This window comes from Cervus canadensis, chromosome 29, assembly GCF_019320065.1.
Source record: "Cervus canadensis isolate Bull #8, Minnesota chromosome 29, ASM1932006v1, whole genome shotgun sequence".
Classification (NCBI taxonomy): Eukaryota; Metazoa; Chordata; class Mammalia; order Artiodactyla; family Cervidae; genus Cervus; species Cervus canadensis.
In genome coordinates, this window is record NC_057414.1 from 25397387 (window position 1) to 25469475 (window position 72089).

A 72089-nucleotide genomic window follows, 5' to 3' on the forward strand; every position below is an offset into this window, starting at 1 on the left:
TTCTACTTTCATGCCCGGTTTTCAGTTTGGTAAAGCCTCCCTCAAATGTGCAGGTAATCGCCTAAATTGCAGAGTGTTTGAGCCTTTTTAAGGAATAAATCTCTAGATTTTACTGGGTGATAATGGCGGCAGTTAACTTACTACATGGAGAGGTAGGAATATCTGAATATCCAATTACTTCTTTTTTTCCTTTTATTTATTTTTAATGGAAAGATAATTGCTTTATAGAATTTTGTTGTTTCCTGTCAAACTCAACATAAATCAGCCAAAGGTATACATATATCTCCTCCCTTTTGAATCTCCCTCCCCATCCCACACTTCTAGATTGATACAGAGACCCTGTTTGAGTTTCCTGAGTCATACATCAAATTCCCGTTGGCTATCTATTTCGCATAAGGTAATGCAAGCTTCCATGTTACTCTTTTCCATACATCTCCCCCTCTCCTCCCTTCTGCCCTTGTCCATAAGTCTATTCTCTATGTCTGTTTCTCCACTGCTTCCCTATAAATACATTCTTCTATGCCATTTTTTTAGATTCTGTATACATGTGTTAGAATATGACATTTATCTTTCTCTTTCTGACGTACTTCACTCTATATAACAGGCTCTAAGTTCATCCAACTCATTAGAACTGACTCAAATGCATTTCATTTAATGGCTGAGTAATATTCCAATGTGTATATATACCACAATTTCTTTATCCATTCATCTGTCAATGGACATCTAGGTTGCTTCCATGTTCTAGCTATTGGAAATAGTGCTGCAATGAACAACGGGATACTTGTGTCTTTTTCAATTTTGGTTTCTTCAGGGAATATGCCTAAGAGTGGGATTGCTGGATCATATGGTGGTTTTATTCCTAGTGTTTTTAAGGAATCTCCATACCATCTTCCATAGTGGCTGTATCAAATTACATTCCCACCAACAGTGCAAGAGCATTCCCTTTTGTCCACACCCTCTTCAGCATTTATTGTTTGTATACTTTTTGATAATGGTCATTCTGACTGGTGTGAGGTGATATTTCACTGTACTTTTGATTTGTATTTCACAAATAATGAGCGATGTTAAGCTTCTTTTCATGAATTAGGTAGCCATCTGTATGCCTTCTTTGGAGAAATGTCTGATTAGGTCTTTTCCCCACTTTTTTTTTTTTCTTCTGCGATTGAGTTGTATGAGCTGTTTGCATATTTTAGAAATTAATCCTTTGTCATTTGCTATTATTTTCTCCCATTCTGAGGGTTGCCTTTTCACCTTGCCTGTAGTTTCCTTTGTTATGCAAAATGTTTTAAGTTTAATGACGTCCCACTTGTTTACTTTTGTTTTTATTTCCATTACTTTAGGAGGTGGGTCATGGAGGATCTTGCTTTGATTTATGTCATCAAGTGTTCTGCCTATGTTTTTTTCTAAGATTTTTATAGTTTCTGGTCTTACCTTTAGGTCTTTAATCCATTTTAACTTTTATCTTCATGTGTGGTGTTAGGAAGTGTTCTAAATTTCATTCTTTTACATTTAGCTGTCCAGGTTTCCCAGCACCATTTATTGAAGAGGCTGTCATTGCCCTATTGTATATTCTTGCCTCCTTTGTCAAAAATAAGTTACCTGTATGTGCATGGGTTTATTTCTGGGCTTTCTGCCTTATTCCATTGGTCTATATTTCTGATTTTGTGCCAGTAGCATACTGTCTTGATGACTGTAGCTTCTTAGTATAATCTGAAGTCAGGAAGGTTGATTCCTCCAGCTGCATTCTTCTTTCTCAAGACTGCTTTTGCTATTCAGGGTCTTTTGTGTTTCCATATGAATTGTGAAATTTTTGTTCTAGTTCTGTGAAAAATGTCTTCAGTACTTTGATAGGTATCACATTCCATCCATAGATTGCATTTGGTAGTAGCTATTTTCACAATATTGATTCTTCCTACTGAGGAACATGGAATATCTCTTTATGGCTTTATAACATCTTGGATTTCTTTCATCAGTGTCTTATAATTTAGAGTGTATAGTTCTTTTATCACATTAGGCAAGTTTATTCCTAGATATTTAATTCTTTCTGTTGCAGTGGTGCATGTGATTGATTCCTTAATTTGTCTTCTTGATTTTTCATTGTTAGTATTTATATATATATAAATGCAAATGATTTCTTTGTATCTTGTATCCTGCAACTTTGCTAAATTCACTGATTAGCTCTAGCAATTTTCTGATACCACCTTTAGGGTTTTCAATGTTCAGTATCATGATATGTGCAAACAGTGAGACCTTTACTTTTTCTTTTCTGATCTGGATTCGTTTTACTAATCTTTATTTCCTGATTGCTACAGCTACAACTTCCAAAACTATGTTGAATAATAGTGGGAAAGTGGACACCCTTGACTTGTTCCTGATCTTAGGTGGAATGCTTTCAGTTTTTCACCAGAGAATAATATTTGCTGAAAGGCTTATTTCAGTAATTTCAGCTTATTTACTATTTTGAGATAGGTTCCTTCTCTGACCATTTTGTGAATAGTTTTAATCATAAATGGGTGCTAATTTTGTCAAAGGCTTTTGCTGCATCTATTGAGACTATCATATGGTTTTTAATCTTTCAATTTGTTAATATGGGGTATCATACTGATTGATTTGTGTATATTGAAGAATCCTTGTATCCCTTGAATAAACCCAACTTCATCATGGTGTATGAACTTTTTGATGTGTTGCTGAATTTTGTTTGCTAAAATTTTGTTGAGGATTTTGCATCTATGCTCATCAGTGATATTGGCCTGTAGTTTTCTTTTTTATATTGGGTGGGGGTTATCTGGCTTTGGTATCAGGGTGATGGTAGCTGTGAAGAATGAGTTTGGAAGTGTTCCTTCCTCTGCAATTTTTCGAAGGAGTTTTAGTAGGATAGGCAGTAGCTCTTCTCTAAATGTTTGGTAGAATCCTCCCGTGAAGCCATCTGGTCCTGGGCTTTTGTTTTTTGGGAGATTTTTTATCACAACTTCAATTTCAGTGCTTGTAATTGGGTTGCTCATAATTTCTATTTATTCCTGGTTCAGTCTTGGAAGATTGAACTTTTCTAAGAATCTGTCCATTTCTCCCAGGTTATCCATTTTATTGCCATATAGTTGTTCATAATAGTCTCTTATAATCATTTTTATTTCTGCATTGTCTGTTGTAACCTCCCCTTTTCCATTTCTAATTTTATTGAATTGATTCTTCTCTCCTTTTGTCTTGATGAGTCTGGCTAAAGACTTGTCAATTTTGTTTATCTTCTCAAAGAACCAGCTTATAGGTTTATTAATCTTTACTATTGTTTCTTTCATTTTTTTTTCATTTATTTTTGCTCTGATCTTTATGATTACTTTCCTTCTACTAATTTTGTTTTTGTTGTTGTTGCTGTGGTTGTTCTTTTTCTAGTTGTTTTAGCTGTAGAATTAGGTTGTCTATTCAACGTTTTTCTTGTTTCTTGAGGTAGGACTGTATTGCTACAAACTTCCCTCTTAGAACTGTTTTTGCTGCATACTTTTTGAGCTGTCGTGTTTTTATTGTCATTTGTTTCTAGAAACTTTTTGATTTCCCTTTTGATTACTTCAGTAATCTATTGACTAGAAACATATTGTTTAATCTCCATGTGTTTGTGCTTTTTACAGTTTTTTTTTTTCCTTGTTACTGATATCTAGTCTCATAGCACTGTGGTTGGAGAAGATGCTTGACATGATCTCAATTTTCTTAAATTTATTGAGGCTTGATTTGTGACCCAAGATGTGATCTATATTGAAGAATGTTGCATGTGCACTTGAGAAAGTGTATTCTTCAGCATTTGGATAGAATGTCCTAACATATTAATGAGATCCTTCTCATTAAATGTATCATTTAAGACGTGTTTCCTAATGAATTTTCTGTTTTGATGATCTGTCCATTGGTGTGAGTCGGCTGTTAAAGTCTCCTACCATTTTTGTGTTACTTTCAATTACTCCTTTTATCTCTGTTAGTGTTTGTCTTATGTATTGAGGTGCTTCTATGTTGGGTTCATCAGTTCAGTTCAGTTCAGTTCAGTCGCTCAGTCGTGTCCGACTCTTTGTGACCCCATGAATCGCAGCACGCCAGGCCTCCCTGTCCATCACCAACTCTCGGAGTTTACTCAGACTCATGCCCATCAAGTGGGTGATGCCATCCAACCATCTCATCCTCTGTCATCCACTTCTCCTCCTGCCCCCAATCCCTCCCAGCATCAGGGTCTTTTCCAATGAGTCAACTCTACGCATGAGGTGACCAAAGTATTGGAGTTTCAGCTTCTGCATCAGTCCTTCCAATGAACACTCAGGACTGATCTCCTTAAGGATGGACTGGTTGGATTTCCTTGCTGTCCAAGGGACTCTCAAGAGTCTTCTCCAACACCACAGTTCAAAAGCATCAATTTTTGCAGCACTCAGCTTTCTTCACAGTCCAACTCTCACATCTGTACATGACCACTGGAAAAACCATAGCCTTGACTAGACGGACCTTTGTTTGCAAAGTAATGGCTCTGCTTTTTAATATGCTCTCTAGGTTGGTCATAACTTTCCTTCCAAGGAGTGTCTTTTAATTTCATGGCTGCAATCACCATCTGCAGTGATTTTGGAGCCCCCAAAAAATAAAGTCTGACACTGCTTCCACTGTTTACCCATCTGTTTGCCATGAAGTGATTGAACCAGATGCCGTGATCTTAGTTTTCCGAATGTTAAGCTTTAAGCCCACTTTTTCACTCTCCTCTTTCACTTTCATCAAGAGGCTTTTTAGGTTCTCTTCACTTTCTGCCATAAGAGTGGTGTCATCTGCATTTCTGAGGTTATTGATATTTCTCCTGGCAATCTTGATTCCAGCTTGTGCTTCATCCAGCCCAGCTTTTCTCATGATGTACTCTGCATATAAGTTAAATAAGCAGGGTATTTGGAACCAGTCTGTTGTTCCATGTCCAGTTCTAACTGTTGCTTTCTGACCTGCATATAGGTTTCTCAAGAGGTGGGTCAGGAGGTCTGGTATTCCCATCTCTTTCAGAATTTTCCACAGTTTATTGTGATCCACACAGTCAAAGGTTTTGGCATAGTCAATAAAGTAGAAATAGATGTTTTTCTGGAACTCTCTTGCTTTTTCAATGATCCAGTGGATGTTGGCAATTTGATCTCTGGTTCCTCTGCCTTTTCAAAAACCAGCTTGAACATCTGGAAGTTCTCAGTTCACGTATTGCTGAAGCCTGGCTTGGAGAATTTTGAGCATTACTTTACTAGCGTGTGAGATGAGTGCAATTGTGCAGTAGTTTGAGCATTCTTTGGGATGTCCTTTCTTTGGGATGGTGTGAAAACTGACCTTTTTGCAGTCCTGTGGGTGCATAGATATTTACAATTGTTATGTCTTCCTCTTGGGTTGGTCACTTTATTATCATGTAATGTCCTTCCTTATATCTTGTAATCTTTATTTTACAGTCTATTTTGTCTGATCTGAAGATTGCTACTCCAGCTTTCTTTTGCTTCCCATTTACATGGAATATATTTTTCCATCCTTTCACTTTCAGTCTATAAGTGTCTTTTGGTGTGTGGTGGGTTTATTGTGGACAGCATATGTATTGGTCTTGTTTTTGTATCCATTCAACCTGTCTGTGTCTTTTGTTTGGAGCATTTAATCCATTTATATTTAAAGTAATTGTTGATATATATGTTCCTATTGCCATTTTCTTAAGTATTTGGGGTTGATTTTGTAGATCTTTTTCTTCTCTTGTATTTCTTGACTATTTAAGTCCCTTTAACATTTATTTTAAAGCTGGTTTGCTGTTACTGAATTCTCTTAACTTTTGTTTGTCTGAAAAGCTTTTGATTTCTCCATCAATTTTGAATGAGATCTTTGCCGGGTAGAATAATCTTGGTTGTAGCTTTTTCCCTTTCAGTACTTTAAATATATCCTGACATTCCCTTCTGCCCTGCAGAGTTTCTGCGGAAATATTAGCTGTTAAACATATGGGGTTTCCTTTGTATGTTACTTGTTCCTTTTCCCTTGCAGCTTTTAATATTCTTTCTTTGTGTTTATTCCTTGGTAGTTTGATTAGCGTGTATCTTGGTGTGTTTCTCCTGGGTTTACCCTGTATGGGATTCTTTGTGCCTCTTGAACTGATTGAGTATGTCCTTTTCCATTCTGGGAAAATTTTCAACTATAATCTCTTCAGAAGTTTTCTCATACCCTTTCTTTTTCTCTTCTTCTACTTGGACCCTTATAATTCCAGTATTGCTGTGTTTGATACTGTCCTAGAGGTCTCTGAGATTATCCAAATTTCTTTTCATTCTCCTTACTTTATTCTGCTCTTCAGAAGTTATTGCCACCATATTATCTTCCAGCTTACTAATTCGTTCTTCTGCTTCAAATATTCTGCTATTGATTCCTTCGAGCATATTTTTAACCAGTATTTGTGTTGTTTGTCTCTGTACATTTATTCTTTATTTCTTCTATATCTTTGTTGATCGATTTTTGTATTTTCTCCATTCTGTTTTCAAGGTTTTTGATCATCTTTGGTAGCATGATTCTGAATTTTTTTTCAGGTTCTTTTCCTATTTACTCTTCATTTATTTGGACTTCTGTGTCTAGTTTGTTCCTTCATTTGTGTAACATTTCTCTGCCTTTTTATTAAATTTTTTTAAACTTATTGCATTTTAGGTCTCTTTTTCCAGGATTCAAGTTTGAGTTCTTTCTCCTTTTGGTTTCTACTCTCCTAAATTCATCCAGTGGTTTATGTAAGCTTTGTATAGGGTGAGATTTGTACTGAGTTTTCTTTTTGTTTGTTTGTTTTTCCTCTGATGGCCAAGGCTGAGTGAAGTGGTAATCCTGTCTGCTGATGGTTGGGTTTGTATTTTTGTTTTGTTTTCTGTTTAGATGAGGAGTCCTGACAGGGTGCTACTGGTGGCTTGTGATGCTGGTCTTGTATTCAAGAGATTTCTTTAGTATGAGTTCTCACAATCTGACACGTCCTAGGGTTAGTTCTTTGGTAGTCTAGTCTTGAAGTCAGTGCTCCCACTCCAAAGGCTCAGGGCTTTATCTCTGGTCAGGAATGAAGATTCCACAAGTGCTTTGTTATGGCATTATGTGAGATTAAAACAAATAGCCCCAAGTGAGAAACCAAAGATCAATCCCAGACAAATGGCAGTTTCAAAATTAGGCAAATAATAATTAAATTAATGGAGTATATACATATACATGTACACCCATAAGCAATATCAAAACAGTCCAACTAAAGTACAGTACAGTAGATTGACATGGTGAACAAAGGAAATAAAAAGTTATATCTACCAGTTAAGAGAAAATCTAACTAAAGCACAAACTGGGAAATGAAACTAAAGCAAGGTGCCAAGTTGGGAATAAAGCAATGAAAGAAAAACTAACAAATATGCTGAGAGGAAAGGAAAGAAAAAAATGAAAGAAAGAATATATATGCAAAGTTAAATAGAAGTAGATAAAGAAGATTATATATATTAAAGATTAACTGCAAGGGGAACAGATCAGTAGGAAAAGCAAAAGAATAAATGTAGAAAAACTAATAATACACATTAAAAAATTAAAAATTAAGAAAAAAATAAGGAAAACTCCACAGAATTACACAAGTCCAATGTAGAGGCAAAGGATTATAATAACAATAACATTTGTGGCTGAGGAAAAAAAAAAGCCCAAAAACTTAATTAGATTTCATAGTGCCAATAAAATTGACAATTACAATGGGGAGGGGGTGGGAAGGAAAAAAAAAAACAGAAAAGAATCTAAAGAACAAATGAAAAAACGTAAGAATAATAAATGTTTTCCTTGAGTCACTTCTGTCAGAGTCCTTTCTCTTGCTGGGAGTCACAGTCCACCGCATCTTTCTAGGTTGCCCTTCAACACTGTGCTGGTCTCTGGACCTGCTGTGGCAGCAACTCAGATTCTAATTTGGTCCTACTCCTGTGTATTGTTGTCTCCAATGTCCACAGCTATCAGAACGAACGTGTTTTCTTTTGTGGGAGCCCTCAATGTCCTTTTATATAGTCCATAGACACAGAGTCTGCCTTGTTGAGCATGTGGATTTAATCTGCAGCTTGTACAATTGGCGGGAAGGTTTTGGGTCTTCTTCCTTAGCCACACTGCCCCCCTGGGTTTCATTTGTGGCTTTATTTCCACCTCTGCACATGGGCTGTCCACTGGGGGTTGCTCCTGAGGCTGCCCTGGAGGACTTGGGTCTGCCCCAGTGAGGTTCAGGTGTGGAGCTGGTGCAGCTGCTTGAGCTGCAGGGGTTCTGGCAGCACCGGGAACTCAGGGGAGTTGGCAGCTAGGGCAGCAGGAAATATAGTGGTCCAGAAGGGTATGACAACCAGTATGGGCCAATACACTCCAGTATTCTTACCTGGAGAACCTCCCCCACCCCCCAGCAGAGAAGCCTGGCAGACCACAGTCCTCAGGGCCATGGAGAGTTAGACATGATCAATGTGACCTGCATGCTTAGACGAAAGACTTTTTTTGCCTGTGGCAGCTCTACCCCAGTGAGATTTGAGCATGAAGGTGGCACCGCTGCTTGGCTTGCAGGGACCGTGGGGGCGCCAAGTGTGCAGGGACACGGACTGCCTCCGCCACAGGAGTTATGGCTCTATCAGAGTCTTTTTTAAAGCCTCTGGTAGCTGGCGATCAGAAGGCCTCTTTCTCTGTAGCTCTGCCCACTCAGGCACTTAGAGGGCTCCCTTGCCTAGGTCCTTCTCTGTTGTTCAGCCTGTCAGGCACTTAAAGGAGCACCCTGGGTAGGGTCCTACTCTTGTAGTTCAGTGCCTGAGGGGGTTGATGAGCCAGCCTCTCTCTTTTTCAGCTGCAGATGCTGATCTGTGGGGATAGAGAGGCTATGGTGATGGCTTCACCCCCTACGCATGACTCAGCAGTAACACCTTGCTTCCACGGCTGCTTGGCTTTCCTCCAGTCATTTCCCAGCAAAATATCCTCTGTCACATCCCCTCAATCCATTTCTCAACAGTCAACAGCAGCCCTTGTCCTGGGATTGCTCCCCAGTCCCTAAACTCCAGCTCCCAGCTTCTTCCCCTTCTAGGGGACCTGCGTTCCCATCTGGGGGTATGTGTGGCTACAGCAAGAACTGTCTGATTCTCATCCCATTTATGCTCCCACAGATCAGCTGTTTCACTTTCAGCCTTAAATGTTTCTCCTCTGGCTCAGACAACTTCCCCGATGTGGGGAACAGACCCCTGCTTCAGTTCCCCCACCTGCAGAGGGCAGGTGCACTCCTACTAACATTCCTGTTCTTCCTCCTAGTTCCTCCATCCTACCAAGTTTTGCATGATTCTATATATTCTTTCCACTGGCCAGGTACTCCTGTCTGCTCTCAGCTGATGTTCTGCATGCACTCTGTCTGAAGTCATATTCCTGATGTATCCGTGGAGAGAGATGTACTCCACATCCACCTACTCCTCTGCCATCTTGTTCTCCCTCTTACCAAGAACCAGGAACTATGCTAAGAAACCAGTGGGCAGCATTTAATTTAGTTTTCAAACAAAGCAGATATTTAAGTTTTTGCGTTTTAGAGATCTGGAGAGAGAGGGGATTATCCCCAGGTCACACAGCAAGCAAGAGATTGAATTAAAATTTCAATTCACTACTATCTATCTTGGTATCATAACCATTAAGAATTATGAAATAGAAAAAAAAAAGAATTATGAAATCATGAAGTTTGGGAACTGGAATAAATGTTAAAGGTAATTGAATCCAACCAGATGATTGTATCTTTAAACAATATTTGCTAAGCAATTGACCATTCAAGTCGACCACAACATTTTGACTCTAAGATCACAGTGTGTCTGGTGACTGGAATGTTAAACCTTTGTTGTGAAACCAAATATTTCTCCCTACAGTTTCAAGCAATTAGTTTTACTTTAATCTCTTAAGACATACAAAGATATGCCTCTAAAATAAGTCCATATGTTTAACAGTGCAATGACTGTCATGTGCCACGTGCAGTTTTGCTCTGCTAAAAAACATCTTCAGTTATTTCAGCCATTCTAAAATGACATTTCTAGTTCATGTTTCTGAAGTTGTCCAGTATTTCCCTATCACATAAAGTATTGTACCTCAAAGTGAGCATACTAACCCAACTATTGCTTGTGCATTAAGTAGGAACATGGGTTTCCACTTTCTGTGATCTACTAATCTTTGTAAATTTAAATTAAAAACATATTGGTCTTTTAAAAAAATACACTAACTAGTTAATGTAACTGTTGACTAATATTAATTAAAATTTCTACTTCTATTTTGCATGTGCTCTACTAATTCATATCCCCACCGTCTTTGAATTCTATGGAGAACATATGATTATTTTTAAAAAGCACAGCATAAATGACCCTTAGTGTTTGTCTTCAAAAACCATTATTATATTTTGGAGATATGAACAATTATTTGACTGCCAGTACTTCAACCATGAAGCTCAAATTGCCTAAACCATTCTTAGTGCACTGCTCCCGGGGTCAGAGTGGTGGGATATATGACTTAAATATATGCCATTCCTTTATGTTCCCTTAGAGCATTCAAATTAGAAATAGGAGCAGGGTTTTTCTGGGACTTGGAAAATCTGTTGAGATATAAATATGATGCCTGCTAAGCAGTTGTGTTTCTAAACTCCTGGGTCATTGTCCGGGTTGGAAGAAGGTGAGCTCTAAAGCAGATCTCAGCTGAAATGAAGCTGATAGTTGACCAGTCCTTCTGAAATTCTAGGGCTTCCCTGATAGCTCAGTTGGAAAAGAATCTGTCCGCGATGCAGGAGATCTGGGTTTGATCCCTGAGTTGGGAAGATCTCCTGGAGAATGGACAGGCCACCCACTCCAGTATTCTGGCCTGAAGAGCTCCATGGAGTCACAACGAGTTGGACGTGACTGAGCGACTTTTACTTTCACTTTTCTGAAATTCTGAGTGGATTTTCTGTAAGAAATATCTCAGACGAATACAACTAATTTTCACAGCCTTATGTAACCTTTGTTTACAACTTACAGAAAGCATACCTTACTATCATTTATTCTGAGTGAAATGAAAATACTGGCCATTTGACATGCATTATATTAATATAGGCACATAGGGTATGAAAGGAAAACAAAAAGTCCTCAGAAATAAGAGTAGTAACATTTGCTGTGAATGACTTTAAAAATCCAGAATCGGTATCTTCTTTTAAAATGTTATTTGATATCTTAATTATAACTTTCTTGAAGTCTATAATTTCTATTCTGGTACAACAAGAATCATTGTTTTTCAAGAGATCCCCACATTATGAACTTCTTCTGATGAGGGATAAATTAATGATATCCCCAGAATTACTCTTCCTCACACATAAACATGTACATACACACACAAGGGAACACAAAAGAACACTCATCTACTCTTCTTATACTTAGAAACTCAGACAGGATAATGGACCCTGGAAGTCACTCTTCAGTGACTGAGTTCATCCTCTCTGAGGTCACAGAACAGCCACAACTGCAGCTGTCACCTTTCCTCCTCTTCCGAGGCATCTATGTGGTCATGGTGGTGGGGAACCTGGACATGATTACATTGATAGGGCTCAGTTCTCACCTGCACACTCCCATGTACTATTTCCTCAGCAATTTGTCTTTATTGACTTCAGTCAGTCCACTGTCACTACCCCCAAAATGCTGGTAAACTTTATGACAAAGCAGAACATCATTTATTTCTCTGAATGCATGACCCAGCTCTACTTCTTCAGCACTTTTGCTATTGCAGAGTGTCACACATTGGCTGCAATGGTATATGACTGCTAAGTTGCCATCCACAATCCCTTGCTTTAAAATGTTATCATGTCTTACCACATCTGCCTCTGCCTCACAGTGGGAGTTTATATTTTGGCCATCATTGGATCCACAATCCATACAGGATTTATGTTGAGACTCCTTTTCTGCAAGAACAAGGTGATTAACCATTATTTCTGTGATCTCTTCCCACTCTTGGAACTATCCTGTTCCAGCATCTTCATCAATGAATTATTGGTTCGAGTCTTGAGTGCATTTAACATCCTGACTCCTGCCTTAATCATCCTTACATCCTACATCTTCATCCTCTCCAGGACTCCAAATCCACTCCACTGAGGGCAAGTCCAAAGCCTTCAGTACATGCAGCTCTCACATCTTAGCTCTTGTTGTTTTCTTTGGATCTGCAGCATTCATGTACCTGAAACCATCATCTGTGAGCTCCATGGATCAAGGGAACGTGTCCTCTGTGTTTTATACCTGTATCGTTTCCATCATAAATCCTCTAATTTACAGTCTGTGGAATAAGGATGTCAGATTTGTCCTGAAGAAAATTCTGGAAAGAGGAAAATGCATATGAATAGAATCAATAGCATGATGTAATAGAAGTCATTTGGTTTGCTGAACTATGCAGTGTGTTAGATATATTGTTCAAATTTTGGGAAATTTATTGATACTTCTCTATATAACTCATCTCCAAAATTCTCTTCCTGGCTACTTCTTTGAACATACATTACAATGATTATATAAGGAAAAATACAATAATAGAATTTTTAAAAAACCTTGAATGCTAAAGAAGTTTACTTTTATTTTTAATAATAATATATCTAGGAAGAACAGCAATGCTTATGATGATTATGGTGAAAATCACAGCAATGCATATTACCAAGATTTAGGAAATGTAAAGCACTACGCCCAGTACTTTAAATGGATAGCTTTATTTACTATATTCCTTCAGGACAAATTCTAGTATTATTTTCCTTTGAAAAGAAGAAATGGAATGTTATTTCATTTGTGTATTTGCCATGGCCCCAAACATAATAAATGATAGAGAAAACATAATAAGTGATACTTTTGCACAAGAAGATTGTGAATAGGTCCAATGCCTCCCTGAGAATTTTCTTCTATATGTCAAGCATCATCACTTTCCTATAAGATTGTGTTTCTTTTCTCTAGATACCTTCTATTCTATTTTCACTTTTATTTCCTTTGATAAAATGAAAATAATCAAAATCTTTCAAACTGTGTTGGTCAAAGCAAAATTGCAAAGATGGAGATTTATTGCAGAGTTTCACAGTAGACAATCATTAAAGAGATTCAAATTATAATTGAAATGTAAATATTTATAACAGCAACCTAAACAACATTGTCTTATCTTTATACCAATAGCGCTATAACTATTTTTGAAGCAGCTGTTCATAAAAGAAAGAAATCCTGCAGAGTTATATCACTTCCATATTGTTAATGCTCCTCTGTTCCATACTTTATTGAGCTGTCATTTCATGTTCAGTTCAGTCCCTCAGGTTGTGTCCGACTCTTTGCAACCCCATGGACTGCAGCATACCAGGCTTCCCTGTCCCTCACCAACTCCTGGAGCTTGCTCAAACTCATGTCCATTGAGTCAGTGATGCCATCTAACCACCTCAGCCTCTATTGGCCCCTTCTCCTCCTGCCTCCAATCTTACCCAGCATCAGAGTCTATTCCAATGAGTCAGTTCTTTGCATCAGGTGTCCAAAGTATTGGTGCTTCAGCTTCAGCATCATTCCTTCCAATGAATATCCAACATTGATTTCCTTTAGAATTAACTGGTTTGATCCCCTTGCAGTCCAGGGGACTCTCAAGAGTCTTCTCCAACATCACAGTTCAAAAGCATCAATTCTTTGGTGCTCAGCTTTTTTGTACTTCAACTCTCACATCCATACATGACTAATAGAAAAAATATAGTTTTGACAATGGTGGCAAAGTAATATCTCTACTTTTTAACATGCTTTCTAGGTTGGTCATAGCTTTTCTTCCAAGGAGCAAGCATCTTTTAATTTCATGGTGGCAGTCACCATCTGCAGTGATTTTGGAGCCCAAGAAAAGAAAAAGTCTGTCTGTTTCCATTGTTTCCCCATCAATTTGCCATGAGGTGATGGGGCCGGATGCCATGGTCTTAGTGTTTTGAATGTTGAGGTTTAAGCCAGCTTTACTTTCATCAAGAGACTTTAGTTCCTCTTCACTTTCTGCCATAAAGGTGGTGTCATCTGTGTTTCTTGGGTTATTGATATTTCTCCTGGCAATCTTGATTCCAGCTTGTGCTTCATCCACCCTAACATTTTGCATGATGCACTCTGCACATAAGTTAAATAGGCAAGGTGACGATATACAGCCTTGACATATGTTAATGCTCTTTTGTCCCATAATTTATATAGTTGCCATTTCATGTTATGTTTTCTTTAAAACATCTCTTCTTTTCCCTCATACTATTGCTTTTATGATTGTGAGTCTTAAACATCTTATAATTATAAATTCTCATGTTATTCTAAATGCTCAGTTGTATTCCGTCTTTTGCTAATTCAAACCATCCTATTCATTATTGTCATATCAATATCCTTTAAATTGTGTGCTGTCTATTCACCTCATATAACAAGTTGCAGTGTTTACTTATAGTATCCAAATATTAGACAAATATATAACACAACTTTGTTGCTTTTTACTCACTAAATTCTATCCAACTCTTTGCAACACCATGGATTGTAGCCTGCCATGTTTTCTGTCTACAGGGTTTCCCAGGTAGGAATTCTGGAGTGGGTTTCTATTTCCTTCTTCAAGGATCTTCCCAAAGGATCATCCTGATGCAGTGGAAGATGCACAACTCCTGCATTTGCAAGTGGATTCTTTACTGCTGAGCCACCAGAGAACCCCATAATATAACTTTACCCCCTTGTATTTCATTAAACATTAATTCAATATCAGATAATCTTTTTCAAAGAACACTTATATTTATCATTTGACTTAATTTTCATCAGTCCTATTTGCTCAGTCGTGTCCAACTCTTTGCAGCCCCATGGACTGTAGCCCACCAGGCTCCTCTGCTGATGGAATTTTCCAGGCGAGAATAGTGTGGTGTGGTGCCATTTCCTACTTCAGAGGATCTTCCCAAACCCGCATCTCCATCACTCATTATCAGAGAAATGCAAATCAAAACCACAATGAGGTACCATTACACACCAGTCAGGATGGCTGCTATCCAAAAGTCTACAAGCAATAAATGCTGGAGAGGGTGTGGAGAAAAGGGAACCCTCTTACACTGTTGGTGGGAATGCAAACTAGTACAGCCACTATGGAGAACAGTGTGGAGATTTCTTAAAAAACTGGAAATAGAACTGCCATATGACCCAGCAATACCACTCTTGGGCATACACACTGAGGAAACCAGATTTGAAAGAGACATATGCACCCCCAATGTTCATCACAGCACTATTTATAATAGCCAGGACATGGAAGCAACCTAGATGCCCATCAGCAGACGAATGGATAAGGAAGCTGTGGTACATATACACCATGGAATATTACTCAGCCATTAAAAAGAATTCATTTGAATCAGTTCTAATGAGATGGATGAAACTGGAACCCATTATACAGAGTGAAGTAAGCCAGAAAGATAAAGATCATTACAGCATACTAACACATATATATGGAATTTAGAAAGATGGTAATGATAACCGTATATGCAAAACAGAAAAAGAGACACAGATGTACAGAACAGACTTTTGGACTCTGTGGGAGAAGGCGAGGGTGGGATGTTTCGAGAGAACAGCATGTATATTATCTATGGTGAAACAGACCACCGGCCCAGGTGGGATGCATGAGACAGGTGCTCGGGCCAGGTGCACTGGGAGGACCCAGGGGAATCGGGTATGGGGGGAGGTGGGAAGGGGGATCGGGATGGGGAATAACTCCACGGCTGATTCATGTCAATGTATGACAAAACCCACTGCAATGTTGCAAAGTAATTAGCCTCCAACTAATAAAAATAATTGAAAAAAAATTTTATGGGAGGCCATATATATTTCATACTGTCTTTTTTCATTACTTTCTCCAATTAGCTACATATGACTTTTAAAAGTTAAAAGTAATTAAATTTATGTTTGAAGAGTTCTTCAAAATCTGCAGTAAAACTGATGACATCCTAAATTATTTCTCTACAAAAATTTAGAAGCATGAACTTGAGTACCTTCTGTATAAAACCTGAGTGCAGGGAAGGTAACTTGTGAACACCTGATTTCTTAAGTCACTGAATAAAGTCAGAAACCCAAAATCCTTGAAGCAAAACTCTTGGTTATCAAGAATACGACATACATGCCTTTAAAAATAATATGCATATTTGTTATCTGATGGGTCAACACAGCAAATCTGGAGATACAGTGGTACCTAGAACTCTGTGGGGCTGCCTGGGCTGGCAGGCGGCCCTGACCTGGGTTTGGGTTTCCCCTGAAATGGTGGGATTCCCCGCCCCCATCAGGTAACCTGGAGCCAGCCAATCAATATGTGCCCAGCAAGAAACAAAAGGAGAGCTGAAAAGCCCGCGGACGCCTAAGTTTGAACAAAAGCCCGCGAAAGTTTGTACCAATAAAATTGCTTTGCAAACATGTAACCAATCCGCTTAAGCCAGCTACTAACCGCTTATGCATACCTTATAAATTTGGGTAATCGCCTCTGCTCAGGGCTTTCTGACCCTGCACCACTGCGATGGTTGTGGCAGAAGGCCCTGCCTCGAGTCAGTAATAAACTTCCCTTTTTTTTGCGAGTTGCATTGTCTTGGAAGCCTTCTCTCTTCCCGCTCGGGGATTCGGACATCGGGCATAACAAACTCGAACACTCCATTCTAAAATACCATGGTTTCCCATACCTATACTGGAAAAAAACTTCACTTATATTGACATTGAGGAAATTCTTAGTATGTAGAATATTATCCATGTAAACTATAGTTCAATAAATTTAGTTTAAAGATTAAAAAAATAGGAGTTATATATACTGTTGCAGTCAGAGCTGTAGATCTTCCTAGATTGCCACATTGAACCAGGACATGATTTTTTTTATTACTCTATATGTTAAGCAAATTGTTTCACATTAAGTGACACATCTCTATATTATTCCTCAATATTTCTTTTATTTATAGAGTTAGATAAAGTCATTAACTTATTCTACTTGTTAGGAACTTTTCATGGGGTAATGGCAGCAACCAGTTGAAACCTTCCTGCAGCCTAGCATGTTAAAATATTTCAAGTACTACTATTTTATAAATGTTTCATGGTATCTAAATATAGTTAAATATAGGTCAGTGAGAAAAAAATCATTCAACTATTGCACACAAAGATTTTTTTCTGATTTTTTGTTTATCTCTTGAGTGAAATCACTTTAGAATGTTCCTTTAATACACGTCTTAAATATTTCCTAAAATTTTGAATTTTTATATAGCTTGACAGGAAATTCACCAGAGTTCTAATAAGATCTATCACAGCCTTGCTTTCAACCTATAATCTAACAAAAAATGATAAATTACAATGATATGACACTATTAAACACCTGAGAGTCAAAGGAAGAAAAGGGAACTGCTAATTGCAACTTATCCCAAGAGTTGATACTTGTGGGATATAATCCTAATGGGAGATCATTAGCATTATCTGTTCCTCATCTGACTCTTAGCATCTATACTTAGAGTATAAATCACCATTCATATCAACCACCCTTTGCAGAGGGCCATTGACTTCAACAGAATTTGAATTTGAATTCAAAATTTTTACAACAGTATCTTCTAGGTTATGACACTACAAGAAGAAGTCCTACAAGGTTAGTACTCAGAACTATCCACCTGCATCACCAGACCGTTATTCCATTCAGAGAAATAAAGGAGAAGAATACAGAGCACTGGTGTACTGGGGAGCAAGAGGGATGTATCTGAATCCCAGTCCTGGACTATAAAAAGTTAGGTCTTCTGTTCTAGCTCCCTCACTGTGCACTAATTGATGTGAGTAGCTATTTTTCTGTCTCTATCTGTCCTCACTCTAATATTCACACTCCCTGAGGAGCTAAGGTTCCCTTATCATCTCTCTGTCCCCGCTGGAGAAAGTTTTGGCCAGTATTTCTTTGTTTACTCACCTCCACTCAGGCAGTGTGAAAGCTTTGTTCACTTGTGTTGGAGTCTATGTTAACTTATTACTACAATCCTTTCAATAATTTTATTAAAAAATCATATTTATTGATACTTGTATATAAGGCATTGTGCCAAGCACTGTATTGAGTTTACAGTCTAGTACAGAAGAAAAGCCAATAAGTAACTCATAATAATTGATGCAGAATGAAGCATGTACTAAATGTAAAGATGAGAAAGGTATCCTCAGCACATAGAAAACGGTCTTATTAACTGGGGTTTCCATTATTAAAGTCCTTAACTTAAGGGCCCTAGCTATTTCAGATACACTGGGAATGTGTGAGAGAAGATAAGGAAATATAATGAGTCAAAAAAAAAAAGATATTCTACCAAATGCTGTTTTGTGCAATAGTTAAATCATGTGATAGCTAGTGGGACATAAAAATAAAATATTTTGTTGTTGGATGAAATAAAATCATTGAATGGCAGAAATTTATTCAAACTTTACTTGGAGACCTTTGAGAATATTGATATTTAAGAGTTAACATTGAGTAAAAATTTCCAATTTCAGTATCATTGTATATATTTAGGTAGAACGGAGGAACAAGAAAATGTCTTGAGGAAAGAAAAAAAAAAAATCCCAGCCATCATAGCAGGAATGAAAATGCCACTGAAACAAAAGATAAAATGGGAAGCAACTCAATAGATTAAAATTCAAATAACAATGACAGGAATAGGGTCTTTCCAAGGGTATGGGACTGTGCTAAACATTTCATAGGAATCAGTATTGTGAATTTACACAGAAGGTAGATTTTAGTGTTTCTGTTTTTTCAGAAAGTTGGAGAGTAGACACGTTATCTCAAGATCACACAGCAAGAATGGGGTCGATCTGAGGCTTCAGTCCTCTACTGTCTACCACAATCAAGATCCATTAGAACGAAGATAATAGAAGTACATCTAATCCAACTACCCATTTGGTGTGTCCTTAAAGAACATCTGTATGCACGTGGTTATTCAGTCTGTGCTCCAACTTTTATGACAGTCAGCTAGGGTGCGTCTGGTGATAGGGATGTTTGTCTTTGCTGTGAAACCAAATATTTCTTCCCACAGTTTGAAGCAGTTAAGTTTACCCAATCTCTTGAATGTATACAATAAGTTCAGTACCTCTCACTGCCATGTGATGAACATTGAGATAACTTTCCTTTGCCACATGAATTTTTGCCTTGCTAGAAAATAATATCCTTGGTTGTTTTAGCCATCTTAAAATAATTGATTTCTTGATGACATTTTTTATGAAACTATTCAGCTTTACCTGTATCACACACAGTATTTTATTTCAAACTGAACACAATAGCCAAATACTACTTGATGTTAATATGAATTTCTGTGTTCTAGAACCTATTCATTTCCTTTGCAAATCTTAACTAAAGATACATTGGTCTTTAGAAAGCACATCACAATGTTGACTAGTATTGAATTGACGTTAAAATTACTTATTTTATTTTGCATGTACTTTACTCATCCACATCTCTCCCATCTTTGAATTCTATTGTGAGCACATGCAACATGCATGACTATATTTTTAAAAGGTCGGCATATCAAACACCTAGTGTTTGTGTTCAAATGCATTTTACAATTTGGAGAACAGAATCATTTTCTCACCTCCACCATTTAAATCATGAAATCCAAATTGCACAGATCAATCTTGGTACACTGATGCCATAGTCACAGTGGTGGAGTATGTGACTTGTACTTAGGGCATTGTACTCTCACCCCTAAGATTACCCAAATTAGAATAAGAAGAATGGTTCCTGGGGTGGAAAAACCTATGGAGGTATAAGCATGATGTCTGCCAAGCAGTTACATTTCTGTCCTCTGGAGTAAAAGTCCAGGGAGAAGAAACTAGAACATTAAATCTTCAGATCTCAGGTGAATAACACTGGTCATCACATTTCAGATATTTTCAGTTGAGATGTTACTAAAGAAGACAGCCCCAACTAATATAACTACTTTCCACAGACTTGTGAATCCTCTCTGTATTAATTATAGAAAGCCTATACAACTATTAATTATTATAAAAGAAAGGAGAATGCTATGCCATTCAACAGACATGAAATTGATATATAAACATAGAAACTCAGAGGAAGGAACAATACTAAGAAATAATACTAGAAATGTTCATGTTGACAAACTCTATAAATCCATAAATTGTTGTTTCTTTTAAACTTTATGAAATTTCTTATTTGTAAATTTCTTGATGTTTATAATTTCTTTTCTAGTTCAACCAGATTCACTGTTTGTCCTAGAGTGGCAGCAAGAGATACTGGAGAAATCCCTGCATTATGTATGTCCTCTGCTGAAAGATAAAGAATGAACTCCATAGAATTACTCTCTGCCACTCTCTCACACACACAAACATACACACATGCATTAACCTCTCTCTCTCACACACACACACAAATATATACTCATTTTCTGATTTTTTTTTTTGTTTCATTTTTTAAACTTAGAACCTGTGGAAAAGATAATGGACCCTAGAAATCACACCTCAGTGACTGAGTTCATCCTCGCTGGGCTCACAGAACAGCCACAACTCCAGCTGCCACTTTTCCTCCTCTTCCTAGGAATCTATGTGGTCACGGTGGTAGGGAATCTGGGCATGATCACAGTGATTGGGCTCAGTTCTCACCTGAAAACCCCCATGTACTATTTCCTCAGCAACTTGTCCCTTATTGATCTCTGTCAATCCACTATCATTACCCCCAAAATGCTGGTGAACTTTGTGACAGAGAAAAATATCATCTCCTATCCTGAATGTATGACTCAGCTCTATTTCTTTCTTCTTTTTATTATTGCAGAGAGCTATATATTGGCAGAAATGGCATATGACCGCTATGTTGCCATCTGTAACCCCTTGCTTTATAATGCTATCATGTCTTATTATAGGTGCTTCCAGCTCACAGCAGCAGTTTATATCTTGTGCATCATTCAATCGACATTCCATACCTGCCTTATGTTGAGACTCTATTTCTGCAAGGCCAATATTATTAACCATTATTTCTGTGATGTTTTTCCACTCATGGAGCTATCCTGTTCTAGTATCTATTTCAACGAGTTATTGGCTCTAGTCTGCAGTTCTTTCAATGCCCTGATTCCTGCCTTGACTGTTCTTATCTCCTACATCTACATCCTCTACAAAATCTTCCACATCCACTCCACGGAAGGCAGGTCCAAAGCCTTCAGCACTTGCAGTTCCCATATCTTGGCTGTTGCTGCTTTCTATGGATCTGCAGCATTCATGTACCTGCAGCCATCATCTGTGAGCCCCATGGACCAAGGGAAAGTGTCCTCTGTGCTTTATACCTGCATTGTTCCCATGCTGAATCCTTTGATCTACAGTTTGCGGAATAAGGACGTCAAATTGGCCCTGAACAAAATTCTGGACCTTGGAAAATACAGATGAATAAACTCAATGTTGGTATCATATCAGAAATAAACGTTTGTTTTGCTGAGATATACAATGTTTTAGTTTTATTGTTCAAAATCTTGGAAATTCAGGATCATTTCCCCATACAATACATTTCCCAAATTCTTTCCAGCCTAGTTCCTTTGAATTTGTTTTATATTGATTATGTATGGAGAAATATCAAGAATAATGTCAGAGACTCTTGAGAATTACAGAAACTCCAGTGCAATATAAAAAATACAAATAACAAGAATATGATGATCATAATGTAATAATATATTATTATTGAGATAGTATAAAATAGCAAGTGCTTTACATTAGACAACTTTCTTTAATATTTATGATATCTCTCAAAGCAAGCCCTAGTATTGTTTCCATTTGAAAGATGAATAAATTGAAACTTGTTTACTTTGAGTAAGTGCCCATAGTCGCAAACTTAATAAAGACAGAGGCTAGAATGGAACCAGGCTTCAGGAACTGTGATTTTACTCAAAATAATCTATTGCCCCCAGGTAATTGTGGGTAAATGTAAGGTCTTCCCAATAATTTCCTTCTACATATTAAGCTTCTCCTTTTCCTGTGAGATTGTATTTCTTTCTGCTAGATCTCTTCAATGTGATGTTCACTTTTATTTCATTTGATTTAATGAAAATAATCAAAATATTTCAAACTTGTATTGATCAAGCAAAAATACCAAGTTCAGAGTTAATACAGAATCTTATGATAAGACTTATCAAAGAGATTCAAATTATCATGTTCAATACCAACCGTTTTTATTAAAATTGCCCAATATTTTTTATCTTTAAACCATTAGTGCTATACTATTTATGTAACAGGGCTTCCCTGGTGGTTCAGTGGTAAAGAATACAGTTGCCAATGCAGGGGGTGTGGGTTCAGTCCTTGGGTGAGGAAGATACCCTGGAGAGGGAAATGGCAACCCACTCCAGTATTCTTGCCTGGGAAATCCCATGGAGAGAGGAGCCTTGCAGGCTAGAGTCCACAGGATCACAGAGTGTCCATCCAAACAACCTTACCACTAAAGTACAACAGTAAATTTGTGTTAACAAGTGCTCATAATAAACCAATATTATGTAAGTTGCATCACTTTCATGAGGTTCATGCACTTTTGCCATGGAAGTTATAAACAATTGCTATTTCTTGTCAGTTTTATGTTGGAAACGTCTTTTCTCTCCCCTCATATTGGTCTTTTTTAGCTTCTGGGCATTAACATCTGGTAAGTATAAATTCACATGAAACTGTAAATATCCAGTTGTCTTCTGCCTCTTCTCAGTTCAAACCCTGTTACTCATTATTGACACATCGACATTCTTTGGGTAGTGTGCTGCCTTTTTCACCTGCAGTGTCCAAATATACCACAAATAAATAAAAAATAATTTTACTTACCACCCACGTAATTTTATTATCCATTCTTTCATCAATGTCAAGTATTCATTTTCAATTATTTCATATTATTTTACTTAAATTTCATATTATTTGTCTTATATTTTCATATCATTTGACTTAATTTTCATCAGTACTATAAAAAGAAGGTAAAAAGGGTACAATTACAAATAGGCATGATTTGTAGTCTGCTATATATAGTCCAGAATATATATAAATCAGCTAAATCAGAACATATGCCCTGTCTGGACTGAAAGAATGGCTTCTATGGGTCTCTTCAAATTTTTAATTTCTGAATAATTATAGGAATGATTTGTTTACTCCTTGTTTACATTCTTTCTATATCTGACCTTTACCAAACTCCAGCTCTCTTTCTCACTTCTTTTACTTGGCACACTGAAGCAACTTCAATCATAGTCTGTTCACTTATAAGGTGACATTCCAGACACACAGTATTCTTCTCCAAACATATCAGAATCCTGAAGACACAGCAAACCCTTAGTTAAAGATTTTCAATGCATGGGTATGGTGGATTTTCCTTGAATCTGAAAGAACTCCAGTGGAAGGTATTCAAGACAAGAGATCCTCTAGCACCTTGTTTCTCAGAGTTGTCTATAGATGAGAAATAGTGGAAAAATCTGAGAGATTTTATTTAAAATGTATAATCTCAAGCCATACAAGAGACTGACTATCAGAATCTGCTTTTGATCAAGATCCTTAGGTTATTTCCATGCACATTAAAAGTTGAGAAGCTTTTGAAAAATATTGATATCTGACCTCACACACTAAAATTTTGACTTAATTGATATAGTGTTCACCTTCGGTATTGAAATTAAGGAAAATTAAAACACTCCCTTGATAATTGTTTAAATGAATTTAAATGAGTATCCAAAACTGAGAAGGACTTGCTTCCCTTGTGGTTCAGCAGGTAAAGAACCCGCCTGTCATGTAGGAGACCTCGGTTTGATGTCTGGGTTCGAAAGATCCTGGGGGGAAGGGAAAGGTTACCCACTCCAGTATTCTGGCCTGGAGAAGTCCATGGACTCTAGAGTCCATGGGGTCACAAAGAGTCAGACACAACTGAGTGACTTTCACTTTCAATGTAACACAAGTATAAACTTTAAAAATAACTAAATCTTCTTATATTTAACTATAAGATCTCTCAACTTGAGTGTGCAATTTACCTTGACTCAATAATTTTATGTATACTTCCAAATTTCCTATTTGAGAATAAAAATTGAAAATCTGATATGTAAGAATAGAAGAAGCATGAAACATATGTGCCTATTAAAACAGTTTATATATGCAACTTAGAAGCTAGAATCATTAACAGTAAGCACCTAAAATATAAAAAAATTAAGCCAATATTCTGAATTTCTACCCATAACTTTAAATCTAATAACATATAGATTTCACTTTGAATTAATATGTATATTACATATTTACACATAAAATGGATAAAATACATTTTTGTACAAGGATAAGTGATTTGTTCATCATTTTAAAATTTGTTGCCTCATTAACATTAAGATAAGTTTTCAGAATGTTGTTTGATCCTCTAAAACCTTTTATTCACAGAGTGAACTGGGAACCGGTAGCTCTGGCTAGGAGCCTGTAAAGATGCAGAATCTCTAGGAATTTTACAGTTTCTGGTCTTACATTTAGATCTTTAATCCATTTGGAGTTTATTTTTGTGTATGGTGTTAGAAAGTGTTTGAGTTTCATTATTTTATAAGTGGTTGACCAGTTTTCGCAGCACCATTTGTTAAAGAGATTGTCTTTTCTCCGTTGTATATTCTTGCCTCCTTTGTCAAAGATAAGGTGTCCATAGGTGTGTGAATTTATTTCTGGGCTTCCTATTTTGTTCCATTGATCTATATTTCTGTCTTGGTGCCAGTACAACACTGTCTTGAGGATTGTAGCTTTGCAGTATAGCCTGAAGTCAGGCAGGTTGATTCCTCCAGTTCCATTCTTCATTCTCAAGATTTCCTTGGCTATTCAAGGTTTTTGTATTTCTATACAAATTGTGAAATTATTTGTTCTAGTTCTGTGAAAAGTACTGTTGATAGCTTGATAGGGATTGCATTGAATCTATAGATTGCTTTGATTAATATACTCATTTTCACTATATTGATTCTTTCAATCCATGAACATGGTTTATTTCTCGATCTATTTGTGTCCTCTTTGATTTCTCTCATCAGTATTTTATAGTTTTCTATATATAGGTCTTTTGTTTCATTAGGTAGATATATTCCTATGTATTTTCTTTTCGTTGCAATGGTGAATGGAATTGTTTCCTTAATTTCTCTTTCTGTTTTCTCATTGTTAGTGTGTAGGAATGCAAGGGATTTCTGTGTGTTAATTTTATATCCTGCAACTTTACTGTATTCATTGATTAGCTCTAGTAATTTTCTGGTGGAGTCTTTAGGGTCTTCTATGTAGAGGATCATGTCATCTGCAAACAGTGAGAGTTTTACTTCTTCTTTTCCAATCTGGATTCCTTTTATTTCTTTTTCTTCTCTGATTGCTGTGGCCAACACTTCCAAAACTATGTTGAATAGTAGTGATGAGAGTGGGTACCCTTGTCTTGTTCCTGACTTTAGGGGGAAATGCTTTCAATTTTTCAACATTGAGGATAATATCTGCTGGGGTTTATCATATATGGCTTTTATTATGTTGAGGTATGTTCCTTCTATGCCTGCTTTCTGGAGGGTTTTTATCATAAATGGATGTTGAATTTTGTCAAAGGTTTTCTCTGCATTTATTGAGATAATCATATGGTTTTTAATCTTTCAATTTGTTAATGTAGTGTATCACATTGATTGATTTGTGAATACTGAAGAATCCTTGCATTGCTTGGATAAAGCCCATTTGGTCATGATGTATGATGTTTTTAATATGTTGTTGGATTCTGTTTGCTAGAATTTTGTGGAGGATTTTTGCATCTATGTTCATCAACGATATTGGCCAGTAATTTTTTTTTTTTTTTTGTAGCATCTTTGTCTGGTTATGGTATTAGGGTAATGGTGGCCTCATAGAATGAGTTTGGCAGTTTACTTTCCTCTGCAACTTTCTGGAACAGTTTGAGTAGGATAGGTGTTAGCTCTTCTAGGCAAAACACTCTCTGGCATAAATCACAGCAGGATCTTCTATGACCCACTTCCCAGAGTATTGGAAATAAAAGCAAAAATAAAAAAATGGGACCTAATTAAACTTAAAAGCTTTTGCACAATGAAAGAAACTATAAGCAAGGTGAAAAGACAGCCTTCAGAATGGGAGAAAATAATAGCAGACAAAGCAACTGACAAAGAATTAATCTCAAAAATATACAAGCAGCTCATGCAGCTCAATTCCAGAAAAAATAAATGACCAAGTCAAAAAATGGGCCAAAGAACTAAACAGACATTTCTCCAAAGAAGACCTACAGATGGCTACCAAACACATGAAAAGATGCTCAACATCACTCATTATCAGAGAAATGCAAATCAAAACCACAATGTGGTATGATCTCACGCCAGTCAGAATGGCTGCTATCAAAAAATCTACAAGCAATAAATGCTGGAGAGGGTGCAGAGAAAAGGGAATCCTCTTACACTGTTGGTGGGAATGCAAACTAGTACAGCTACTATGGAGAATAGCGTGGAGATTCCTTAAAAAAACTGGAAATAGAACTGCCATATGAGCCAGCAATCCCACTGCTGGGCATACACACCGAGAAAACCATAATTGAAAGAGACACATGTACCCCAATGTTCATCACAGCACTGTTCACAGTAAGCTAGGATATGGAAGCAACCTAGATGTCCATTGGCAGATGAATGGATAATAAAGCTGTGGTACATATATATAATGGAATATTACTCAGATATTAAAAAGAATGCAATTGAATCAGTTCTAATGAGGTGGATGAAACGAGCCTATTATACAGGGTGAAGTAAGTCAAAAAGAAAAATACCAATACAGTATAATAATGCATATTTATGGAATTTAGAAAGATGGTAAAGATGACCCCATATGCGAGACAGAAAAGAGACACAGATGTAAAGAACAGACTTTTGGACTCTGTGGGGGAAGGCGAGGGTGGGATGATTTGAGAGAATAGCATTGAAACATGTATATTACCATATGTAAAATAGATCGCCAATCCAGGCTTGATGCATGAGAGAGGGTGCTCAGGGCTGGTGTTACTGGGATGACCCTGAGGGTTGGTTGGCATGGGGAGGGAGGTGGGAAGGGTGGTTCAGGATGAGGAACATATGTACACCCATGGCTGATTCATGTGAATATATGGCAAAAACAACTACAACTTTTTGAAGTAATTAGCCTTCTATTAAAATTAATTTACAAAAAAAAAAATATATATATTCAGAATCTCAAATGCTCCTCAGAACTGCTGGTGAGGATCTGATTTTGAAAAAATCTCCAGGTAATTCTGTGAAGAAATCTTGATCACTAATTGATGAGTTCAGGATTGACCAAGAACCCCTCTTGAAGGAAAGTTAGACAACTGGGCACATGTCAACTACAACTGCTTCTTTTCTCAACAGTTTGTCTTTTGAGAAATGGAAATCCTTGGAGAGTATTTGAATCCATGTTAATTATTGCCTGGCATATATGAAATCCAGAACACACCTTCATAGCACAATGATCACAACCACTCAGGGGAGGACTGAGAAAGGTGCAGATATTTGCTACCTTGAAGCTGAAGAAACACACACTGAAGATTTAGAATTAGAGATGCTAACCTGTGATGCAGACTACCTTCAAAAGGGGTTCTGAGACCTGGGCTGTGCCGGCCCTCTCGACACTAAAGACAGCAGAATGCTGGGTACCTATTATTCCTGACACCAACACAGAGCTTTCTTCTGAGTCAAAGGAAGCCTGTTGAAAATAAAATTTGGTGTTGAGATTTCCAGCAAGGAAAAAGTGTATTCATCTCACATTTGTGACTTGAGGCTATTAAGACTGGAAATAATACCGTGAAAATTCAGGTAAATATTCATCATATATTCATGTATGGAATTACTTATAAAATCCCATTTATATCCTCCTATGTCCTAAACACTATGCAACTTACTTCTTATACAGAGGAGAATAAGTCTGATTCAGTGCCTCATATGACTTACAGTATATCTCAGGTCTAAATATGTGCTGTTTAGAAATGACAGTTTTCTGAATTTGAAGTAAGAAGGTTAAATGAAGGTGTTGGAGAATGTTTTCAGGATGACTTCTAACTTAAAGAAGATTTAAAAAGAAAATAGAACATATTTGCCACACAACAGAGACAAAGAGAGTTGGTGGGGTTATTTCATGTGAGAAAAACAAATAAAAAGATAGACAGCTGAGAAAACATGACATGGTCCCCAAATTGAAAGAATTCAAAAGTTGGGTACCAGAGGAATTTGACTACAAAAACTAAGGATGGAGATGGGCAAAAGAATGTGGCATTTTTTACTTTATTCTAAAATCATTAAAGGAAGTCTTTTCTCCAGTGTCCCTGAATGTGGATCGTCATCTGGTTTAGGGTTGAGTGCATTTTGTGATGAGAATTAGTAGTTCATTCCAGTTCTAGGCATTCAAATGTTAAAATATTTTTCTTACTTTGACTAAAGAGAGTGGTTTAATTCTTTCAAATACCATTCACAAAAAAAAAAAAAAATTCTCTCTTTTTGCTTCTCTTAGAACATATGAAGATGCCTGCAAATTATCCCATTGCCTTCAAATATTTTCCAAGCTTTTGATAGGTGTTTGTATGTCTTCTCACTTATCTCTCCTTCAAAAAGATATCTGTAACTCAATACAGGACTCCAGATATAAGTTTAGTACAGTGCTTCCAAATCTCATGGCACACATGTTCTTATTGTTCATAAGTCACTAAGTCATGTTGAATTCTTTGCAACCTCATGGACTACAGCAAACCAGGCTCCTTTGTCCTCCACTGTCTCCCCGAATTTGCTCAAAATCATGTCAACTGAGTCAGTGATGCCCTCCAACCATCTCATCTTGTACTGCCTGTTTCTCCTTTAGCCTTCAATTGAAAGAGTCAATTCCTAGGCAGGTTGATAAGAAGTCCTGGGGTCCCCAAGGAGATAGGGATCTGGAATTCTCAAGGAAGAGGAAAGGACAAGCATTCCTTTTCCCTTTCTTCATTCCTTATTCTTAGTCACATAAAACGTTTTTATCTTTAAGCCTTGACCTGATGATTACACAACAAGCAACTCAGTTTAAACTCTGTACTAAGGATTATATAACAACAACATATTCCTCTTGAGGATAGTTTCTCCTTCCTGAAAACCTTCTGGCTAATCATATTATCTTAAATATGAAAATTGTGGGAGCGGCTCTAGTAAGATCTTTACAACCTCTAGACATTCTTTTGATTCATTGTAATAACTGATTAAAAGTCTATAACTCCATAGCTAACACTAGCGAGGGGGCACTCTTTCCGTCCTCTTCTGATGTCTACCTCAGAAGCATTCTCTATCTCTTTTATACTTTAATGAAACTTTATTTCACAAAAGCTCTCAGTGATCAAGCCTTGTCTCTGGCCCTGGATTGAATTCTCCGGTGGCCAAGCATCCTGGCGTCTTTCGTGGTTAAACAACAACCTTTCACAATCTTTCCCAGCATCAGGGTCTTTTCCAATGAGTCACGTGGCCAAAGTATTGGTGCTTCAGCTTTGGCAACAATTCCATCCAATGATTATTCAGGGTTGATTTAGATGGCACACATCAGTCCAGTTCAGTCACTCAGTCGTGTTCGACTCTTTGTGACCCCATGAATCACAGCACACCAGGCTTCCCTGTCCATCACCAACTCCCAGAGTTTACCCAAACTCATGTCCCTCGAGTTGGTGATGCCATCCAGCCATCTCATCCTCTGTTGTCTCCTTCTCCTCCTGCCCCCAATCCCTCCCAGCATCAGGGTCTTTTCCAATGAGTCAACTCTTCGCATCAGGTGGCCAAAGTATTGGAGTTTCAGCTTCAGCATCAGTCCTTCCAATGAACACCCAGGACTGATCTCCTTCAGGATAGCCTGGTTGGATCTCCTTGCAGTCCAAGGGACTCTCAAGAGTCTTCTCCAACACCACACTTCAAAAGCATCAATTTTTTGGCACTCAGCTTTCTTCACAGTCCAACTCTCACATCCATACATGACCACTGGAAAAACCATAGCCTTGATTAGATGGATCTTTGTTGGCAATGTAATGTCTCTGCTTTTTAATATGCTATCTAGGTTGGTCACTGAAGAGTTGACTCATTGGAAAAGACCCTGATGCTGGAAGGGATTGAGGGCAGGAGGAGAAGGGGATGACAGAGGATGAGATGGCTGGATGGCATCACCGACTCGATGGACATGAGTTTGAGTAAACTCCGGGAGTTTGTGGTGGACAGGGAGGCTTGGTGTGCTGCGATTCATGGGTTGCTAAGAGTCGGACACAACTGAGCGACTGAACTGTACTGAACTGAACTGAGGTTGGTCATAACTTTCCTTCCAAGGAGTAAGTGTCTTTTAATTTCATGGTTGTGATCACGAGCTGCAGTGATTTCGGAGGCCCCAAAATAAAGCCTGATACTGTTTCCACTGATTCCCCATCTATTTCCCATGACGTGATGGGGCCAGATGCCAAAATCTTAGTTTTCTGAATGCTGAGCTTTAAGCCAACTTTTTCACTCTCCTCTTTCACTTTCATCAAGAGGCTTTTTAGTTCCTCTTCACTTTCTGCCATAATGGTGGTGTCATTTGCATATCTGAGGTTATTGATGTTTCTCCCAGCAATCTTGATTCCAGCTTCTGCTTCTTCCAGCCCAGCATTTCTCATGATGTACTCTGCATATAAGTTAAACAAGCAGGGTGGCAATATACAGCCTTAACATCTCCTTTTCCTAGTTGGAACCAGTCTGTTGGTCCATGTCCAGTTCTAACTGTTGCTTCCTGACCTGCATATAGATTTCCTAAGAGGTAGGTCAGGTGATCTGGTATTCCCATCTCTTTCAGAATTTTCTGCAGTTTATTGTGATCCGCACAGTCAAAGGCTTTGGCATAGTCAATAAAACAGAAATAAATGTTTTTTTGGAACTCTCTTGCTTTTTCGATGATCCAGTGGATGTTGGCAGCTTAGAAAATGCTAATACTGATATGGCATCATGGGGTAGATGGCTGAGGCAGTTTGTGCCTGATGGTGACCAGTTAAAAGATTCTGAATGTCACACTTTAAATCTCATCTATAGATGCCGTCTGTATATGTCTCTATATAAGTATATCTATATCTATATATATATATGCACACATATCCACATATGTATGTACATATCACACATGTATATATGTGGATATGCATTTGTTTATTCATTTATGTGTGTATACCTGGACTCATTTATCAGTTGATGGACATAAATCCAAATTATTTCCAAATTGGATTGTTATGCATAGAGCTGCCATGCACCTTTAATGATTATGCTGCTGCTGCTAAGTCACTTCAGTCATGTCTGACTGTGTGACCCCATGGACAGCAGCCCACCAGATTCCTCTCCACAGGTTTCTCTATGCAAGAATACTAGAATTGGTTGCCATTTCCTTCTCCATTAATGATTATACACATGGCTAAATTTTTAATAGAAAATATATTTATTATATTTGAAAATTTGGCTTTAAAAATATTGGATTGAGATATACTTGCTTACATGAGTGGACCCAGAGTAAAGTGATTATATAGGTCAAAAAGATGCCTAAACCATTAATCATTTATATGAAACACCCTATTCCCAATTAAAAGAAAAATAATGAATTCCCTCCAATGACCGTGTTTTTCTCTTTCCCCTCCAGAGACAATGCAGAGGGAAATGGCAGCAGAAAATCACTCCTCAGTGACTGAGTTCATCCTCACTGGGCTCACAGAATAGCCATGACTCCAGCTGCCTCTTTCCCTCCTCTTCCTGGGAATTTATGTGGACAGGGTGGTGGGGAACCTGGGCATGGTCATACTGACTGGACTCAGTTCTCCCCTGCACACCCCCATGTACTCTTTCCTAAGCAGTTTGTCCTTCACTGATCTCTGTCAGTCAGTCCACTGTCATTACCCCTAGAATGCTGGTGAACTTCATGACAGAGAAGAACATCATTTCCTACCCTGAATTCATGACACAGCTTTACTTCTTCCTCCTTTTTGCTATCTCTGAGTGTTACATGTTGGCTGCAATGGCATATGACCGCTATGTTGCCATCTGTAGCCACTTGCTGTATAATATTATCATGTCCCATCAGGTCTATTTCTCCCTCATTTAGGGAGTGTATGTGATGGGACTGATATGTGCATTCTCTCACACAGGCTGCAAGCTTGGGGTTCATTTCTGTAAATTAGATGGGATCTACCATTATTTCTGTGATCTTCTGTCCCTTCTAAAGCTCTCCTGCTCTAGCTCCTATGTCAATGAATTACTGGTTCTGTTTTAGTGCACTTGACATCTTTGAGCCCAGTCTGATCATTGTCAGCTCCTACATCTTCATTATTTCCAGCATCCTCCACATTCCTTCCATGGAGGGCAGGTCCAAAATCTTCAGCACATGCAGCTCCCACATCTTAGCTGTTGCTGTTTTCTATGGGGCTGCAGCATTCATGTATCTGCAGCCATCATCAGTCAGTTCCATGGATGAAGGGAAAGTATCCTCTGTGTTTTACATTATTGTTGTACCCATGCTGAACCCCCTGATTTACAGTCTACAGAACATAGATGTCAATGTTTCCCTAAAGAAAATGCTAGAGAGAAGAATATTCTTTTGATCAGAAATAATATGAGAATGATTTTTTAGTCTATATAACTGGCTATTTTATTGTGTACACTGATATTTAATTTTAGTCTACATGCCAATATATATTTATCAACATATATCCATACATTTAGTGGCATTATATTGACATTATTTCATAATCATTTGGCCTGTGATGCCATTTGTCTCTGAGTTTTTTCTCTCATAAACATCACTGAGACACAGATTAAAAGAAATACTAAGGATGATCTGGATCCATGGACCCACTAAAGTCATCAACATCATCTCTCCCTCTGTTCTTCTCTACAATTGATAAAGACCCTCAGTCGATGAAATATCTTCTAGCACTTATCACTAATGTTCTTTCTTCTATCCGATAAAAAAAAACAAAACCGATAGCAGTATAATGACTACAATCTCTACCTTTTGCACATCTAATCTGGAAAAGTATCTTTCCCAAATCATAACTTGTGAATATCTGACTTCTTAAGTCATTAAGTTGTGTTGAGAACCAACACTAGACTTGGAAAAAATTTCTAGATATGACCCCGAAAGCATAATTCATAATAACTGATAGTGTGAATTTCATCAAAATTAAAATATTTTGCTTTCCAAAGACAGTGTTAAATGAATAAAATGTAGTTTTAGGTAAGTGCATACACATATTTTTACATATATACATATATGTAGATAGATAGATAAACAGTAATTTCTAAGTTTCATATTTTGTTTTCTTAAGTTGCAATTTTTATAATAAATGAAAGCTGTCTGACCTGCTATAATGCATTATCATGGTTAGCGCATCATGAATTACTTTAAGTCTTTTTACAATATCTTTTTTTGTTAGTGTTAGGTGATACTTAAAGAATCCTAGAGTTTACCTTGTTTTAGATGTGTGACTGGACTCTAGAAAACAAGTGTGAGTCTATTGCATACTTCTGGCACTATACCAGAAGCCACATCAGCCGCAACACCTAGAGTGAACCCTAGATATTTCGTTCCAAACTAAGATATTTCTTACATATGTATAACCTTTCATATTTATGAATCATATGAAAAAGTATTCTTCCCTTCTGAGTCACATTCAATTCAACATCTTTGAGGTATCAAAGAACCATGCTTAACTTTTTCCTCTTTGATTTTCTTGACCAATTTCTACCACCCACCCACTTATAAAAGAAATAATATGTGAATACTTACTTTATATATTGGTCATGTCAGGCTTACCATTACCAAGTCAGTGAGTTGCTAATCCAGGCAACTCAGGGTTACAAGTTGAAGATGCTGTCATTGGATGTGTGTGTGTGTGTGTGTGTGGGTGTGTGTGTGTGTGAGAGCGCGCTCAGTTGCACAGTCATGTCCAACTCTTTGAGGCCCCACGGACTGTAGCCTACCAAGCTCCTGTGCCCATGGAATTTTTCAGGCAAGAATACTGGAGTGGAGTGCCATTTCTTACTCCAGGGACCTTCCATATCTAGTATCCAACCCACGTCTTCTGTGGCCCCCAAAAGAGGAGCATCAAATCTATCATTCTATTTGACTTAATAATAGCTTCAATTGCTTTCTCACAAGCAGTTATTTATGCTGATGAGAGAGAACTGAATTACAAGTGGATTTCGAAGGTCATTTTAATACATGAAGAAAGTAAATTAGTACAAATTATTTGTGAAAATTTATTTCCTGTTGCTGGACTTAGGGTATTTCAATGCTCATACTCAATTCACAAATCATCATGGATTCAATCAAGTCTGTTAGAATGTGAGAACCAGACACACTCATTTCTGTACTTTCTTTGTACCCGATAATTCACGGGTATCCAAAACCACTGGAAAGTGGCTTCAGAAATTTAATCAGAAACAGAGAAAGTTAATATTGTGATACATTTGGACTGAAATGCATTCATGAGCAGAAATCGTCTTCCTTCAGCTTTCTCATATTCTAAGAAGGGTTTGTTAGATTAGTCATACATATCCTTAAAAACTTTATTACATAATATAACTTCTGTGATCTTCAAAACACATAGAATATAATGAAGATCTATACAAAATGTACTCTGTATATATCTAGAAGACAGATCTATAGACTCTTGAAAATAACTTGATTGCTGCCTAATTGGTATGTGAAAATAACATGATTTATAATAGATGCTACACTCTTACATCAACACACTAAGACAAGTTGTTATGGACCAATGGTATCTCAGGAATTGTTGGAAATGTTGTATAACATTTGAGATGTTATAGTTTATGAAATGTGGGAAGAAGATGACTTATAATGGCAAATACCAGTGTTTGCCCCTGCAGCCTCTTTTGTTGATGAAATTAGACATTTATTATTATAAATGAGTTTTTACAATGACTAAATGAGAGACATTTAGGGAAGGTAGGTATTATAATAATTAAAGTTTTGTACTTAAATGTTTGTGAAACTTTCCTTTTCTGAATTGTGCAAGATACACTACACTCAACTGTCTCCGTGATGTTGGTTAGAATCATAAGGATATATCATCTATTATGAAGATTTAGCCAGATCAGCTTATCTTCTTTTTGCTTTTCAGGAATGCTTGATGTCTATAAACCAAGGGAAGAAGAACTATGGCATTAGCTGGTATTAATTCTGCAGCATGCTCGTTCAGAGTTTCAGCTTTTATCCTGGAGAGGATAACATACAAATCTATTGCATCATCCACAATACCTAGAGTGAACCCTAGATTTTCTTTTCCAAACTCGGATATTTTTTTCCATATATATAACCTTTCACATGTAAGAATCATATGAAAATGTATCCTTCCCTTCTGATACACATTCAATTGATCAGTCTTTAAAGTATCAGGGTTCAAAGAACCATGCTTGACTTTTTCCTCTTTGATTTTCTTGACCAATTTCTACCACCCACCCATGCACTTATGAAATAAATAAAATGTGAATACTTATTTTATATAAATGCTTTTGTGTTACTATAAATACACAGACTTGCACAAGTGAAACTTCAACTCCCAATTATAGAGGTAGGATTTATTTCTATGAGTGAGACCATTTCAGGCCAGTTGGGTGGGGAAAATATCTGCAAAACTTAAAAAATATTGCAACTCATAAATAGAAGTGAAATAAAGAGACAGGCTGGTATTTCTTAATGATGAAAATTTTCATTGATGTTGCACCATAATCTGCGATATTCCCTTGGGAATCATCCTCAGGAAATGAAATTTCTCTGTAGCTATGGGACCTATTGAAATATAATATGGTATTGAGAGACTCACCTCCCTCTCTGGAGCTATAATCTAGTACCATAAATGTTTCATTGAATAGTAGATAAAGACAGTTAATGGTTGTAGGGTACCTAGAAGACTTCTCCAAATTATAAGAATGAATCTGTGAGTGGGTTTTCAGTCATAAACGGGCAATTTGCTTCTGTATTGTCTTTTCTTTTTTGGGGAGGGGGAGGAGAACACTAAACTTGGAATCAGATTTGAGTATGACTTATTCTTCACTTTTCAATTTTAGTAAAGTTTCTAACTTTCTGAATGTCAGTGTTCTTTTAGAAATTTGGATTCATTACCACTACTTCACAAGGATTTTGCAAAAATTAAGGGATCATAAAATTACATTATAACAAATAAGAAATATAAACATATCTTTATTTTAAAGTTATTATTTTGAATGAATGTTAGAAAGGCAGAATTAGTAACTCAGCAGATGCTCCTATTGTTCTTTGTGGGAGAGCCAACTCTACCATCTAACAGATGTAAGAACTTGGTCAATTTTCTTAAACTCTTTGTGCCTCAGTTTCCTAATGTAAACAGGAATTAACCCTACCTGCCTCAGAGAATTGTAGTAAGGACTAAAGGTGGTAATGTACATGAAGTATTCAGTAGTGCCTGGACATATTTCTATTAACATAACTCAGGCTTTATCTCTTTTAATTAATTTTTATATTTTTTAAAAATTGGATGATAATTACTTTACAAGCATGTTGTGTTACTTTCTGCTATATCACAGCATGAATCAGATACATAGACATGTTCCCTCCCTCTTGAGCCTCCCTCTTGCCTTCCCATCCCACACCTCTAGGTCGTCACAGAGCACCGACCTGAACTCCCCCTGCTATACAGCAGGTTCCTACTTGCTTTAAAGAAAAATAAAAAACTACACACCAAACACAAAAGCATCCCAAAGAGTTTCTGTCGTTTTAAAGGACTCTTGCTCAGTGGCATTCTGGCCTTCCCCATGGCACGTGTCTATCTTTTATTAAGATACATTAAGAATGGTATTAAGTTGTTATTGTAACTTTTATAACTATATTCATAATTCTTATTGTTATAGAGGCAGATAGATTTATCATATTTAAATCAAAGTCATCTGCTCACTAGGAGACTCACTTGTTAAATTTATACCTCTTCAGATATATTTGAGAAAATGAACAAAGCAATAAAGGCAAAGAATTACAGAGGATATTAAGGGTGCAGGTGGGAAAAAATTGCATTTAAATTGGGAATGCAAGTTCTTCATATCTGAAAGAATATCACCCTACAAATAATCAAACCCTTATCATGATGAGAACACAACACTTAATAAGGCAACTTAGCCATTAGCTTGTTCCTATACTGAAATAAAATCTAACTTTTTAGTTTAGATTTAGTTCCACTTTTGTACACATCATTTGCTATGGATGAGCACCCAGCACATTTACATAGTAGCTCTTCAATTATTTGAAGATGAAAATCAAGTCTCAGGTCTCTAAGTAAAAATTCCTGGGAGCTTTCACAGGAGAAAGGTTAGAAATGTGACTCTGCAGACATGAGTTTTAATCTCAGATCAGTTATTTTCTAGCTACATGATCAGGTTACTAAAAACTCCCCGTGCTTTTTATGTCTTCTTTAACTTAATAAGGTTGTTTCTGAGACTCAAATTTAAAAATAAAAGAAATTAGCATAACACTAGAAAATAGTCAAAAGCTGTTATTTTAATTAAAGCATTTTCATACGGAATAATTTCACTTAAATGGAATAATTTCAATAAAGTCACTTTATATATTTATAATGTTGCTTTAAAAGTAGTTTATTAATGATGCTTTGTAAATTACACTTGCTAGAAGGACACATAAGGTGATAGTTAAATAATTGCTTATCCTTTATTAAATAGCTTCTTGGTTTGACATCAATGCTGACACTTTGGAGACCTGTATTCTATGCTGAAGTCCAACATTCTAACACAGATGAGGAACGCCTCACTGGTGACTGAGTTTATTCTGCTGGGCATCCCGCACACAGAGGACCTAGAGACCATGCTCTTTGTCCTGTTTCTGTCCTTCTACATCTTCACCCTTATGGGGAACCTGCTAATCCTACTGGCGATTGTCTCCTCCGCTCGGCTGCACACTCCCATGTACTTCTTCCTGTGTAAACTGTCTGTGTGTGACATATTTTTTCCCTCTGTGAGTTCCCCCAAGATGCTCTTCTACCTCTCAGGGAACAGCCGAGCCATCTCCTACTCAGGCTGCGTGTCCCAGCTCTTCTTCTACCACTTCCTGGGTTGTACCGAATGTTTTCTGTACACGGTAATGGCCTATGATCGCTTTGTTGCCATATGTTACCCTCTGCGCTACACAATAATCATGAGTCACAGAGTGTGTGCCATCCTGGCCATGGGCACCTCGTTTTTTGGGTGCATTCAGGCCATCTTTCTAACTACACTCACCTTCCAGTTGCCCTACTGTGGCCCCAATGAGGTGGACTATTACTTCTGCGATATCCCAGTGATCCTAAACCTGGCTTGTGCAGACACCTCGGCACTAGAGATGGTGGGGTTCATCAGTGTGGGTCTCATGCCCCTCAGCTGCTTCCTTCTCATCCTCACTTCCTACAGCTGCATCGTTTACTCCATTCTTCAAATCCGATCGACCGAAGGCCAACGGCGTGCCTTCTCCACCTGCAGCGCCCACCTCACTGCCATCCTCCTCTCCTTTATGCCAGTGGTTCTCATCTACCTGCAGCCCACCCCTAACCCCTGGATTAATGCAACTGTTCAGGTCCTGAATAACCTTGTCACCCCCATGCTAAACCCCTTGATCTACAGTTTGAGAAATAAGGAAGTGAAATATTCTCTGAGGAAGGTGCTAGAGGAGATGGCCCTCATTCATGAGAAGTGATAGAGGTCATACCGTATTGCTTATGGAGGACTTTGCACAGAGATATTAGCTCTGCTCCCTTTTACAGATGAAGAAGCTAAGATTAGAAGATAAGAAGTGAATTGCTCAAGGTCACATAACTAATAAATTACCCTACTCAGGAGGGATAATAGGATATCCTACTGCTCCCATTTGGCAATAAAAAACCTAGGCCTTCTGTCCCTCACTCTTTGTCTTCCTCTCCTCCTCATCCTCTCCTGTTCCCTTCTTCCTTACCCTAGCACTTCCTCATCTTGGCTGACATGATTACATGATTAACCTCTCAAATGCCTGCATCAGATAAGCCCTCATTTGATGGTCTAGGGATTGTAGAAAAATGGGAAGGTTTCAACCATATGGCTTCCAGTGGTACTCTGTGACCTCTGAAATGAAAAGAAATTGTGTAGAGGAAAAAGACCTCTGGGTGAGACCTCAGGACCTTTGTCTCCTAATGACTGAATCAGAGGTATCAATGTGCTGTTTCACCCACAAAGACTGCCTATTGGTCTTCAACCTGAAAATAAGCCTTGACTGTGATTTGAAGCTGTAGATGAAAGAGAATGTGAAGAAGGTAGCCAGGGGGAGTCTGTGAAGCGGTGACTAGCTCTGTTGTTTTTCAGTATTAGAAATTTTAGGTTGTCTTTATAATCCCAAGCACAACCAGCAGTCCATGTAAAATCTAAGCTGCTATTGTTCCATGGTTTTGGATACTCTGCTTACCAGAAAGCCGTGACTTTAGTGCTGCCCCTCTAACTTTCTTTTTCCCTCTGTCTAATGAGCTCAGCATAAGATATGTGCTATTCTAGCCCAGGCAGAAATTTGAAGGAAAGTGAAGGGTGAGATGAGAATAGAAGGCAGTGATGGGAAGAGAAAGGAGTGACTGGAAGGGAAGAGAGTGAGTGGTGATTAAAAGAGAAGGGGATAATGTGAAGAGAAAGATGTGATGAGAAGTTAAATGGATTCTGGGATGAGAAGAAGAGGTTGAGGCCAGTTGGCTCTCCTTTTGTTTATTTTCAGGATCAGAGTTTAGTCAGGGATTCTCCCACACTTGAACCAGTCACAACATTGTGTTTAAAAGCTCATATCAGGGTGATGAGGGGATGCGTGTTTTTAAAGGGAAGAACATTTTTCCTGCTCATTTCTCTTAAACCCTGTGCCTTTTATTCTCTCTAACAGAAATGCTCCTTCCAGAGTCTTTAGTAGAACAATTTCATTCTCATCACTGTTAGTTGCTCAATCATGTCTGATTCTTTGTGACCCCATGGACTGTACCCCACCAGGCTCCTCAGTCCATGGAAAACTCCGGACAAGAATACTGGAATGGTATTTCTCTACTCCAGGGGAGTAGATCTCTACTCCAGGGGATCTTCCCGACCCAGGGATCGAAACTGGGTCTCCTACACTGGAAGCAGATTCTTTACAGTCTGAGCCATCAGGGAAGCCCACTAAAGACCCAGTAAAAATATTTCCTGTGTGAAACTTTATACTAAGCAAGTCAGGCTCTCATTTCTCTGTGTTTAAAATAAGATTTAGCAAAAACATCCCTCCCTCCATCATGCTAGGATAAGTTTTCGCAAAGCATTTTCCAACAGTGAAAGTAAAGTAGATTCAGGGAAGGTAAGGAGAAAACAAGAGTTAGCTGGGGATTGACTATATGGAATCAACAGTTCATTTGTTGAATAGAAGAAATTCTGAGTCCCAGATGAGTTTGTTTGTTTGTTTGTTTGTTTTTTAATTTGAGGAAGCAGAACCTCAGTAACAAATCTGTCAGCTATTGCTTTCATTTAGTTATTTATTTTTTGGCTGTGCTGGTCTTTGTTGCTCCATGGGATTTTCTCTAGTTGCAGTGAGTGGGGTTTACTCTCCAGTTGGGATGTGTGGGCCTCTCATGGTGACTTCTCTTACTGTGGACTTAGTTGCTCCATGGTATGTGGTTTCTTCCTGGATCAGGGATCAAATCCATGTCTCCTGCATTGGCAGGTGGATTCTTTACCACTGGATCACCAGTGAAGCCCCTGTCAGTTATTTCTAATCTATCCAGTATCTTGAGAATCAAAAGGGCAGATACATCTTCTGGCTCTTGGGATGAAGCTGGAATGGAACAAGCCCTTGTTCCCTAAAGAGTTTTTATCAAAGAGAGAAAATACGGCAGAAGTCACGTTTTCTACTCATTCAGTAATAATTTTTGGATCCCACATTCCTACTTTGCTTTCCTAAATAAGGTGGTTTGCCTTCATTGCCAACTGGAACTCTTCCCAGAACTGGACTTCTCTCTTCTGTTTCAGGACTTTAAGGAGATAGAGTCCTGATCCTTTTGTCCAACTCCAATTGTTTTCCATTAATTTTACTCTGTGCCTTGACCATGCTTAATTACATCTCTGGAGCCAAACTCTTCTAACTCTATTGCCACCTCTCATCTCAGACATCCATTTGGAAGCTATCAGCTATCACTGTCATTGGTCATCTATCTGTTTGAATTGTCTTTGGTTGCTTAGTCCCAGGATTATCTAAAATACCTACTCCAAACCAATAGATTACTCTTAGCCTTTCTACTAAAGTTTCCTACCTCTTTGTAGTCCTTGTTCTGGTTAAAACAGAGGTATTTAACACAGCTTGTTGAGTAAGGCATGTTAAACTCTAAAAGTACAATGTGAGACAGAATTATATCATGACTCAAAACCAGTTCTGTAAAGAAAAGTAACAAAATAAGTTACATTGTTTAGTTTCTATGTGCCAATAAATTCTCTTTAAAAATTTTATACATTATTAATTGGCTATATTAACATCTCAACATGTTGAATACCATTCACATTTTTCCAGATGTAGGAACTGAACTCCAGAATGGGTAAATAACATCCCTAAAATCATATTGAATCAGAGGAACTGTAATTGAAGGTGTTTGTGTGTGTGTGTGTTCTTAGTAGCTCAGTCATTTCTTACTCTTTGTGACCCCATTGATTGTATCACACCAGAATCCTCTGTCCATGGGGATTCTCCATGCAAGAATACTGGAGTGGGTAGCCATTTACTTCTCCAGGGGATCTTCCCAACCCAGGGACTGAAGCCAGGTCTCCAGAATTGCAGGTGGATTCTTTACCATCTGAGCCACCAAGGAAGGTAGGATATATCATACCCCAAATTTAAGAGATTTTTTGGATTGTATATGAAACATTAATGTATAAGTAAAATCATGATGAAGCAGAAAGAAGTACACAAATTTTGTCTATGATTTTTAATTTGTGCAGTTCTGTGAGATCAAGCTACTTGAAAGTTTTCAAAGTGAGTAGACAATGTAGATATTAAAAAGAAATACAGAGTTGTCATTTACATCAAGGACCTAGTATTGATGTGTATATACATATACATATATATATACACACATATATACAATAAAATACATATACAATATTTCATGATGTGATAATTTTAAAAATAAGTAACATTTTCAAGTACTTACTGTCTACCATCCAATATATTAAAACAGTTCAGTTCAGTTCAATCGCTTAGTTATGTCCAACTCTTTGTGATCCAATGGACTGCAGCATGCCAGGTTTCCCTGTTCATCACCAACACCCAGAGCTTGTTCAAACTTATGTCCATCTAGTCAGTGATGCCATCCACCCATCTCATCCTCTGTCATCCCGTACTCCTCATGTCTTCAATCTTTCCCAGCATCAGGGCCTTTTCTAATGAGTCAGTTCTTTGTATCAGGTGGTCAAAGCATTGGAGCTTCTGCTTCACTATCAGTCCTTCCAATGAAGATTCAGGATTGATTTCCTTTATATTGATTGGCTTGATCTCCTTGCACTCATAGGGACTCTCAAGAGTCTTCTCCACACCACATTTCAAAAACATCACTACTTTGGTGTTCAGCTTTCTTTATGGTCCAAATCTCACAACCATACATGACTGCTGGAAAAACCATAGCTTTGACTCTATGGGCCTTTGCAATACATATATTAAATATTCCACTCTATTTTTATTAAATATAATAATATTATTAATATTAAATATATTTAATATACTAAATATTCCACTCTATTTTTCTCATTTAATTCTTATAATTACTTTGTGAAGTTACAATTGTTACTATTCAACATTTAAATGGTCAGGGTATCAACATTTAAGGCAGTACTTTAAAAAAGAGCATAGCAGTGCTCAAAATTAGGAGGTGTAAAGCTAGTTATCATACACAGGTATGTCTAACAATAATTTTGTCAACATTCTATAATGTCCTTTACAAAATAATGGATTTAAAATAAGCTGGATAGGAAAACTATCACCTTCCTTTTGTATTGTTTCTTTGAATATTAAAGGAGGTCAGGAGAGAAGGAGATGGCAGAGGAGTAGGTGGATGTGGAGTTCATCTCTGTTCACAGACACGTCAGGAATACACCTTCAGATACAGAAGCGCATGCAAAACATCAGCTGAGAGAAGACAGGAGTACTTGACCAGTGGACAAAATATATAGAACCACGCAAAACTCGGTAGAATGAAGAAACTAGGGAGCAAAACAGGAGTGTTAGTAGGATTGGACCTGCCCTTGGTGGGTGGGGGAACTGAAGCAGGGGTCCCATCACCACATTGGGGCAATTGTCTGAGTCAGAGGAGAAACATTTAAGGTTGAGAGAGAAACAGCTGATCTGTGGCAGCCTAAATGGAATAAGACTCAGACAGCCCTTGCTGCAGCCATACATACTTCGGGCAGGGATGCAGGTCTCATGGAAGGCACAGTAGCTGGCAGCTAGAGTTTAGGGATTGTGGAGCAATCCCAGGGCGAGCGGGCTGCTGTTGATTGCAGACAGATTGAGGAGATGTGAGGGAGGAGATTGTGGTGGGAAATGCCTGTGGAGGAGACCTGGGCAGCCATGGAAGCAAGGGGATACTGCTGAGTCACGTGTAGGGGGTGGAACCATCACTGTAACCTCTCTCTCCCCATAGGCCAGCATCGGCAGCTGAACAGTAGAGAAGCTGGCCCATAAAACACCAGACACGATGAACTGCAGAGTAGGACCCCAGCCAGGGAGGTCCCTCTTTGTGTCTGATGTGCCGAACAACAGAAAAGGACCCCAGGCAAGGGAGCCCTCTAAGTGCCCGAATGGGAAGAGCTACAGAGGAAGACTGGCCAAAGAGGACTTTTGGTCGCCAGCTACAAGAGGCTTGAAAAAAAGACTCTGATAGGGCCGTAACTCCTGTGGTGGAGGCAGTCCGTGTGCCTGCACATTTGGCACCCACAAGCAGCTGAACTACCTTCACACTCAACTCTCACTGGGGCAGTGCCGCCACAGGCAAAACAAAAACAAAAACAAAAACCCTTGTATCTATGTGAGCCGCTTTTCTTTGGCCGTGTCCAACTTTTTACAACCCTATCGACTGTGGCCTGCCAGGCTTCTCTGTCCGGGAGGTTCTCCAGGAAAGAATACTAAAGTATATTGGCCAATACTGATTGCCTTACCCTTCTAGAGCACTATATTTTCTGCTGCCCTAGCTGCCAACTCCCCTGAGTACCTGGTGCTGCCAGAACCCCTGTGCCCCAAGCAGCTGCACCACCTCCGCACCTGGCCCTCACAAGGGCAAACCCAAGTCCTCCAGGGCAGACTCAGGAGCAAACCCCAGTGGACAACCCATGTGCAGAGGCAGAAATAAAACAGCAATTGAAACCCAGGGGCAGTGTGGCTAAGGAAAAAGCCTTCCCACCAGTGTACAGGCTTCAGATTAAGTCCACATGATCATCTAGGCAGACTCTGTGTCTGAATATATAAAAGGTCATTGAGAGCTCCCACAAAAGAAAACACACTAGTTCTGATAGCTGTGGACATTGGAGGCAAGAACACATATGAGTAGGACCAGATTAGTATTTGAGCTGCCCCAGAGCAGGTCCAGAGGTCAGCACAGTGTTGGAGGGCATTCTAGGGAAGTAAGGTGAACTGTGATTCTCAGTGAGGGAAAGGACTCTGACAGTAGTGACTCAAGAAAAACATTTATTATTCTCATGTGTTGACTTGTTCTCTAAATTCTTTCAATTTTTTTTCTTCTTCTTCTTCTTCTACCCCACCGCCCCTTTGTATCCCCTCTGTTGCAGTTATCAACTTTATTGGTATTATGACACTATGAAATGCGATTAAGCTTTTGAGCCTTTTTTTTTTTTTTCTTCTCAGTCACATTTTTTTTATTATTCTTATAAACCTCTGCCTCTACAATGGGCTTTTGCAGTTCTGTGGACTGCCCCACCCCCCATTTTTTCTTTCTTTTCTCTTTTCTTAATTTTAATTTTTAACTTTATAAATTTATTATTATTTCTTCTATATTTATTCCTTTGTTTGCTTTTCCTACTGTACTATTCCCCTTGCAGTTAGTCTTTAATGTATAAAAATCTTCTTTTCTATCTCTTTAACTTTGCATATCTATTATTTCCTTCTTTTCTTTCTTTCCTTTCCTCTCAACATATATGTTATTTTATTTTCATTGCTGTATTCCCCAACTGGAATCTTGCTTTACTTTTGTTTTCTGGTTTGTGCTTTAGTTAGTTTTGTTTTGGTAGATATGATTTTTAGTTTCCTTTGTTCACTGGGTCAATCTACTGCACTTTATTTTTGTTGGACTGTCTCAATTTTGTTTATGGGTATATATGCATTTGTGTATATTCAGTCACAACTTTTATTGTTGCTATAAATCTCTGTCTTTGCATCTGGCATTTGCAGTTCTGTGGAGTTTTCCTTTTTTTTTTTCTATTTTCTCTCTACTTACATTTTTTTTTCTCTTTTTAAAACTTTAATTTTTAATTTTTTTAAACCTATCATGTTTTTTCTATATGTATTTATTTTTTTGCCTTTCTGATTGTTATTTTCCCCTTGCAGTTAAACTTTAGTGTATATAAATCTTATTCATCTAACTGTCTTTAACTTTGCATACCTATTCTTTCTTTGTTTTCTTTCTTTCCTTTCCTCTCAACATATTTGTTACTTTTGTTCTCGTTGCTTTATTCCACACTTGGCACATTGCTTTAGTTTTGTTTTCCAGTATGTGCTTTAGTTAACTTTGTTCATAACTGGTAAATATATTTTTTTTATTTCTTTTGTTCATCAGGTCAATCTACAGTACTTTATTTTTGTTGAACTGATTTGACTTTGCTCATCAGTGTATATGTATATGAGTATATTCCATTATTTTAATTATTTGCCTAATTTTGTAACTGCCATTTGTCTGGAGCTCATCTTTGTTTTATCATTTTTGGGTATTTGTTTTATCTCACTTAATGCCATAACAAACCATTGTGGAATCTTTGTTCCTAGCCAGAGATCAAGCCCTAAGCCTTTGGAGTGGGAGCACTGACTCTAAGACCCTAGACTACCAGAGAACTAACACCAGGGAGAATCAAATAGTGAGAACTCACACTAAGGAAACCACTTGAATAAAAGACCTGGCATCACCCAACCACCAGTACCACCCTGTGCAAGACTCCTCATCTAAAAAACAGACAAAACAAAAGTACAAACCCAGTCATCAGAAGACAAATTCACTACCTCACTCAGCCTTTCCCATAAGAAGAAAAACACACAAACACACAAAAAACCTCAGCACAAATCTCACCCTATGTGACAATTACACAAACCACTGGACCAACTTTAGAAAGGCAGAAACCAAAAGGAAGAAAGTATTCAACCTTGAAGCTGAGGAAAAGGAGACCTCAAACACTATAAGTTAAGAAAAATAATGAAAAGTCAGAGAAACACTACACAAATGAAAGAACAAACTAGAAATACAGAAGTCCAAGTAAATGGAGAGGAAATAGGCAAACTGCCTGAAAAAAATTCAGAATAATGATAGTAAAGATGATCAAAAACCTAGAAAACAGAATGGAGAAAATGCAAGAATGAATTAAAGATCCAGAAGACTTAGAGAATAAACATATGCACACAAACAACACAATTGCTGAAATTAAAAATGCTACAGAATGAATCAATAGCAGACTATCTGAAGCAGAAAAACAAATCCATGAGCTGGAAGATAAAAGGTGGAAATAGCTTCTAAAGAGGAGAATAAGTGAAATGAAATACATGAATGAAAAAAATGCAAGGATCTGAGGATAGTCTCAGAGACCTCTGGAACAAAACACAACAATATTAGAATTACAGGGGTCCCAGAAGAAGAGGAGAAAAAGAAAGGATATGACAAAATTTTTGAAGAGATTATAGTTGAAAATTTCCCCAACATGGAAAAGGAAATAGTCAATCAAGACCAAGAGGCCAAAGAGTCCCATATAAGATAAACCCAAGGACAAACACAGCACACACATACTAATCAAACTAACAGAAGCTAAATACAAAGAAATAATATTAAAAGAAGCAAGAGAAAATCAACAAGTAACATTCAGGGAAACCCCATATGCTTAATACCTAATCTTTCAGCAGAAATGCTGCAGGCCAGAAAGGAATGGCAGGATATATTTAAAGTAATGAAAGGGGAAAATCCAGAACCAAGATTACTGTACTCTGCAAGGATCTCATTCAGAATTGATGGAGAAATTAAAAGCTTTTCAGACAAGCAAAAGTTAAGAGAATTCAGTACCACCAAACCAGCTTTACAACAAATGTTAAAGGGAATTATGTAGTCAGGAAACATAAGAGAAGAAAAAAGGTCTATAAAATCAACCCCAAGGAATTAATAAAATGGCAATAGGAATATATATATATCAAGTAGCTATATAACATCCAGCTAAAGACTAGTGGTGGGGGGAGGAGGGCACTCTTTCTGCCCCCTTCTGATGTCTATGCCAAAAGCTTTCTCTATATCTTTTATACTTTAATAAAACTTTATTCAACAAAAGCTCTTAGCCATCTAGCCTCATCACTAGCCCTGGATTGAATTCTTCTCCTCTGGAGGCAAAGAATCCAGGTATCTTTCATAGCTCAGCAGCAACTTTTCAATTCCTTCCCTCAAAAGGTGTCAGTGTCATTCACATAGCTCAAAAAAGCAAAAATTACTAAGAAAAACTAACCTGTGCAAGTAAAATACTCTGACTTGATTTCCCTCCTTTTGAAGAAAATCCAAATGATAGACAGGCTTATTGTAAAATAAAAAGTACTTAAACTGATTAACTATCAGCAAACTTGCCTCTCTTAAATTTAAATTGCCACACTTAATTATTACAAACTGTATTTTTAAATATATTAATTTTTTCAAATAAGTAAAATATAAAATTAATTGTCAAGACAGTTTACCTTCTCTGAAAATGAACACATTTACCTGAATTTTTAAGCTCATGAGATTAAACATTAGTGACCACACTAACCCACCATTTGCTGTTGTTGTTGCTCAGTTGCTAAGTTGTGCCAACTGTTTTGCAACCACACAGACTGTAACCCGCCAGGCTCCTCTGTCCATGACATTCTTCAGGCAAGAATACTGGCATGGGTTGCTATTTCCTCCTTCAAGGGATCTTCTCAACCCAGGGATTGAGCTCGAGTCTCTTGCATTGTCAGGTGGTTTCTTTATACTGAGCCACCAGGGAAGTCCTACCCTTGGGAAACCTCAAATATTTATAAAATACATAACAGAGTGAGTGGATGGAGATCTGAAACGTTTCCAAATGACTTGACATACGAACTTGCTTAGACACACCTTTGTTATTATAGGGGAAACAAGCTGGAAACAGAACATAAAAAATAAAAAAATAAAAAAAAAGGAAACTCCAACCAAGATCAACTATTTTAAATAAATATAACTGTTTCAGTGAAAAAGAAGCATGTTGATATTAGTGGTCAGGAGATGGGAGATGAGTGGTCATTTTAACCATAAGACAGAGATTTAGCCATGCCAAACAACTAAAAAATTTTTAAAAAATTTAAAAAATGCAACAAATCAGCTATGCTAAATTTCACAACACCCAAATATTGAGTGGAGATTAGGAAAATGATATATAATAATATTGTTAAAGTATCTTGGAAATTATTTTCATTATATCTTCACACATCATATTGAGGGTTTTTAAGGTAGTATTTTTCCTTTAAAAAAAATCCAACATGCTTTTCAGTAAAGTCAGTGCCAAAATTTGGTGTATTCGCCAAAATTTGTTTCAAGCTATCATTATACTAACCAGCAGGACTTCGAGGCTTAGTACCAGGAACTGCATATGGAAGTAGCACTTGGAAATCCACAGAAACAGGAGTGATTTAGTTGTTCTCAAGTTCTCCAGTTCTGTTGATTTAACTGTTTCAAAAAGTCCAATAACTTGAGCTTTCGTCCTATCCAAAGAAACCCTGTGAGTTCCATGATATATCTAGGCCCTTCCAGGAAGGAGAGGGGAGTCATACATAAGGACTTTATCCATCATTTTTCTTCTCTAAATTCCTATTACATAACTGAGTTTCAAATACTCTTAACAATTTTATTACTTGTATCTGCTGCCTTCTTCTTTCCTGGTTCCAAATGCGACCACAACTTTTTTCACCTTCATTTCCCAAAACACTACTAATTTACAGTCATGTACATCATAGCTTTATCAAAGATTTATAGAAAGTGAAATACATTTACAGTCCTCTACAGAAAGCATACATATTCAGAACAACATTTGTCTCCTAATGCTCATGAATACTTTCCACACAAGACCTCTTATTTGTTGACCATGTGTCTTGTTGAGGTCTGTCATAATGACGTGACATATTCTCTTAATAAAAAATTCTCAAATTCAGTTTTCTTAATTAAAAAAAAAAAAAAAAACCAGTAGCTTCCTATTTGAGTCAATCATCTCACCAATACACTAGCCCAAAAGACCTTCTTTACGCACCCAAATAAACCCATGAAACTCTTTGCCTAAACAAGCAAACAACAAAAAAGCAACAAACAGCAGGAGAGAAATTCATGTATTTCCCTGAATAAACAAATGTTAAGCTTCAAATTTAAAATGTCTTCTCATTAATTATTGTACTGAAAGAAATAGAATAGAATGAAGTGGATGTAAACAAACTACAAAAGTAGCAGACTTAAAATTAGAAGGCTAACTGTTTAGTCCAGATTTTCTCTTTATGAAGCTGTGACATTAAATCATTAACCGTTCTGAGCTTCATTTCACCATCTATAAAATAAATATATTGATATGATCTGTCATTTGCTGGTTTCATTGAACAAAAGTAAAAAGAAAACACTTGCCCAAAGAAGCTTGATGCAAAATATTTAGAGATGCAAAATAAATTATAGTCAATATCTTAATGAAGGCTTCAATCTCTGAAATTTAAAGGAGAAATAGTCTTCCTAGTCAGAGAATATAAAACTGGGAGTAAAATCATAATAGTATTTGATACATGCTTCTAAAGCATGTGGAGGATACGCACAACTCCAATAAAATGATGATGCTCTAGAAAATCTAGATGATTGCTGCTCTAGAAAATCTAGATGATTTTCATCATTGCTCCTTCATTATATTAAAGGGATCTCAAACTTGATCACTTGGAGACCATTTTTTTTTCCAGTAAAAATTAAAACTTTGAAATGAAGTTAGAAAATAACAGATATGTTACATTTATAATTTAATTTTAATAACTAAGTGGAAAACTGGAGGAGATATTGTGCAAATCATTTGGGGAAAAAAGAAGTCCCAGACAGAAAAACTGGAAATATATTACTGAGAGAAAACTTAAATTTTCTTAGGCAAGTTATTTTAAAAAAGAGAAAAACAAGGCCATGACTAAAAATATTTAATTGAACACACAGAATTTCCTTGTCCTGTACTATATGCACAGAAAGATAATGTCTCTGATCAAAACTCTGCCACACATAGGGTTTTTCTCAAAGCAAGCTTAAGATCTTTGTTCCTCAAGCTGTAAATTAAGGGATTTATCATCAGAAACATATTTGTGTAAAAGACAGGATATTTTCCCATCATCCGCAGACACAGAAGATGGTTTGAGATACACAAATGCACTTGATCCAAAGAACAGAGAAACAGCAATGATGTGGGAATTGCTGATGCTGAAGGCTTTGGACCTGCCCTCTGTGGACTTGATGTGGAGGATGTTGGAGAAGATGAGGCCATAAGAGATAAAGATGGTGAGACTGGGCACAGTGATATTGATGCCTGACATGATGACAACTTCCAGCTCAAGGATGTAGGTACCTGTGCAGGAGAGCTGGAGGAGAGGGTAGATATCACACAAATAATGGTTGATGGTGTTTGCATCACAGAAGGTCAGTCTCAGCATACATCCAATGAGGGTCATTGCTTTAAAAAATGCCATCAGGTAGGAACCAAACATAAGGCTGAAACACACTTTAGGGGACATGGCAATGTTATACAAGAGTGGGTTACAGATGGCCACGCAGCGATCATAGGCCATTGATGTCAGCACATAACTTTCAGAAATACCAAAAACCACAAAAAGTAAAGCTGGGTCATGCACCCCATGTAGGAGATAATCTTCTTCTCTGATATGATGTTGATCAGCATTTTCGATGTAAAAACAGAAGAATAACAGAGACCTATGAAGGACAAATTAAAGAGGAAAAAGTACATAGGTGTGTGCAGGTGTGAACTCAGCCCATATAGGATGATCAAGCTCAAATTTGCCATCACAGTGACCATATACATTACTAGAAACAGGAGAAACAGGGGGAGTTGAAGAACTGATTGGTCTGTTAATCCCACTAAAATGAACTGAGTTATGAAAGAATCATTCCCTGGAGCCATTTTTCTCTAAGGGGGTCTGTGAAAACAGGGGAGAAGGGTTTCATAGAAGAAAAAGAGTATTTCTCACATCTCCTCACATAAGTGATATATGCACTGGGAATGACGGTGGGTAGCCCAGACTGAACCCATAGAATTTACATACTATTACCATGGAAATGAGTGACAAGAATATCCTTTATAAATGCTTTATAAACTAAGTAGCAAAAAGCATCAAATTTAGCCTTTTACCCAAAAGTATAATGGAAAAGAAGTTTGAGCCAGGAGAGAATCTTCATTCTCTCATCTCACCATTATTTCATTCACTTGGACTCCTCTTCTTTTGGTAGCAACCCCCAAAGCCTGCTTTTGTCTCTAGTGTGGATAAGAATTTACAGGGTAGGAACCAAAAAATTTTGCTTCTAATTAAAAAAAAAGGAATGAAAGAAAAAGAAACACAAGAGCAACCAAAGTCTAGGAAAGGATAAGTCACTCCATGTATCACAGACTAAAAGCTATAAATGTAGAAGAAAGAGCATTCCATCCATGGAGAGGGAACTTACTAAGAAACTGCATCACTTAATAATTCTGAACATTCTCTTCTCTCCTTTCAGACAAATTTCTCTGCAAGATTCAGTTGAATCTCATGACTTCACAATTAGGAAATGAACTGTCATATCTGAGTCTCCATCTTGTCATATCTCAGTCTCCATCTTGGACAAGGAAAACATGAATATAAATGAAGTTTGGAAATTCACTCTCTTAAGCCAGAATATCCCAGGGCTTTCTTCTTAGTGATTTTACCCCATGGTCCTGGAAAGGCATTTTCAGATTCTGAGGCTTTGGTTTCATTTTTTTCTAAGAAAAAGTCACCTGTAATTAATTTCTGATATGTCAGGGAATGTTTGATGGGAGGATTCCTACGTGCTGTCTCTCATGAATCCTTTGTCCCTCTTCAAGCGGAACAGCACGCTGCTCCCAGGGACTGAGGTCATTGTGTGAGGCAGGCTTGGGTCTCCTTTAGTAACCATTCTCTTTAGGACAAAACTGCTTAGTCTCGTTCCCCTTTCTTGAGATATGGATTGTGTCCTGACCTTGTGACTAACATTATCCCTTGTTCCCTTGGTAATGGTTGCTGCACACTTGGTTTTCTGATCTCTATCATTCCCAAAAGAAGTTTCTTGTACCACAGCCTATATATACTCATAGGAAAATCATTAAAGCACGTTTGCTCCATCAGAGCTTAGGTCCCCGGTCTTTTTATTTCTCTCTCTCTCTTTCTCTCTTTTACTTTCTTATCGTTGACTCCATACCACAAGGTTCCGGTCCATTAAAGGACCCCAACAAATGGTGCCAAGAACAGGGACACTGGTACACGTGGCATATCGGGTGGAGTGACTCAGGGACCTATTGAGGTCGGTAAGTACTAAGGCATGGGTCAAACGGCTGGCCAGCCCCATTATTTTTCTACTTTACTTCACCATTTGTTTAAATTTCAGGGACTTCTGGTTTCATGCCAATGAATAGAGGCTTGCCTTCAAACAGTAGTTGAACATGATCCTTAGTTTCCTGATAAATGCAGTTTTGATTTAGAAACTTGGCTCCAGGTCAAAGAAAATGTTAAATGAGCAGCCAAACAAGGAAAAAATATTCCAATTGATCTCTAGCCCCTATGGGCTCTTACTAAAGCTGTAATTCTGCCATTTCAAGGTACATTTTAGCCCTTCCAATATTCAGCAACAGACAGAACACTTATTACATAAATATAAATTAAATGATTAAACTTTACAAAAGGCCCAATTAAAACAATACAAAATATCTCAAAATCTTACTAGCACTGCCCCGGCTGCTCCAAATGCTTCTCCTCTGCCAACAGTCGTAACTCCAAAAGTCTCTCCTTTGTTGGAACCTAATGAAAAGTTATGCTAATTTTTAAGCTAGATTAGAAGCTGCTATTTCCCATACTGTAATTGGAGAAGAAACCAAAAAACAGCTAGAGAAATTACTTGCTTATGAGAATGCAAATCAGAAATGTCAAAGAGCTATAGCTGCAATTTGTGAGACTAGGACTATTATTGATTATTTGGAGGCTTGTCACAATCTAGGATCAAAAACTTAAAAGATGCAAATACTAGCTGAAACAATGGCTACTACCTTTTAAAAAGGGAAATGAAGGATTCTTTACATGTGGAGATAAAAACCATTTAAAAAGAGACTGCCCTAAGAAGGCTAATATAAAAACCTCCAAAAATTTGCCCTTGCTGCCATAGAGGAATGCACTGGGCCAAAGACAGTAAATTTAAATTTGATATTGAAGGAAAACCTATTCCAGGAAACTCCAAACAGGGGACCTCCCAGGTCCCCTGCAACAAAAACCAGGGGCAAATTCTATCTTTTCCCTCAAACCCTCAATGTCCAGCAGTGCTGCCATTAATATACCAGCCCTAAATGATTTTTTCCTTTACCCTTAAGCAGTCCCTTCTAGAAAACCTACTGGACTTTTTGGACCCCTGCCCCCACAAAACTTCAGTCTTTTACTTGGCTGATCTAATTTGGCTTCTAAAGAAATTACTGTTCACCCTGGAATAATTGAGTCAAATTATAAAGGAGAAATTCAAATTATGATGTCAGCTCAGATTCTATGGCAATTCAAAAGGGGGGACAAAATTGCTCAATTACTTCTTTTGCCTTACATTTCTATTAACTCCTCTACTAATGTACGGACAGGCAGATTTGGCAATACAGATAAAAAACAATCCTTATGGACATCATTGGTATTTAAATATGTCCAACCAAATATAAATATCAAAATTAATGGTAAAAGATTTTCTGGTCTCCTTGGCACTGGATCTAATATTATTATTATTTCCAAACACTTGTGGCCCAAATCCTGACCTATACAAAAGGTCTCTTGCCAAATTGCAGGAGTTTCTCAAACCAAAGTACAAGAAATTTATCAAAATATTCAAATCTACACATATGATAGACCAAAAGGCCAACCTACAACATTAAGACCTTATGTGATAGATGCACCCCTTAATCTAATAGGAAGGGACTTACTTATGCAATGGCAAACTCAGATATACATTCCACATTTTTCCTAGGGGCCACTGCTCATTTAACAAACAAAACAATTATTAAAATAACTGAGAAAAATTATGAGCCTATTTGGACAAAGCAATGGCCCCTTACGAAAGAAAAATCACAAGCTACTAAAGAACTTATAAACACACAATTAAAATTGAAACATATTGAAGAATCTTGCTCTTTTTGGAACTCTCCTATTTTTGTTATAAAAAGGAAATATAACAAATGGTGTCTCTTAACAGAGTTTAGAAAAGTTAATTCTTTTATGAAACCTATGGGTGCATTGCAACCAGAGATCCCATCACCTATTACTATTCCTCAAAATTAGCACATTATTATTACTGATTCACAAGATTGCTTTTTTAATATACCTTTACACCCTTTAGACCGGGAGAAATTCACTTTCTCTCTCCCTTATCCTGATCATATCGGGCCTCATATAAGATTTCAGTAGACTATGTTACCTCAAGGTATGCTTAAAAGTCCTGCTACTGCTGCTGCTAAGTCACTTCAGTCGTGTCCTACTCTATGCGACCCCATAGATGTCAGCCCACCAGGCTCCCCCATCCCTGGGATTCTCCAGACAAGAGTACTGAAATAGGGTGCCATTGGCTTCTCCATAACAGTCCTAGTATTTGTCAAAATTTTGTAGCCAAGGCTTTACTTCCTATGTGACAGCAATTCCCTCTTGAATATATCATTAATAATATTCTATAGCTACAAAAAGGAGAAATGATATTTTTGACACTGAATGGCTATGATATTCTTTAGACTCCGGAGAAAACTGATTAAAATAAAATCTTTTTTGAAATTGCAAAACCGGTTCTTCTTGCACATGCATTAGGAAAAGGTTAACTTGTTAAAATATTTTTTTTTGGAGCTCCAATTCTGCCTGGGAAACAAAAAGAGGCCTAAGAAAAAACTTTAAGTTAACTCTTATCATGTCCTTGGGATACTCAGCCCACTCTATCTAGGACTCCAGCCATTAACAAATTGGTGGCGCTCAAAATAAATAAATAAAACAAAAGGATATTTTAAATTTCAAACGGAGAACTATGCCTATGTATCTAAAATTATCTATGTCTCAATGTATGTCTTTGTTTTTGGATAGTGTGGAATTAATGAGCTCTGTTTGGATTCAGCTTTACATGAACTGAAGCGTGTTCAATATTGGGTATAATGTTTATTTAAATGTGAATGTGATTTAAATATAATTATTTGTTAATCTAGTTGGGACATGTCTTGAGTCATTAACATTATGTAATACTTTTGTTATGCCTTGGTTTGGAGTGGGCTAAGTTTGTCAACAAAAAGGTAACTCTTTATATATATATACAAATAAATAGATGAGATGAAAACTTTTAGATAAGCTCTATTAGAAATAATTGTATTTTTGATAGAATGATTTATTATCTGTAATCTGGAGCGGTCTCTTGGGATTGGAGTGATTTAGGTTTCTGGAGTTGTGCTGAACTAAGTAGTGGAAGTTTGTTGAATGGCTGGGTCATTTCCAAATGAAGTAGGATTTTGAAGTGTTAATTGCTGAACATTGGCTTACTCTTACAAGGGGTTTTTCTTGCAGAAGAGCTGAAGAGATTTTGAGCTGTTAATGAATATAAATATATATTTGTATAGGAATGGATATATATATATAATATAATATGATTTGATAAATATGTTCAACGGTCTAAAATGCTAACATACAAGACATTTCATGGTTGCTATAGAAAAGTAAAATATATGCTTTTAATAGAAAGATATAAGACATGGCAAATAAAATGATGAATAAAAAATATTTTTTAATTGTTGAAACATTTATTATAGAATAAAGTAGTATTTGCATAGGCTTTGCTAGGCTAGTTTTTCATTGTCGTTCTAGCTACAGCAAATGTTCTTTCTCCAAATTAGGCCAAATTAGAAACAAAAGAAAAATTCTGGGAAAACAACATTTAACAGAATTAACTTTGGTCAGCAGATACATTCAGACTGCAAATATATTGGAAAATGCAGTTGAAATGCTTGGGTGGATCACAATGAAAACCACGAAGTATGATGTGTTTATTTGAAATAAACATTGCATTTGTTTATTGTGCTATCATATTTTGTTTTGGCCTTTTAACTTTTAGGGATGTTTACTGCTGGAATTTTAGAAGGGCTTGTGACAAATGAAGGAAAATTTTATGGCAAATAACTGTAACTCATTGTCCTGAACTTTCTTCCTCTTCCTTCTTACATGTCTCGATCAATACAAATTCTTCTTTTCTAGGGGCAACACCGCTCTAACGTAAGACTACACAACATGTTATAACCCACCTATCAACTTACTTCACGATAATGAGAACACCTAATTCTATAAAAACAGACAATGACCCTGCCTATATTTCTAAGCAGTTCAAACAATTTTTGCATTCATTCTCTATTAAACAGATTGGGCCTAAACAATGGGACATCTGAAAACTTGCTGCAAACACCGAAGAACTTGGAACTTGGACCAGACATTTCACAGGGACCAATCATAGCTATAGCAATTATTTCTTTCACTATAATCACATATTTTATACAAGCCTATGTTCCACTTCCTTTTGTTGTAGCTATAGGAAATTTACAACTCAATAAGACTTTATGTTCTGTAACTTGCATAAATTGTAAATTATATACTTGTCTTAACTCATTTCCTTAAAAAATGACTCCCTTTTGATTCTTTGATCTCGACATAATCTATGGTTACCAATAAACCTCCAATGGCCCTGGGAAGAAGGTGCCAAGGCTAGACTTGCTTCCCAGTTATTTACTAAATTGCTCTAGTAATCTAAACGATTCATTGGATGGCTGATTTTTGGCATTATAGGATTAATAACTATTTGCACCATTGCTGCCATCACTAGCATTACTTTACAAACCTCAATTCACACACATAATTTTATCCAAAATTGTACTAAAGATGCTCATACTATGCGGGCCACTCAGCCTCAAATAGATGAGGATATTCAAAAAGGAATACAGGAACTGAGAACATCCATCAAATGGGTTGGAGATCAACGAACAGATGTACAAAAATAGATGATGCTAAAATATGATTGAAATTCTACTCAATTTCATGTTATTCCTGTTCATTTCTATAATAGTGGGTACGACTGGAAACAAATCAAGTTTCATTTTTAAAACATATATGATAATGCCTTTCTGAATGTACAGTTATTACAAAAAAGAAATATGTGAAACCTTTTCTGATAATCTGCCCTCTTCCACTAGTATGGGAACTTTAGCTAAATAATTGGCTGATCAATTATCTGGGCTAGACCCACATGGATGGTTTCAAAGCCTTACTCATAGCATTGGGTCTAGAACTATAATTTTGGTGATTATCTTAACAATTATATTTGTTGTCTGCTGTTGCCTTCATACAAAGATTGTTAAAACTGAATAAACTCTGATGGTCAGAACTCTTCTTACAAATATTATAAATAAATAAGGGGGAATTGTCAGGGAATGTTTGACGGGAGGATTTCTACGTGCTGTCTCTCATGAGTCCTTTGTCCCTCTTCAAGTGGAACAGCACGCTGCTCCCAGGGACTGAGGTCATTGTGTGAGGCAGGCTTGGGTCTCCTTTAGTAACCATTCTCTTTAGGACAAAACTGCTTAGTCTCGTTCCCCTTTCTTGAGATATGGATTGTGTCCTGACCTTGTGACTAACATTACCCCTTGTTCCCTTGGTAACGGTTGCTGCACGTTTGGTTTTCTGATCTCTATCATTCCCGAAAGAAGTTTCTTGTACCACAGCCTATATATACTCATAGGAAAATCATTAAAGCACATTTGCTCCATCAGAGCTTAGGTCCCCTGGTCTTTTTTTCTCTCTGTCTCTCTTTTACTTTCTTATCGTCGACTCCGTACCACCAGGTTCTGGTCCATTAAAGGACCCCAACACTGATATACCTTAGAAATCTTTCAGAATTATAGATCATAATTTTGTTATGATTTTCATCCTATCCAGTAGCAGAAAACAATCAATGGACTCTAATATCATTTTTGGCACATAGTAAATCATAGAGGATTTTAATGTGAGTGTAATGATACAACGCATTCAGTTATAGACATGGAAGCAGCTTGTCCAGTCTCTACCCTAGGGAACAGTTTCTACATGTAATAGGGAACTATGGGGATTATCTTTACAATCTGTCTTTAGTCCCTTATAGCTTCAATATTTTGCACAAGTTTTTCCTTCACTGTAGGGATTGTGCATCCTCCAAGGAACAGTCAAAAAAAAAACAAAAACAAAAACAATTTCCCATCAGCAAGATGGCAGAACATCAAGCCTTAGAATCTCTTTCCCAGCATGAACACACTCACTCAAAAACAATTTATGTCAGATTCCCTCTGTAAAAAATCCAAAACTTAGTTGAAAGGATCTTGAGCACAGTTCAATCATGATACCAGTTATATTGAAACTGTTAAGAAAATTTAAGATATGTCTTCCATATACCTATGGACGTCCAGAACAAAGTGATTTGGACAAAATCACCATTCCCCAGGTTCTCCCTGGGAAGAGAGAAATACACAATACATCCAAAGCTCCAACTTTTCTAGGGGCCATCCAGAAGACTGGCTTCTGTATAGCCTGTGTCAGAAAGCAGGACAGGGACAGGATATGGCATAATCTAGCTGCCTGAGGTGAGAGAGAAGAGAGACAGCGGTTTATGCTAAAACTCTCTGTAGCCACCCACCTCACTTTGGTTTAACACAGCTAGAAGTAGAAAATACTTTTCCTACAGCTTCTCCTTATAAAGGAAAAGGGGCCCTGTGCAGCCACTAACACAACTTACCTAGGGGCTGCCAGAGGAATTGACTTTACTCTCCCATATTAATGGTCTAATGGGACCCTGACATTCTCCTGACTCCTGGGATCTACTAAAAACTAGGAAAGTGGATTGTACTATCACAAGATTGAGAGGTCTGCCTTTTCTAACCATGCTTATTAATAGGATCAGCTCCAGTACAAGGCCAGTTCATGAGGATTAAAATAGTCTGCTATTTTTGTCTGTGTGCAGATATGACTGCAGAAAGTCAAGGAAAAATAAAGAAAAGTTCAATAACATTTAAAAAAGAAACATTCCAAGAAAGTGAGCATATGGAGTGGACCCAATGAAATGGAGATATATTACTTACATGACAGAGAATTCCTTTAACTGTCATAAAGATGTTCAGTGTAGTCACAGAACAATAGATGAACAAAGTGTGACTTTTACCTTCAAAGAGTACCAGACAGAAATGATGAAGTAAAAAACATGATAATTGAACTGAAAATTTCACTAGAAGGTCAAAACCACAGACGGAACAAAAAAAGGAAAAGATTATAGAACTTGGGAAAATTGAAACAATTCAGTAAATGGAGTGACTAGATAAAAGAATGAAAACTAATGTCAAAAGTCTAAGATTTAATAGATGCAGAGAAAGCCTTTGACAAAATTCAACACTCATTTATGATTAAAACTCTCCAAAAAGCAGGAATAGAAGGAACATACCTCAACATAATAAAAGCTATATATGACAAACCCACAGCAAGCATCACCCTCAATGGTGAAAAATTGAAAGCATTTCCCCTGAAATCAGGAACAAGACAAGGGTGCCCACTCTCACCACTACTATTCAACATAGTGTTGGAAGTTCTGGCCACAGCAATCAGAGCAGAAAAAGAAGTAAAAGGAATCCAGATAGGAAAAGATGAAGTAAAACTCTCACTGTTTGCAGATGACATGATCCTCTATATAGAAAACCCTAAAGACTCTACCAGAAAATTACTAGAGCTAATCAATGAATATAGTAAAGTTGCAGGATATAAAATTAACACACAGAAATCCCTTGCATTCCTATATACTAACAATGAAAAAACAGAAAGAGAAATTAAGGAAACAATACCATTCACCATTGCAACAAAAAGAATAAAATACTTAGGAGTATATCTACCTAAAGAAACAAAAGACCTATACATAGAAAACTATAAAACACTGATGAAAGAAATCAAAGAGGACACAAACAGATGGAGAAACATACCGTGTTCATGGATTGGAAGAATCAATATTGTCAAAATGGCTATTCTACCCAAAGCAATCTATAGATTCAATGCAATCCCTATCAAGCTACCAACGGTATTTTTCACAGAACTAGAACAAAGAATTTCACAATTTGTATGGAAATACAAAAAACCTCGAATAGCCAAAGTAATCTTGAGAAAGAAGAATGGAACTGGAGGAATCAACCTGCCTGACTTCAGACTCTACTACAAAGCCACAGTCATCAAGACAGTATGGTACTGGCACAAAGACAGAAATATAGATCAATGGAACAGAATAGAAAGCCCAGAGATAAATCCACGAACCTATGGACACCTTATCTTTGACAAAGGAGGCAAGGATATACAATGGAAAAAAGACAACCTCTTTAACAAGTGGTGCTGGGAAAACTGGTCAACCACTTGTAAAAGAATGAAACTAGAACACTTTCTAACACCATACACAAAAATAAACTCAAAATGGATTAAAGATCTAAATGTAAGACCAGAAACTATAAAACTCCTAGAGGAGAACATAGGCAAAACACTCTCCGACATAAATCACAGCAAGATCCTCTATGACCCACCTCCCAGAATATTGGAAATAAAAGCAAAACTAAACAAATGGGACCTAATGAAACTTAAAAGCTTTTGCACTACAAAGGAAACTATAAGTAAGGTGAAAAGACAGCCCTCAGATTGGGAGAAAATAATAGCAAATGAAGAAACAGACAAAGGATTAATCTCAAAAATATACAAGCAACTCCTGCAGCTCAATTCCAGAAAAATAAATGACCCAATCAAAAAATGGGCCAAAGAACTAAACAGACATTTCTCCAAAGAAGACATACAGATGGCTAACAAACACATGAAAAGATGCTCAACATCACTCATTATCAGAGAAATGCAAATCAAAACCACAATGAGGTACCATTACACGCCAGTCAGGATGGCTGCTATCCAAAAGTCTACAAGCAATAAATGCTGGAGAGGGTGTGGAGAAAAGGGAACCCTCTTACACTGTTGGTGGGAATGCAAACTAGTACAGCCGCTATGGAAAACAGTGTGGAGATTTCTTAAAAAACTGGAACTAGAACTGCCATATGACCCAGCAATCCCACTTCTGGGCATACACACTGAGGAAACCAGATCTGAAAGAGACACGTGCACCCCAATGTTCATCGCAGCACTGTTTATAATAGCCAGGACATGGAAGCAACCTAGATGCCCATCAGCAGATGAATGGATAAGGAAGCTGTGGTACATATACACCATGGAATATTACTCAGCCATTAAAAAGAATTCATTTGAATCAGTTCTAATGAGATGGATGAAACTGGAGCCCATTATACAGAGTGAAGTAAGCCAGAAAGATAAAGAACATTACAGCATACTAACACATATATATGGAATTTAGAAAGATGGTAATGATAACCCTATATGCAAAACAGAAAAAGAGACACAGATGAATACAGAACAGACTTTTGAACTCTGTGGGAGAAATGTGAGGGTGGGATATTTCAAAAGAACAGCATGTATACTATCTATGGTGAAACAGATCACCAGCTCAGGTGGGATGCATGAGACAAGTGCTCCGGCCTGGTGCACTGGGAAGACCCAGAGGAATCGGGTGGAGAGGGAAGTGGGAGGGGGGATCGGGATTGGGAATACATGTAAATCCATGGCTGATTCATGTCAATGTATGACAAAACCCACTGGAAAAAAAATAATAATAATATAAAAAAAAAAAAGTCTAAGATTTATGGAATGAATTATATCACATGACACACAGGAATTACAGGGATCACCAAAAGAGAAAAATGTGAGTAATAATCTAAAAGAGTTCCCAAAGAAAAACTAGCTGGAAAAAAAAAAAAAATCCCCAAATCTCTGCAAGGAACTGGACATCCCAAACCAGGAAACAAAAATATTCCAAATAAGACAATCCCAAAGAAATCCACCACAAGGGATATTACAATTAAGTTATCAGAAGTCAAAGAAAGTTTTTTATTGAAATATATTTGATTTAAAATGCTATGTAATTTTAGGTGTACAATATAGTGATTCAGTATTTTTATAGAGTATACTGCACTTAAAGCTATGTAAAAATATTGACTATGTGCTTCACTGTATATCTTTGTTGTTTATTTATTTTATACATACTGGTATGTATCTCCTAATCCCCTCCTTCTATATTTTCATTTACCCCTTCCTTCTCCTTATTGATAACCACCAATTTGGTCTCTATATCTGTGAGAATGTCTCTGTTCTGTTATATTCATTTTTTTCTTTTATTTTTTATATTACACATATAACTGATAACATACCATATTGATCTTTGTGTTAGCTCACTGAATATACTATTCTCTAGGGACCAGCTTTATGACTGCAAATGGCAAAATTTCATTCTTTTGCATGACGAGTATAATATACATATATATATTGAGCCATTAAATGTACTTGTGTATGATGTATGTATGTGTATATATATATACATATATATATATATCCACATATATCCACATAATTCATCTGTTGATGCACATTTAGGTGGCCTCCACATCTTTGCTATTGAAAATAATGCTGCTGTGAACACTGATCGCATGTATTTTTTCATATTACTCTTTTCATTTTCTTCAGATATATACTGATTGTTGTATCATAAAGCAGGTTTATTTCTAGTTTTGTGATGAACTTCTGTACCTTTTTCCGAGGGCTTCCCTGGTGGCTCAGAAGGTAAAGAATCTACCCAAAATACAGGGGACCCGGGTTCGTCTTGTCCAACACCACAGTTCAAAAGCATCAATTCTTCACTGCTCAGCTCTCTTTATAGTCCAACTCTCACATCCATGCATGACTACTGGAAAAACCTAGCCTTGACTAGATGGACCTTTGTTGACAAAGTAACATCTCTGCTTTTTAATATGCTGTCTAGATTGGTCATAACTTTCCTTCCAGGAGTAAGTGTCTTTTAATTTCATGGCTATAATCATTATCTGCAGTGATTTTGAAGCCCCCAAAAAACAAAGTCAGCCATTGTTTCCATCGTTTCCCCATCTATTTGCCATGAAGTGATAGGACTGAATGCCATGATCTTAGTTTTCTAAATGTTGAGTTTTAAACTAAGTTTTTCACTCCCCTCTTTCACTTTCATCAAGAGGCTCTTTAGTTCTTCAGTTTCTGCCATAAGGGTGGTGTCATCTGCATACATGAGGTTATTGATATTTCTCCTGGCAATCTTGATTCCAGCTTGTACTTCCTCCAGCCCAACGTTTCTCATGATGTACTATGCATATAAGTTAAATAAGCAGGGTGACAATATACAGCCTTTATATACTTCTTTCCTGATTTGGAACCAGTCTGTTGTGCCATGTCCATTTCTAACTTTTGCTTCCTGACCTGCATACAGATTCCTCAAGAAGCAGATCAGATGGTCTGGTATTCCCATCTCATTAAGAATTTTCCAGGGTTTGTTGTGGTCCACACAGTAAAGCCTTTGGCATTGTCAATAAAGCAGAAATAGATGTTTTTCTGGAACTCTTTTGCTTTTTCAATGATCCAATGGATGTTGGCAAATTGATCTCAGGTTTGTCTGCCTTTTCTAAATGAAGCTTGAACTTCTGGAAGTTCACTGTTCACATAGTGTTGAAGCCTGGCTTGGAGAATTTTGAGCTTTACTTTACCTGTGTGTGAGATGAGTACAATCATGTGGTAGTTTGAGCATTCTTTGGCATCGCCTTTCTTTGGGATTGGAATGAAAACTGACCTTTTCCAGTCCTGTGGCCACTGCTGACTTTTCCAAATTTGCTGGCATATTGAGTACAATACTTTCACAGCATCATCTTTTAGGATTTGAAACAGCTCAATTGGAATTACATCATCTCCACTAGTTTTGTTCATAGTGATGCTTCCTAAGGCCCACTTGACTTCACATTCCAGGATGTCTGACTCTAGGTGAGTGATCAAACCATCGTGATTATCTGGGTCATGAAGATTTTTTTTTATAGTTCTCCTGTGTATTCTTGCCACCTCTCTTAGTATCTTCTGCTTCTGTTAGGTCCTTACGATTTCTGTCCTTTATTGTGCCATCTTTGCATGAAACGTTCCCTTGGTATCTCTAATATTCTTGAAGAGATCTCTAGTCTTTCCTATTCTATTGTTTTCCTCTATTTCTTTGCAGTGATCGCTGAGGAAGCCTTTCTTATCTCTCCTTGCTATTTTTTTGGAACTCTGCATTCAAATGGGTATACCTCTCCATTTCTCCTTTGTCTTTCACTTCTCTTCTATTCACAGCTATTTGTAAGGCCTCCTCAGACAACCATTTCGCCTTTTCGAATATCTTTTTCTTGGGGATGGTCTTGATCCCTGCCTCGTGTACAATGTCATGAACCTCCATCCATAGTTCTTCAGGCGCTCTATCAGATCTAATCCCTTGAATCTGTTTGTCTCTTCTACTGTATAATCATAAAGGATTTAATTTAGGCCATACCTGAGTGGTCTAGTGGTTTTCCCTACTTTCTTCAATTTAAGTCTGAATTTGGCAATAAGGAGAATTTAGCAAGGAGGGAGAATGTGCACATGTTCATGTATGGCTGAGTCCCTTCACTCTTCACCTGAAACTACCACAACACTGTTAACCAGCTATACCTCAATACAAAAGAAAAAGTTTAAAAAGTTTCAAAAAAAGAAAGAAAGAAAGCATCAAGTACATGGATGGATCTAGAAAATTTTATGATTAGTGAAATGTCTCATATAGAAACATAGTATAAGACTTATATGGGAATCTAAAATATAAAACAAGGATGTGTATACATCAAAACAGAAAGAGGTTCACAAACAAAGGAAAAAAAAAAAAATAGAGCTGACCAGCAGGGAGAAGGGCAAGATAGGGGTATAGGATTAAGAAGTGCAAATTACTATGTATAAAGCAGATAAGCAACAAGGAGATTCTTTATAGCACAGAGAATCATACCATTATCTTGCAATAACTTTGAATGGAGTATAAATCTGTAAAAATACTGAAACACAATGCTGTGCACCTGAAAATAATGTTTTAGCTCAACTATATTTCAATAAAATAAATTTAAAAAATTAATTCCAACATGAAAATTTAGGAAATTATAACAAAAATGTCTTAGACAAACCAAAAGAAGTTAATACTATATTCTGAATGGCGTGATGTAAGATTTCAGGCACAGAAATCAAGGGAGGTAAATCCAACTGGCATGAGAAATTTAGAATGAAAGACCTATATAGCTATCTACACATCTAAATCCAAAATATTTTGTATACAATATTTACATGACTCTGTGTACTCTTAAAGTATATCTACCAAGTATTTATTTACAGAAACTAGCAAGAACTCACAAAGCTATAATATATGCTATTGTAGTTTTTAATTATAAATATGTCTATATACAAAATATTTCTCCAAGTAAAAAGACAGTCAGCAAAATCAATGACAGCACCAAATTCACTCACTGATTTGACTAAATAAGCTCTTTTAAAACTTATCTATCTCATATCATTTAGCTAGATTTTTTTTTTTTCATTTAGCTAGATTTTTAAGGTCAAATATTGGGGGGAAATATAGCTATAAGTACTGAATAAACTATGTTGGAAACATTTCATGACCTTTGTAGATACCAAATTCTATTTAAATTATTTATTAAACCATAAATGAATGTTCAGTGAGCACTCTAGCATGCCTGTTACGTTTGATGATAAAGTAAGAAAAATAGGTATTTTTAACCTTTATCATATTAACATAAATTATCTAAAAACTAAAAATATTCTTATATTTAAAGCTGAATTGTGATGATTTTATCTACTAGATAACATTTACAAATAAAATAATCAAAATCCTAATGTCAGTTTGTGCTTGTTTGTGGAATGTAATTTGTCTGCTGGTTATATGAATGAAATATCAATTACCCATCAAAAATTCTCTTTTTATTTATTTTATTGAAGTATACTTGATGTAAAATATTATATGAGTTACAGGTGTACAATAGAGTTATTCACAATCTTAGAGGTTATTTTCCATTTATAGTTATTATAAAAATCCTGGCTATATCTCCTGTGTTGTACAATATATCCTTAAAGCTTATTTTATACATAATAGTTTATACTTCTTAATCACTTATCCCTTTATCCTCTTCCCACTTCTTTTTCCCCACAGGTAAACATAAATTTGTTCTCTACATCAGTGAGTCTGTATCTCTTTTGCTATATTCACCAATTTTTTACAGTTTTCTGATTTCACATATAAGTGATATCATCTTTGTCTTTTTTTCCTGACTTACTCCACTTTGCATAGTAACCTCCAAGTCCATCCATGTTGCTGTAAATGGGAAATTTTCATTCTTTTGATGGATGAGTAACACTCCATTGTATATATTTACCACATCTTATCTATTCATCTGTTGATGAACATGTATCAGTTGCTCCCATATCTTGGCAATGATAGATAATGCTGCTGTGAGCATTGGAGTACAGAGATCTTTTTGAAATGGCATTTACATATTTTTCAGATATACACCCAGGAGTGGAACTGCTGGAGTATATTGTATTTCTATTTTTAGCTTTTCGAGATACATCCATATTGGAAAATCCCCATTGTGAAGCTCATTCAGAAACAGCTCTCCAGATGTTCTCTCCGTCCCTTCACAGCTTTTCTTTCCTTCCATTTTTTCATGAGGTGAACAGTGGGTTAAAAACTGGTCTCTACCTTTTTAGCTATGTGATTCTGAGCAAGTAAGACAACTATTTACTCAGCACTGGCGACCCCCCCCAAAAAAGAAAAAACTTAGACTTGCATTTTAAGGCCATTTGTAAGATTCTGACACACATTAACTACAGATTTAATTTTTCATCTAATAGACTAAAGGAATGAGTGGAATTTACAAATTAAAGACAAGGTTTCTGCCAAATATTTTTGCTTTGCTCTGGAAAGCAGGAAACACATCTTCTTTTGCAAAGGGGAGGCCCCCTTGCACAATGAGACAAGAAATTCTGACCAAACATTTGATAACATATTCTGTAGCCAAAAATATCACTGTGTAAATTTAATCACAATTACAATCCACAGATAAATGGACAAGTTGATGACAATTTCAATTATATTTATGACAACATATCAATTGACCAATATAATAAAAAGAGGCATATGTTATTGGCCTGGATTGAGAAAGGTGAATAGAATATTGTAATTTATTCATTTTCAAGTATCTTCAAGAATAAAAGAAAGAACTACAGTTGATTCAACAAACTATTCAATTTCTTTACCTATATTGCACTTAAAATATAGAATAGGAGATATTACTAAAAGAATCTTGAAATTTTGGGGAAACTTTTACAACTTACCATGTCCACATTTTTGTCATTACATTTCTGTTTGAATGCAATGGTAAGTAAAGATACTATTGAAATAGGAAAGGGCTCAATGTAATGGAAGCAAGAAAGAAAAGAATTGGTTAGACTGAACAAACATCCATAGCTTACCTTGGGTGAGAATGACCCACAAGGAAAAGAAGAGTGTTATCATTAGATGGGAAAGGTTATTGGTCCCTTGTCTGCAACTGGTATGGGATCACTTAGGGCTGAGGATGAGTCTTCAGGCAAAGAATAGGTTCACAGAGTTATATTATGCGACAAGAGAAGAAAAGACATCAGACATTAGAGATGAAGTCCTGTCAAGAAGACATTAGAAAGACAAGTGGTATGAAAAAAGAATGGAAGGAAGAGGATAAAGTGGAGCAGAGAAAAGAAAAAAGGCCAAGAAAAGGAGATATAAATGGTTTGGTTCAGTTTGTAATTCTCTTCAGGATTTTCTTCACAGCAATTTTGACATCCTTTTTCCTGAGGCTATAAATGAGAGGATTCAGCATGGGTACCACATTGGTGGAAAACACTGTGTAAAACTTTCCCTGCTCCACAAACCCAGAAGATGGTAGCCTGACATGAGTGAGCAGTGCAAATCCATAGAATAGACTAACTGTTGTAATGTGGGAACCACAGGTGCTCAAGGCTTTGGACCAACCTTTAGATGATGGCATATGACAGATATTGAAAAGAATCAAAGCATAAGAAATAAAGATAATGAGGCTGGATAATATGACAACTGTTCCCACAACAGCAGAAACCACAATCTCATTGGCATAAGTGCTGCTGCAGGAGAGCTGGAGCAGTGGGAAGATGTCACACATGTAATGGTTGATGATGTTGGAATCACAGAATATCAGCCTCATCATAAATCCTGTGTGGACCATGGCTCCAGCAAACCCCATCACATATGAACCAGACATCAGCAGAGAACACACCTGAGGGGACATGGCCGTTGTGTAGAGCAAGGGCTTACAGATGGCCACATAGCGATCATAGGCCATGGCTGTCAACACATAGCACTCAGAGTTGACAAAAAAGCAGAAGAAAAACAGCTGGGACATACATCCTCTAAAGGAGATGACATTCCTTTCGGCAATAAAGCTTATTAGCATTTTGGGGGTAAAGACAGATGAGTAACAGATGTCAATGAAGGACAGATTGAAGAGATAAAAGTACATGGGTGTGTGCAGGTGTGAATTCAGACAAATTAGAATCATCAAGTATAAATTGCCCACCACAGTGACCAGGTAGTTCAGCAGAAACAGGAAAAACAGAGGTAGCTGGAGTTTAGGTTGGTCTGTCAATCCCATAAGGATAAACTCACTCACAGAGGAGGCATTTTCCATAGTCATTTACTCCACAGTCATGGTCTGGAGGAACAGGGGCAGAAATGGAGATTAACAATGGAACTTAATGGACCTTCCCTCTTTGTCTCTGGAGTGAGAGCTGGATCTCTTGGTTTATAACCCCAGGGTTGTCTAAACACTCAGCAAAGCATTCAAAATACAAGACTTCTGATGATTATTACTGCAGATTTCTCATTTCCTTCTTTCTGCCCTTACTCCTTTTGTTTGTCTCTGAGCTGAACAAATGCAGATAAACTCCCAGTGTCTACACAACATTCCTGCCTCTCTCCAGGCTCTCTTCAGGATCAAGGCTGAAAAGAGAAATAAACAGGCAGTGTTCCCCCAAACCCTTCATTTGTATAGTTTGAGGTTTGAGGGGAATTGAGACAAAGGCAATTCAACACTCACCCGCTTTTTCCTCGATGGCTCAATGCCACTGAACCTTAAGACTCCTTCTGCCCTACAGTTCTGTGAGGTTCAAAGTTTCTGACAATGAATGAGGCAGTATTCATCATGTGGTCCTCAGTCTTTGACATGCTACAGAACAGGCCATATATTTCAGAATTTTTCCAGAAGGTCTTCTTCATGTGCAAAGAGAAAAGCAACCTTATAGGATCTCCAAAACAATCAGGTGATGCAAATAAGAATCTATTCCACTCCTTGTCATTCTGGGAAAGTTGAGTAGAAAAACAGAAAATTGTTCTCTCCCTTGAGATTTCCTTTCATGTTAAATGAGCCCACTGAGGGTGGAAATTAATGAGTCTGTGTTTCCACCCTGTGTCATTGATCTTTTGGGACACAACGTTCAACTCAATTTACAGTTTCACAATAAGAATTCTTAGTCCCCCAAGAAGATGAGTGTGTGAGCTGATATTCAGTTCTTCATCATCTCCTGGAATTTATGCCCAGTTCTTAAAAGGAACATCTAGGGCATGATTATTTGCCATTATTAGCACTTTCCTAGAGTCTCTGGGACTGCATTAGTGAGACAGTATATCATAGTTTAAGCATCTTCTGTGCTTATGGATTTCATCTCTGTCAAGAGGTGTAGCGAAATGGTTATGAGACTATTGGTGTGCCCCTAAGGTTTAAGTCTTGAAGTTAAACTTCTTAATTGTGAGACTATAGACAATGATATAATCTATCTGATCCTTGCATATATAGAGATAAATAGATAGATAGATAGATGGATGTATATCTATAAAATGAGACTTGCAAGTGAGCTATCTCATAGAACCATTTTGAGGGTTAAATGAGTTATGTCACCCAGAGTGTTAGGAACATAGCTAACATGTAATAAGAGATTGAGAAATGTTGGTTCTTCTCCCCAACTGTATTCATAATATCAGGATTTCTCAGCTTGGCTCGAATGAAATCTGGCACTACTGACATTTTGGTCTGGATAATTTTGGGGGGATGATTCTATGTATTACAGGATGAAAAGCATCCCTTTCTGCAACCCATTAGTGTCCCCAAATCACCAGATGTGAAAATGAAAATGTTCTCCAGACACTGTCATATGTTCCCTCAGTAGCAAAAACCTGTGTGTAAGAATTGTTGACCAATGTTTATTTATACCTGGTCTTCTAACATAATGGCCTTTGAGACAATTCTCTTACTTCTACTTATGTCCCTCCAGCTCAATGTACCCCAAATTGAATTCAGCATTTTCTTAGTTTCCACTGCTGGTCTTCTGGGTTACACTTTTCAAAGCTCTTTTCACCAATCTCCAAACAAGGAACCCATGAATTAGCATAAGCAGTTCTCACTCATCATTTTCATCTAGTCTTCAAGAATCAGAGAATCCATCTCCTTGAAATTTTTGGCCTTTCTTCTCACTTACACAGCTTCTGAACTGTCTCTTCATCTCAAATTTCAGTTACTCTAAGAGTTTTCTAATGTGGATCCCTATGGAATTTGACAATAGGTACCACTGTCACCTGCTCTTCATCACTATACAAATGCTCATTGAAACACACACACACAAACACACACAAATATCCATCTTTCTCTTCCTGTTCTCCATCCCTAATTCATACCTGTATGATTTTCAACATAAATTAGGTGGGATCAATATTCTTGTGGTACCTTATTAATACCATTTAAGCTCTAATCATAGTGAATCCAACTTGCTAATGATTGCTTTTATTTCCATATTCTTTCTTGTTTTTCTTTTTATTCCACAGACTTGCCCAGATTTTCTTCTGACTTCTTCTCCAGCTTTTGTAAATTCTTCTCTATATGTTCAACAGTTTCTTAGAGGAGGGAAAAGGTTAATGATGTTAACATTCCTTAAATTTCTACTTTCATGCCCGGTTTTCAGTTTGGTAAAGCCTCCCTCAAATGTGCAGGTACTTGCCTAAATTGGAGAGTGTTTGAGCCTTTTTAAGGAATAAATCTCTAGATTTTACTGGGTGATAATGGTGGCAGTTAACTTACTACATGGAGAGGTAGGAATATCTGAACATCCAATTACTTTTTTTCCTTTTATTTATTTTTAATTGAAAGATAATTGCTTTATAGAATTTTGTTGTTTCCTGTCAAACTCAACATGAATCAGCCAAAGGTATACATATATCTCCTCCCTTTTGAATCTCCCTCCCCATCCCACACTTCTAGATTGATACAGAGACCCTGTTTGAGTTTCCTGAGTCATACATCAAATTCCCGTTGGATATCTATTTCACATAAGGTAATGCAAGCTTCCATGTTACTCTTTTCCATACATCTCCCCCTCTCCTCCCTTCTGCCCTTGTCCATAAGTCTATTCTCTATGTCTGTTTCTCAACTGTTTCCCTGTAAATACATTCTTCTATACCATTTTTCTAGATTCTGTATACATGTGTTAGAATATGACATTTAT

General features: G+C 37.1%; 3 protein-coding genes and 3 pseudogenes across 3 annotated transcripts; 4 read left to right on the forward strand and 2 right to left on the reverse strand.

Moving 5' to 3' along the window:
• Positions 1 to 11409: 11409 nt before the first annotated feature.
• LOC122431280 lies at positions 11410 to 12346 on the forward strand (annotated as a pseudogene).
• An 8080-nt stretch (positions 12347 to 20426) lies between these two features.
• LOC122431090 lies at positions 20427 to 21362 on the forward strand. Its single transcript, XM_043452168.1, has one exon. It carries the CDS (start codon positions 20427 to 20429, stop codon positions 21360 to 21362), a length of 936 nt encoding a protein of 311 aa, XP_043308103.1.
• Positions 21363 to 31572: 10210 nt separating this feature from the next.
• On the forward strand, positions 31573 to 32562 carry LOC122431131 (annotated as a pseudogene).
• Positions 32563 to 37748: 5186 nt separating this feature from the next.
• LOC122431291 (olfactory receptor 149-like) lies at positions 37749 to 38681 on the forward strand. Its single transcript, XM_043452532.1, has one exon. It carries the CDS (start codon positions 37749 to 37751, stop codon positions 38679 to 38681), a length of 933 nt encoding a protein of 310 aa, XP_043308467.1.
• Positions 38682 to 50455: 11774 nt separating this feature from the next.
• On the reverse strand, positions 50456 to 51382 carry LOC122431274 (annotated as a pseudogene).
• A 16917-nt stretch (positions 51383 to 68299) lies between these two features.
• Positions 68300 to 69235, reverse strand: LOC122431173 (olfactory receptor 143-like). The gene has a single exon (XM_043452308.1). The coding sequence runs from the start codon at positions 69230 to 69232 to the stop codon at positions 68300 to 68302; it is 933 nt and encodes a 310-aa protein (XP_043308243.1). The 5' UTR covers positions 69233 to 69235.
• Between the last annotated feature and the right edge of the window lie 2854 nt (positions 69236 to 72089).

Excerpts from the sequence above, each read along its gene's own strand:
- LOC122431090 (XM_043452168.1), top strand. The coding sequence starts at position 20,427 with ATGGACCCTAGAAATCACACCTCAGTGACTGAGTTCATCCTCGCTGGG.
- LOC122431291 (XM_043452532.1), top strand. The coding sequence starts at position 37,749 with ATGAGGAACGCCTCACTGGTGACTGAGTTTATTCTGCTGGGCATCCCG.
- LOC122431173 (XM_043452308.1), bottom strand. The coding sequence starts at position 69,232 with ATGACTATGGAAAATGCCTCCTCTGTGAGTGAGTTTATCCTTATGGGA.